Here is a 54,390-nt window from a genome sequence, read left to right as displayed (position 1 = left end):
TAGGGGTGGGTGTACAACATTATATATATATATATATATATATATATATATATATATATATATATATATATAGGGTCAGGTTCCCGTGAGGTCAGGTCTTCCCGTGCGATCAGTGCGGCATACACCATTAGGTATGCATAAATGCACCACACAGTGTTTGTAAATACACCGTTATGTGTGGTGTATTTTTTTTTTTTGTGTGGTGTATTTTTTGACATTTCATTCTGGTATATTTTCGAACACTATATGGTGCATTTATACATACCTAATGGTGTATGCCGCACTGACCGCACGAGAAGACCTGACCTCATTGGAACCAAAATCTATATATATATATATATATATATATATATATATATATAATCCCCAATGATAAGTGTAGATATCATTTAGGTTGATTACTGACTGAAAAATGAAGAAAAATATGATGATATTTTTATAATTATTACAATTTATTGAGAAACACTTGATAGTTTATATGTGGATAATTAATAGTACACACACTTGAATGCACTATTATAAATCATTAGTTTACTATTGGTAATTTGCGAATGTGCATCAAATAGATCGTAATAATTACGAAAATTTCACTGCATTTTTGTCTTAATTTTCAATGGTTTATCAATGATTGAGAATTTTAGTAAACAAAATACGGGGTCAATATTACAAAATTGACTTCTCCCATTTTATCTTTATCTTTCAACAACCCTCAATCGTTGATCTATTTAAACAGCTAGATTAATCAATCATCACTTTTTTACTTATGAATTTGTTCTTAATTGAAGCCTCATATATATATATATATATATATATATATATATATATATATATATATATATTAGCTTGGTTTTAACTAAGATGGCCCAATACAAGCCTATTGGGATGTATGTGTGAATCATCAACCTTCTGCTCCATTGGCAAACTACAACTTGGGCTAAGCTAGTAGTCTTCCAAAATATAATGCAAATTAATTATCAACCCAACCCATACATATATAGGCCTTTTATATCTTGGTCAGTCGGTCCAAATATGTGAGGAAGTCAAATTTAAATTATGTGCATGCATGACTATCTCGTGATGGGTATAGCCAAATTGAACCTAGCTAGTTTACAACACCCCCCCCCCCCCCCCCCCCCCCCTCCAAAAAAAAAAAAAAGTCACAGAATTAGATACTAAAGGAAAAATTGAAAAACTACAAGTAGTACTGAAAGCATGTGTAAACACGAGGAAATTAAGTTAAAAGCCCCTTTGCTCCCCCAACTTGCACCCCAACTTGCCATGAAATTCACCTGCCCATCGAATATACAAACTCATATAGAATAATACGTACTGCCATGGAAAATGAAAGCCCCCACACCCAAAAGGAAACTAAAAAGTAAAAACAACTCCAACTTGCTCTTTATCTTTTTTTTTTTTTTTTTTTTAGCGACGTGAGAAGTTCGCATCCATAACTCAATAGTACGTATTGGATAAATCAAGATTTTGTATAAAAATTCATAAACCATACAAAATAAGTAAATTGCATTAAGAATACATACCATGTACGACGTATGACATCTATTATTGTTATTATTGTGAGACTAATTCAGATTCAATTTCAATTGTCACATAGTTTAACTTTGATTTGAGAAAACTTTGACCCATAACTATTTAGCATGGCAATGCTTAATTGACTCATTTTTATTTTTTATTTGAGTAGTAACTAGTAAGTGAATTATATTTTTAAAATTTATGATATAATTTTATTATCATGTCGAGGAATAAATATTAGAAGTTAAGTTTAGAAAATAATTAAAAATAACAATATTTTTGGACAAATTCGCCCATTTGGCTTCAATTTGGAACCGACACGTTCAACTTGTACAAATGTATATATTATTATTATGATCATAAAAGGGTTAATATTTTTTACTACAATACACTAATACAATAATCCTACTACCAATTAAATTAAGCTATTTAATTATAACACTTACCCCAACTATTTATAACACTAATAATATTGGACGAATGCGTGAACACCAATGCAATGGCGTCGGTTACGCAGTTATGATCATTACGCACATTATCATCATAATATAAATCTTTTTTTTTTTTTTTAATATTGGAGCGTAGAATTGATTAACTATGGACAATATATATTGATTTTATCTTCTTTTGATACTTTGTCAGTTAGGATGACAAAAGGTATTTTTACTTAGAACACAACTAAATCAAAATATTGTACCTTACAATATGGAATATTTAATTAAATTTTGACTATAAAGCTGTAAAATTTATGTAAAATGATGTAGTATGGGGTAACTTCAACCAAGTTAATAATGTTACTACATATTAGTTTGGTAACTAAGGTTCAAAGTTAGTTCTGGAACGATTTATTGGTCTTATTGGTTTGAGTCAATTAGTTATATAACGTAACCAACCAATGTTGGTCTACCTTTTTGTGATAATTCTTAGTTTGAGTTGATCAATTATATGTAACTTAGACTATTTTATCATTTGTCGACTAAAGTTACAAGATGATATTTACGATGTGCCCACTATTGAATAGTTCCTATATGTTCCTTTGTAACCAAAATATAAAAATAAAGACATTAATATTAATTTACATCTAGCGATTTACAACGCTAATTGTTCATCAGTTCTTGCCGTTCAAGATCTAGTTTAGTACCTATGCTAATAGCAAAGGAATTTAGAACAAAAAGTCAGTGGATCATCGTCAAGATCAAAAATCGAAACGGAAAAGTAGTTAAAATGAAACCATGTTTACATTGTTCATATGATTTACTTATGTATTAATTACAAGAAGATTTGACGATGTTTAGATTCTGGCCGGAGTTCTCCGCGATATGCGCTAACGACTGGAGGTTGCACCGCACGATGGTGTCAACGAAGACGCAGGTCTCTTCCTTAGTATTCCCCGGCGGGACGTCAACGACGAAGGATTCCACGACGATCGTCTTGTCGGGAGAGGCGGCGGCGTGGTGGAGAGTGGTGACGGAGCGGTAGTTGTGGAGGCGGTGGTCGCCGCCGACGACGCTGAAGCTGAACACGTGTCGCTCGTCGTCGAGGATATCGAGGCGCTCGGTGCTGGAGACGGCCGGGACGCCGGACACGACGCGCACCTCGCGGAGCGTGCCGACGCTGCTGCCGTCGCCGACGACGACGTGGCAGCTCTTGAGGAAATGCTTGTAGGCCTGCGGGTTGTCGAAGCGGCGGACGAGGGCCCACACGGCGTCGAGCGGGGCGGAGACCTCCTGCACCACGGCGGAGCAGCACTGGTTGGGCCCCACCGCGTGGATGTGGTACTGCAGCAAGCTGTCTGGGAGCAGCACCGTCCACGTCGGCAGCGGCTGCTTGTGGATGCTCGCCGCCGCCGCCGCCGCCGTGACAGCGGCGGAGAGGTGGTGGTGCGAATCGGCTATATGGCAGTGAACTGTAGTAGGCATTTGCTTGTACTTTGAGATACAAGAGAATAAAATATGGCGATTACATATAAACTCATACACAATATATATAGAGAGAGAAAGGGAGATAATTAGGAATATTACAGGAGAGAGAGAGAGATGAGAGGTTAGCGCAAAAGCTTACGCCGGGAGACTGCAAGTTGATGATCAACTTGCAAAAAAACTTATTTGGACAACATGTGAATGACATTTACGGATTTACCCCTAACTTTTCACTATAATTACGTGATCTCACTTTAATTTGGTCACTTTTTACTACAACATTGAACATTCGGTGTTACGTTATCCGAGGTTTTTCTTTGCCTGTTCGGATAACGAATCAAGGGCCCCGTTGGAAAAATTCTTATTTTGAATTTTGAAAAGGAAAAATGTTGTTTTTCCTCATGAATTTTCCCTCGTATCAATCTTTCATTCATTTGATTCCATCACTAAATAAAAAGAAATTTAGTAATTCAATGAGATAATATCATGTCAGGAGGGGGAATGAAATATAGAAGGGGTGTAGTATTACTTTAAAAATATATGGAATTTTTCTTCTTATTGTTATTATTATTATTTTTTGAAAACAAGTCAAATGCTATGTTGGAAGGGTAAGGTAAAGCATGTGAATGATTGTTTAATTGGTCTTTCGTTAAGTTAAATGTGGATGGAAATGTTAAAGGACGGTCAAGTCTGATTATTTTAAGTGAAATACTCATTACAATGAGTAGGGTCGGTGAATGATTTCAAGGATTCACTTATAACGTGGGGATTGCTTTTAATTTAACATTCGGATTTTGAAATATTCATCGTGAATATAATTAGCGTTGTTTTAGGAATATAATCCGATTTAATTTCAAAATAGTATAATTAGCTAGAAAATGATTATATAGATCAGATGATATACTGTTCACCACATCACACAAGGAGTGCTAATCACCATCAATTGTAAAGGCACCAAAGATATCTTAGATTATTGAAACTGGATCTATTCCGTCAAGCATATTTAACGGGAAACAAAATTTTGTGTCAACTGAATGGCTACTAATGACACGTACTCCCCACAAGTAGGCATGACCACGATTCCGGTTCTGGTTCGGAACCGCCGGTTCCGGTTCCGAAAATGGTCGAACCGGAACCGGAACCTTAATATAAGGTTCCGGTTCCGGTTCTTGAACCGCCGGTTCTGGTTAGAACTGGCGGTTCTAACCGGAATTTCTCTTCTTCTTTTTATTTTTATTTTTATTTTATTTTTTTTTTATGTTATTTGTTAATTGTTACTCGCTAGCAAAGCCTGGCGCAAAGGCCAAGGCTTGGCCTTTGCGCCAGGCCAACTGGCGGAAGTGGCCAGTAGGCCACTCGCTAGTGGCCTACTGGGCCACTTTCGCAGTTTCGCATGCTTTTTTTTTTTTTTTTTGGGATTTCACGGTTTGGAACCGGAACCGGCGGTTCCGGTTCCAATATTATAGGAACCTTAACCGGAACCTTATAGGTTCTGGTTAAGAACCGGAACCGGAACCGTGCGGACGGTTCCGGTTCGGTTCCGGTTAGCACAGTGACGGTTTCGGTTACGGTTCCGGTTTGAACCGGACGTGGTCACCTCTACCCACAAGACGTCATATTCAGTTGATCTGAGTTTGTCTAAATTTGTTTAGTGTTTTTACTCTCAATTCCCGTGTGTATGTGCAAATTTATACAATTATACCTATAATCAAATGAGAAGATGAAGCGTCTGTTTGGTTCATAGGCTTAGCTATAGGAATTAAAATTATTGTTATTGTTTGGTTGACATGTTTCTAGAGCATTATAATGGGATTTGATTACCTCCTTAATTAGAAAATTCATTTTCTAATAAAACAAGAGTTTCATTCCATTATTCCCCTTCCTAATTGGTAATTTGATTTTTAAGTTTTGGTTAGTGCTTTTAAATTTTTATTTTTATTTTTATTTTTGTTCATATTTCTGCTTTGGATGTCTTTATATTATAATAAATTGTCTTGATTTTTTGTTATTGTATTTTAAAAACATTTATTCTCATTATAGGATCATAAATAACCAACTAATAATATTAGTAATATAATCATTTCAATTCCACCCTACTACCAAACATGCAAAATACTTTCACCAAAACTTATTATTATTAGTTCATTACCAAGTAGGGAAAATGACACTTTTTCCCCAAAGTTATATATTTATAGCACTTTTTCCCCCTCAATTATTTATGTAAGCACATTAGCCCCCTCAATTATTTTAAAAGTGGTGATTTCCCCCCCTAATATATTAAATTGACATTTCTACCCTTAAAGTAAACATTTTATTTATTTTACTTCTCCAACAAATTATTGTGTATATGTAGCGATTACCACGGTTCAGTACGAACTGAACCAGACACTATAGCAATCGAATTAAAAGTTTTCGGTTATGATTCAGATCTAGAACCCAATATTTGAATTTCAATTTATTAAATTTAAGAATAAAAAAACTGGATCATGAACCGTGAACCGGCGGTTCCGGATCCGATTCGCGATTTTGAACCGTCTTTATTTTAAAATTTTATTTTTTATTTTAAAATAGTCTAAATTCAACAATAAATATATTTTATTTTTTCAGTTCGGAACATGAACCGACCATTCCGGTTCGCTATTTTAATAAACTCTAAATATCGCGTTTTGATTATAAATTGTAATTGAGATATTTTGGTTTGGTTGCTATAGTATCTGTTTGGTTTGAACAAAATTATAGTAATAATTTGTTGGAGAAGAAAAATAAATGAAATATTTTTTTTAAATATTTATTTTAAGGGTAAATATGTCCATTTAACATTTCAGGGGGAAAAAGAGCCACTTAAATAATTCAAGGGAAAAAAGTGCTATAAGTATATAACTCAGGGGGAAAAAGTGTCATTTTCCCTTACCAAGTATTTGATTCTCATTCCGATTCCGATTTCATATACGAACCAAACACACCCTAAGTTTGTATGTCACTCTAGTTATTATATATAAAAGACCACAATAAAATTTAAAAATGACTATAACCCATGTTGAGCATATTATTATTATATAAATAATAAATATATACTCAAATGTGATCAGTTTAACTTTTTAATTGACACGAAACACATCAGTAAATGAAACCAATTTGTAAATAGACTTAATGAGTATTATATATGTATAAAATGTAAGTAAGCTTGTCAAATTGTAAGGAATTGGGTAGAAGTAGATAGGAATAAGGTTCAAATTGGCCACTGAACGTAACCTGAAAATGTAATTAGGCCACTGAACGAAAAAAAAGTGCAATTAGGCCACTGAACACTCCAAAAAGTGCAATTAAGCCACTGAACTCTCCAAACGTATGCAATTTCACCGGATAGCAGGTTACCATCAATTTTAGCAGGTTACCTGCTTACGTGGCAGCTGAGTTGGCATTTTAAATAATTTTTAAATAATTTCTAATAATTAATTTTAATAATAAATTTTATAAAAAATTTAAAAATAAATAAATAAAAAATAAAATAAAGTCGTTTTTATTTTTTTTAAAAAAAAATTTAAATAAAAATTTATTATTAAAATTTATTAAAAAATATTTAAAATTTATTAAAAATGACAACTCAGCTGCCACGTAAGCAGATAACCTGCTAAAATTGATGGTAACCTGTTGTCAGGTGAAATTGCACATTTTTGGAATGTTCAGTGGCCTAATTGCACTTTTTTTTTTCGTTCAATGGCCTAATTGCATTTTCAGGTTACGTTCAGTGGCCAATTTGAACCTTATTCCAAGTAGATATCATTGTTTGATGCAAGTTGATGCATGTAAAATCATTGCATGCACTAAACCAATTGACTTTATACTTGATATATGAAAAGTAATTGATACCATCAGGACATTCATCCTTCCAACAACCATTAAAACCAAAATTAAAAATATAATTAAAAGTATATACTCTGTATACAGGAATGTTTAGGTGAGAGCTCACTTTCAGAGTTTCAGGTAAAAAGTGAAGACGGATCACGGATATGTTCTATCCATTTAGATAGATCAACAATAGATAGAAGGTTGTTAAAAAAAAAAGGTAGTGTTAATTTTATAAATATTGTAAATTTTAAAGGAGTGTCGTAATTAAGGTAAAATTGACCTTTTTTTTTTTTTTTTTTTTTCTAAAACATTAAACCATTGATGAATGTGCGCCTGATATGAGTAATTACTTTTTATGAGTTTTCATTTGAAACTTGATGGATGATTGAGATCAATCATCATTTCTTGTAGGAGGATGTTGCTCTCATTTGAACATCATCTCAACTGTTGATTAACCTAAATAAATGAATCAGATTAATCGTCACTTTTTACTTGAGGAGTCTTTTCTCACGTGAACCTCTCATCAACTTGGAATATTATATACAAATTAATTATTTGATTATGTTAGACAGGATGCCTGCTAGGAATATTTTGATACAAAACCAAGAATTACACTTTAATTAAAAGCATATGAATGGCATGTAACACTTGTCATTAAATTTACTGCTCATATACAGTAGTACCTTCAACTTGGTAATTTAGCTTTCTTTTGCTATTAGTTTTTGTCCATCAACTTTTTCATAGACTTTCTAAGTACTCCATGTTTTATTTAAGTTTAGTTTATATATTTTTTTTTAAAAAAAAATGATAAGTTGGCTTTCGGGAAAAAAATTGATAAAGTGCTATTTCGAATTGATGTTTTAACATATTTAATTAAATATTGATAAAAATGGGATAATACAAAATACTATGGAGTGTAGTACAATTGATATGAATTGTAATCGAATCAACATATGATACTGGTCCAATTAATAATAGAGCATTTCGAATATCAATGATTTTTTTATGATTTTTGAGGTGTCAATTAAGAGAGAAATAAGGAAAAAAAAAAAAAGAGGCAGGCCAAAGGGGGGAGTCTGTGCAGACCACTTTCGCCATTCCATCCTCTCCTTTCTCTTTTCTCTCTCTTGTCTGACCCCACAAAAAAACCAAACATGCAAGGAGAACCCAACTCTTCTCTCTCCTCCATGCACATAAGTCATCATCTCCTAAAAAACTGTGAAAAAATACAAATGGGAATGGTCTTAGAGCATGAGATTGACACCCTAATTATATAATTTTGAATAATTCCTCATCACAAGCGTCTCTATTACACAATTGTCTTGAAGTCCTATAGAGGAGGTAAATTGCAAAATGTATACTATATAGAATAAGTAATTGAATATATAACCTCACGAGGGACCTGTCATCTCTTATGCCTAGCTAGGGGCATTGTCATCCTAACTATCATTGAATATATGCATGAATGAGAAGTTGATTGGAAGAAGAGATACAATAGGACTAAGTTATTGAATAGCAACCCATCTTAACCATGTGTAATTTGGGTTACATATCCACACCGACTTCATAATTACAAATATTCTCGTTGTAAAATGTCACAAGTTCAATTCTTGTTAATATCCTCTTCGTTAAGTTTGTCACACAAAATTTCTCATCATAATACAATTACCTTTCTTATGTGGTAGCGGTCACAGTATCCTTCATCTAAAAAGCAAATGGATCACAAATTAAATCACACAACGCATACATTAGTGATCAACGATTAGTCTGAGTATGGTACGAGTTTATAGGTGTCTCCTACAGTTATGATATATGCTCAAAACACCTCGTAGTCTAATCCAAAAAAAAAAACTATAATGAACGGTCCATAAAATATGAAAATGAATAAGAATTGGGGGATCGCAGAAATGGAAACTTTTAATTTAGTGTTCAAATTGCGTATACTAACGAGTCTTTTCAACATTTTGGTTTCTATTTGAAGTGAAAGTTGGCTTTTCTCCAACCACAAGCCCTACTTGCAATTTTCTTTTGCCATTTGAGCAAATAAAACCACCAATTTTTTTCCTATAATAATAATTAAATCCGATTTATAGCAAAAATAATTACAAATGGAAATAAATTATATTTGTAGTAAGTTTATCTGATAAGCTTTGTTCAATGCACATTTCATTCAACGGCCATGACACATTATTATTGCACATCCAATTTTGAACTTCAAAATGGAAAAGAATTGAATAATGCAACTTGGTTAGATTGGTTGAGACGTTTAAATAAAATTAGTAATACATAATCTATGTATTGCAAATTTAAGAGCACATTTTTTTTCCCCCGAGTATTAAATGTCTTGCAAAAATAAAAATAAAATTGATTTACGAGAAATTAAAGTTCGCAATCACTACTTGAATAAGTGTTTTGTGTGAAACTTGAATTATGATCCTAATCGAAAAAGGATCACCATGATCATACACAATTTCAAGAGATTATATAACATTTTGGTGAATTTTAAATTTGACTTTTATTTATCAAATACAACTGAACATACAACATTTTAACGTAAGGTATAGAAAATGCATTAAAAAAAAAAAACATGAAAGGAAAAGTTGTTGTGTATCATGTGTGACAGAGTGAGTTCAAATGGGGATCCTTTTTTTGACAATTTGCCAACTCTTTCTCCTGTTTTCGTTCTTTAGTTTTTTTTTTTAGGGTCATCAATTTGTATATCAACTTGACAATTGGGCTTTAATTTGCAACTTGATTTTGGTTTCAAAACAGTCTTGAGTCTCCATAGTTGGCCAGAGGACAAATTATTGTGTGGGTCATAGTCCACATAATTGTGTAAATTGTAAATCAATGCATTGTGCGTCCTGGTCTGACGTCGTTTTTATAAGTTGTGCGAGGAGTTGACGCGACGGACACTGTTCCGTCCGTCAAATCCCATTACATGTTTTTTTTTTTTTTTTTTTTTTTTTAACACTTGTGTTTATGTGTATTTTGTTAAGAGTTTATGTGTATTATGTTAAGAGTTTATGTGTATTTTACTATACAATTCTGTACATCCAAAACAGATAATTCTATTTTTTTAGAAGTTAACAGCAAATACGTAAAACGACATTGTTTTGGCCAGCGTCCTGGTGCACGATATAATTTGCCCTTGAATGCAATATACATTTTTAATATATTAAAAGTACATTATTTGTGTATTAAATATACATTATTTGATAATATATAAAAAATTATGTACTTTATGTATACAAATAATGTACTTTTTATTTATGATTCACACAAATGTGTGGACCATGATTCATGGAATAATGATTGGTTGACAGAGAGATCATTAATATTCCAGAATTTGTTCTAGACCTTTGCAATATAGAGCTGGTAATTAATATAAGGTTGTTGCAAATCTGTGTGTTATATCTCAATTTTATTTTAATTTATTAATTTCATAGCTAATTATTTAATTTGCATGCTGTATTAATTAATTAGATTTATACATTATCGTAATCAAGTTGCATGAACACAACAATTTGCCAAATTGTAAGGTGCACCAACAATAACCAAAAAAGATAATGATCAGATGAACCCTTAATTAATTTATTTAGAAAAATGGAATTAAGTTTTAGTTATCAAACTCAAAAAAAAAAAAATCAATTAAATTATCAAATTTAAAGAGAAGAAGCACTGCCATGACATGGCATGAATATATATATATATATATATATATATATATATATATATATATATATATATACACACACACACACAAACCACACACTCCTTGGACATCCAATACGAACAACAAAGGATTAATTCTTCGTTAAAGATCACGATAAAGAAGCATCACTTAAGATTTGCTTCCAATGCCAAAGTAAAGGTTCAATGCTTACATGAATATTGGGGGATCTAGATCTGGATTAAACTTTTTGTGCGTAAATATAAATTTGCACAATTTACTTCATTATAAATAAGTTCATAAGGTTGAAGATATAAACATATAATTCAACAATGGAAACATGGTTCATTTTGTATTGTAGATCTTAATCCAAAAGTTATATGTTAACGATTAACATATATCTGCTTGTAAATACATAAAGGCACATAAATATTAATTGTAGATACATAATATGTTAATAACATTGTCTTAACTTATTATGTATCTTTAATTTATTTAAAAAAATACATATACAAATGGACCAAAGGTCCATAATATAATTTGCCCTCATGGCCTTGAAGGACTTGGATCAGAATCACTAGTCGGGCCTGAGTTTGGTTATAATCTTATTTACAAAATACGTTTGGGCTTGGATTTGACATACTTAACTGAGTGATTATAAAAATGTATACTCGAGCACACAGACAAAAGTGGATTATCATATCTTGAACTTAGATCATTGCAGAAAAAAGATTTAACTGATGTTAGATTAGTGCTATCGCTATGTACAGAAAGAATTTGTTTTCACTGCCATGCAGATGCTCTACACCACACCCACCATCTAAACAGCTAAATTCTCCAAACCAAAAACTTGCAGAGAATCAGCTCAGATATGGTGTTAAAAGTATTCAAAAGAAAAATAAAATCTTATATTTTTCATGTCTTATTAACCCAAGTCTAGCAGACTCGGAGAGACTTGAACACTATAAGCAAAACTTGTCCCTATCTGTTTCTGCTATTCTAGCTTCCTTCTATTATGTCACAACCAAGATCTTGTACTATCAGCTTAGCTTGTGGCTTCATATCCCCCCCAATTGGGAATCCAACTCGAGAAAAGCCAAGTCATCCAAGCTGAAGTTGAGATCTTCTTGCCTCCCTGGTTTCAGAAAGTCAAGACCATTATCTTCTTGCCTCCCTGGTTTCAGAAAGTCGAGACCATTACCGGCTCCTGCAGAAGCGTACTGCTCCATCGGCTGTAGATTTCCCAGTGATCGAGCGTCTGGTTTAAGCAACTGAGATGACAAATTTGGAGATTGGCTATAACTATAGGCTGCTTGCCCTCCTTGTCCAATGTTTGCGAAAGTACCTGGAGCATTCGGGGGAGTTGTATCTAGAGCGCCTAACAGCTCTTCCACGTCAAACATTTCATCCCATGTGAAGTTATCCAGAAAATCTTTTGCTGCCTCTACTTGATGATTAATACTAGTTGCTTCTTCTTTTGCTCTGTCGTCTGGGGCCGTTTGTATTTTATTAGGGTCGAGAAGCTCTCTCTTCGGTTCTTCCTTCATTGAACTCACTGGTGTGCCAGTGTATTGGAAAGGTGGTCTCGTACCATCAATTCCTGATTCACTCCTGCCATCTTCATGTTTTATCTTGTATGCATCATGCTCAACCTTTGTTTTATTAGCGGGATATACGTTAGAAAGGCTAGAGGCTGTAGTAGACTCGGATGCTGATGTGGTAGGCGGTGAAGTAGATTCTGCAGAAGAGTCTCCTGATGAGGTAGAATTTGGAAGCATCGAGGAACATGATTCTTTTGATGAGGTATAGTTTGGAAGATTGAGGCGTGCGCAAGGACCATACATTGCTCTTGCAGCTTCATCGTAGGCTAGGGCAGCTTCAATAGCAGAGCCAAAAGTACCCAACCAAAGCCTGCTACCCCTATTTGGTTCTCGAATTTCAGCAACCCATTTACCCCATGTTCGCTGTCGAACACCTCTATAGTTACAGTGCCCATTCTCCGGACCTCCTTTTCCCTTCATACACCCTTTCTTTGATCCCTTCGCTGGAACTTTACGTGCTGGCTTGCCCATACCATCCACAGAATCAAGTCTCTCATTATACTCTTTCCATTTTGCAAGTGTCTCTGCTACATTTTTAGTCCCATTCCTTCTACTCCTCGATTTCCTCTTTCTGGAATAATCCACCGGTAGAGAAGGCATGTTAGGAGTTTGTTGAATTACTGCCATTTCCTGATCTCTGCAAAGAAAGAACAATAAAGTTAGATATTTCCAAAGCATGGATCAATTGCCAACAACTATCAAATTCAAAGAAGTTGCATCTTAAAATTAACAACTGACAACACCAAATAAACATCACGTGTGAAACCTCGACTAGAACAGGAGATAAAATCAACACCATAGTTATCAGCAGAACAATAATACTCATTCAATTCTAAATTCACCTTGCCAGTAGGTGACAACACAGTTGTAAATGCAAATATGTATTTGTTTGCTACTCTCTATTGTTTGGAAGTAAACAAATGCTGTTTCTATTCTTGGGTGAAAAGATGTTTTTATGGAAGAACAGAAACAGAGAAGGCATAATTCTTCAGGACCAAGCAAAGAAAATTGCCATTTTTTAAATACAGTTTCCAGGAATATCAGCTCCCCCAGCCACAGAAGTTTAAATTAATAAGTTAAAACCTAATGTACCTCCGCCGCAATTTTCAATTTTTTTTTTTGTTTGAAAACACGCAATTTTCAATTTAATAATCCAAGACCCATAGTTTTCTTAGCAACCAAGAAATCAAGCAAGTGGACGATACATTATAAATTCCGTATATTTTACGTCTCTACCCGTATTAATTAAAGACGTACGAAATACAAAAAAATTAAGAAAAAATTGTCAAAATAGACTCTTGAATTTATGCCAATGACATCGAGTGTCACGAGGTGACTTTCCCAAATAAGAGGTCATGAAATTCAATTTCCAATGAACAGATACTATATTGTAACAATAATACTAAAAAAAAATCTTGAATTTATTATTTTTTGCAATTAAGAGATCTTTTTTATCAAATTTCACTGAAAAATTAGAAAAATATTCCAATTGCATATATTTTACTTATTTGATGGTTTGATCACTCACTTTTAAAATCCAATAACTCCATTACACAAAAGCAATAAGTGATTTATTGAACACTTACCAAAAAAAATCAAACCCAAAAAGGAAAAAATCTCAAGTAACCTAATCCAGAATATCTATGTACTCCGTATTTCATAACCACAAGGATGAACTCAGTTCAATTCCGAATCATACACTAATAGGTAGCTGCAAATTTGCAATTTAAATACTCGTAAGTATTAACTCAGCACTGTAAAATACAGATTAAAACACTTCCCCAGTTCCCCGTACAGAAAACAGACAATAATCATGAAATAAAACTGCAAAGCCCTAAATTCCAAGACAGCAATAGATCAAACAGATAATACAAAATTACTAGAAAAAATATGGACCATAAAATCGCAAAAAATCACACAGTTGCATACTTGCATCTCGAAAGTGATTAGAACACAAGCAGCAGATTATACCCCCAAAAAAAAAAAAAAAAAAAAAAAAATCCAATGCCGGGAGAAGTGCAGAACCAGAAATAGACATCAAATTAGCTTACCTCCCAGTATTCTCAAGAGACATACGCCAAGAATCGATTCCTCCAGTAACCAATATTCCACAAAACCCTAGTGATCCTCTCTCTTTCACGATCAGTTTGCTGCGAGCTTATATAGCGTTTTCCAGAAATGCGATAGAACGATTGCAGAATTTTGTTCGAATTTTTTTGTTTTTTTGGCGTCTGAGAATTAAGAAAGTTTTATCAGAAGACCTTTCTGGCGAAATGCTGCTGGGGTATTTATAGCGTTCTCTAGATATTTCTTAGCTTGAGATTTTTTTTTATTATTTTAATGATTTTGTGGTGGTGACGTGGCATATCCAAGGCCAATGCGTGGCGATTTACCTACCGCATGATCTGTGGCACGTGTCGCTCGAAGCTTCGTGAACCACTTGAACGGACTGTTTGCTTTTCTCCACTCTCCAGAGACTTCCAATTTTGACCTTACAAATTGGCATAAATTGCGAATGTGCCACAGTGCAAGTAGTTCGAGATTACTCCACAGCGCCCCCACACCCAACTGGAAAGCCAACTGTTAACGGCCAAAAGACAACCCTTACCCACCCACAACTTTAGCAACTTGATATGTCCAGCATTGTCTAGCTACAATTTTGAGACTAATCTGGAAATATTCAAAACATTGTATTAAATTATTAATTAATTACACAAGAAGTTAATTATATACAATCATGTTGATGTTGATGTTGATTATTACAAAATTTGATTAAAAATTTAATATATTTAATTGCTAATATTGTTGAACTTGAGATTAATCTAACCTAAATTCATAGATTGTTTACGATGAATTATTGAATTCATGAGTGTGAAAAAAATAAAGTAAACAAAGGGAAGAGTTTCAATCACTCGAGGCGACATCGGAGCAACCTCTGGGCGATGGAAGAACTTTAATGTGATTTGTATTGATTTAATTTGGATTTTTTACAAATCAATAACATGTATTTATACATGATGAACGAATTTAATAGCTATTTCCAAGTCAATATATCATCTATATTTGTGTAATATTCCGACTAAGGGAACAGAATGGCCTCGAGATATGAAATTATGACCGTCATAAAATATTTCATTGTAATTATTGGAAAATAGTTGTTATTTTCAAACCAATATTAACTATACACGTGTAATATTTCAGTTGAGGGATCATAATGATCTTGGAGTATGAAACCAATTCTGTTATAACATATTGCTTTATAATTAACAATAAATATTGGTTATTTCTAAGTCAATAACATATATAGAGGTGTACTATTACATATGAGGGGAACATAATAATCTTGAAGTATGAAATTAAATCAAACCATTACACCAAATTACTTTGTAATTGGCAAAAGCACTGTCGAATTTATTTTATAGTAATCTATCTCACTTGGGGAGCAACATCCAAACTTGAGTGCCTCCAAACATTTCAACAAGCTTATAATGATTCTTAATGTTTCTTTTTGATGAATAATTGTGTCATTAGTAGTAGTAAAATGATATGGATGGACTTTAACATATTCAGTGAAACTCAATAAGACATGAGTAATAATTTTAACAACAGAATAATCATATTTTAACTAAACTAAAATATGCAATTATTATTGTTATGATATTTTAGTTCACACGAGACTATTCAAGCTATTGTTATCATAGTCAAACTTCATGTTAGTCAATATTCAATACCAATCAAAGAATGACTGGTGCTAGTGCATTATCAGTTATAATCGTACGGCTTAAATTGACGGGAGAATAAAATTTGGTAAGATTTTAAAGTTGAAGACTAATTAATTTAGTAAGATGATAGTCGATAACCAAATCGATAATTTCTCTATAGTCAAGGAACCAAATCGATCTTTACCTCTTTAATATTAAACAATAACTTTAATGTTGTTTGTTCAAATATTTGTTCATGTAAAAATAATATTTAAAAATAAAACATAAACTAAGGCATCCCTTCCAATATAGGGTCATTTGGGGTGCTCAGCTTACCCGCCGCCCTCCGGGTCAGATTTGTCCTTGGGCTATCGTCGAGGACTCGAGTGGGTTGAGGTCAAGGACTCATTAGGTGGCCAAGTTCAAGGATGTGACTAAAGTTGAGAGGTCATATTTGAACCCATCTAGCAGAGGTGCAATTAATTTTGATATTGATAACATATTATAAATTTTGGCATTTTTTTAATTTTATTATTGATAGTACTAATACACGTGGACTAGTAGCTAAACCGATTGCCCTAGCTCAGTGTCCGACTGGTTAGTGGCCGGGAGTCTCTGAGTAGGGATATGTCCTAGAATCAGTCAAAAGTCCCCCTTGTCATAATAAATGTGAGTATTTATAAACGAAGAGGCGGGGAACATGGCCCGGGCTACCGGCATGACGACCACGTGGCGTGTACGTGTCTTCATGAGCATCAAACCCCCGGCAATACCTAGTGGCGACACGTAGGGTTACACGGGGCTGAGGTTGTAACACCCCCAAAACTTAATCATAAAATAAAGCATTCAAACTTAGAGATAAGTAGAAAGTCTAACCATTCAAAATAAAACTAAGCGGAATCTAAACAATTAAGTAGGGATGTTATGCCACATCTAGATTTCCAACCTAGATGCACAGGCTTACAAGACTATTATCCAAAAGAGTCTACAAGTTCAAGGGCACACAGGCTAAAACAACTAAGCTAACGGGAAGGAAAAGCTAGTTTAAACCGGGCTCCACTACGCGCTCTCGGATCGACTATTCACCTGAAAACATAAGGTATAACAAACGTTAGCGAAAATTGCTAAGTAACCTACTCCAACGCGTTGCAATACATAATTGTATACTTTATAGGTAAAAACCATTTCAAAACTTGGGAATACATAAGTATAGTCTTAAACAACTCTAGCTTTACAAATCGCAAGGAATAGAAGCAATACACCGACCATACAAAGAATGTACTTCACAATACCACTCAAAACCACAAATCAACGATATGAATCAACTCAAAGAATAGAGATAACGAATAAGGTAAGGTAAGCATAATCATTAACAAAGTGGTTCTCAACAAGTAATCTAATCAATCAATCACCGACGAGGTTCCAAATCCACAAAGGACATAGCCAAACCAAGTCATTAACCGCGGAGTCACCAAACGACTCGAATCACAATGGAACAGCATGAGGGTCTAGAACTAATATGTACTGCGGGGTCATAGGACCCTAGTATGGATTCCGCGGGGTCGTAAACCCGATAGAGATTTCCGTGGGGACACTAAGTCCCGATAATGGTTTCCGCGGGGTCAGAGGACCCGGTCCAAAGATAAAACATATATCCGCGGGGACACGAAGTCCTGATTCAGTAACATTCGCGGGGATCTAGTCCCGATTCAAATAATACCATTATCTCGAATCACAGTAAAAGTTAAGCCCTCACTATCCATCACACCAACTCAATCATCGCCGCAAGAATTCAACTCACAAGGAATCTAGAGATACAAATCAAAGGTATAGATTCCACAAGAAGTGTGACCAACAACGGATTAGCTCAAACAATAGCTCAATCAAGGATAAAGTACAACGAATGTACAATCTCACAACGATAGATCACAATGAAAGGAATTCACGAAAGAGCTACGAATAAGATATTCCAAAAGCTACACAACGATATCAAAGGATTCCAATCAAAGGATTACAACGAATAGATAGTCTCAAGTATCAATCCAATCACGAATCAAGAAGTTATCACAAGGAAATCACATACTAGTACCAATATGCAACGTAACTAGCATGCAAGCCAACAAGGTAGCCACAAAGGCTCATACGAACAACATAAACTTCATTTGAATCCAACGAATCACAATATTGGATTACAACCACGATTCAAGACTCCAAATCCTACCAATTGATACTTAATACATAGCTCTAGACTTACGAGACATCAATATAGACACACAAGTACACCATGGAACAACAAAACGGAAGCCAAGAACCAACGTACCAGTAGGTGGTTTTGACGGGTGGCAAAGTACCCTCCAAAAACCCCACATGTACTAGCGGGTGGTTCCGGCGGGTACTGAACCACCCACTGAACCCCTGCTGCTCCCCCTTGTACTCGCGGGTGGTACTGGTGAGTAGTGAAGTGGCCGCCATGTGCTCGCTGGTACCGAACTGAAGAAGAAATTCCCACTTCGGGAAAAATTTCAGAATGCACAAATCCAAATACCTCAATACTCACATCAACAACAAAAGAGACTTTAATACAAGGAATAGCTCAACAAATAGATCAAACAATCCTAGATACAAGCTCTACAAAAGCATAAACACAAGAATATTTATTTCACCACTCAAGAACATCAAGAAATCATATTAGCAAGGAGAAATAGGTTTTGTAGGACACGGGTTACCTTTTTAGCTTATCCAACCTCTTCCAACTCCCTAGCCTACTCTTGCAAGTTCTCCTCCAAGTGATCTTCATCCAAAGAACCCAAAAACCCAACAAACAAAGGAAAGACTTAGATAATAAAGAGACAACACTATGAAATAAGACTATATAATTGTTGGAGGATGAAACGTGCAAGAAGAAGGAGGAAGGAGGAGGGCAGTAGTAAAGTAAATACTCAAACCAAAAGTCTGTTGTAACCGCCTAGATATTTTCATATTTTCATTTCCCGCTTTGTATATAAGCTATTCATCTTCTCTGTAATCTAATACGTTGAATATCAAAAACACTTCATTCTATCTCCTCCATTTTTCTCCCACATGTGAGCTCCTCTAACATGCTATCAGAGCGGCGAGGCAGCCACGCCGCTGCTGCTATCGATGCCGGAGAACCGGATCAAAGAGAGGTTCATCCGAAGACCGTAGTTCGCGCATCGCCGATCAATCCGCAGAGGATTCCGAGTTCGGAGTAGCCGGCGTCCGTAGTCGATGCACAGCTAAAGGCGATCCAAGGATGTCTGTCAATTCCGATCGCTCGATCTCCAGTCCGTCAGCATCGGCAAGGATTTTGCAGAGGAATCTGAATTCGGAGCAACAGATTTCCGTAGCCGATCCGCAGAGGAAGGCGATCCAAGGAGTCTGTCCATCGCTACCGATCATTCAATCTCCAGTTCAGGTGATCTCCACAGTCGTTCCGCAGCGAAAGGAAGGAGCTCGTCCGTGGATTAGTCGATCTCCAATTCTGGTGACATCCATAGTCGTTCCGCAGTGGAACTTATTCACGAAGAGGAACTATAATCCAGCCACAGCGGTTGTGTCTCTCGTTGTCATAGGAGGTGATGAGATTTTCCATTTCCAGTTGAATTCCCATGGGGATTATCTGAGCCCCTTGTTTTTCTCTGCTTCGTCGTTGAAAAGTCTTCCGGCCAAGGCCGAAAATAGAAATCCGCTCGTGGTTTGTGCTTCCAAGGGCTCGAACAACAAGCCGTTGACCGGCGTTATTTTTGAGCCGTTTGAGGAAGTGAAGAAGGAGCTCAGTATGGTGCCGAGTGGCCCTCAGATTTCTCTTTGCCGCAAAAAGTTCGTCGACGACTGTGAAGCTGCCATCAACGAACAGATCAATGTTGAGTACAAGGTTTTGTATGTTTACCATGCGATGTATGCTTATTTTGATAGGTACAACATTGCTCTAAAGGGTCTTGTCAAGTTTTTCAAGGAATCTAGCGAAAAGGAAAGAGACCATGCTAAGAAACTGATGGAATATCAGAATAAACGAGATGGAAAAGTTAAGCTGCAGTGTATTGTGATGTCTCTCTCTGAGTTTGATGATGCTGAGAAGGGAAATGTATTGTATGCCTTGGAGTTTGCACTTTCCTTGGAAAAGTTGACTAACGAGAAGATTGCTCATGAATGTTTTGGACTACTATTCTTTGAGAAACATTTTCTCATCAAAGGGAATATCCTTATTTTCATTGTGAACAGGCTTTCTTCTGGTCCAAAGGTTCAAAAGGGCATTAAGAATATTGGAAGGAATTTGGACTTCTCTGTTTTGTTTGGGTTTCAATGTTTCATTTCATGCTCTGCAGATCATCAAGAATTAGTATTGAATTTAAGATGGTCATGACTAAGGCCTTTACCAAAGAATTCCCCCATGTGGAGAGATATTTCTGGACTATGGTGAAACAGCCAAATCTCAGCAAGATATTGGGCGAGATTAAACAAGTAGAATGACTTTGGATTATGGAGTTCTTTTGTATCTAAGCTGGGCATGTAGGATTTACACGCTCCAGCTTACGGGGGGTTTTGGAGGATGAAACGTGCAAGAAGAAGGAGGAAGAAGGAGGGCAGTAGTAAAGTAAATACTCAAACCAAAAGTCTATTGTAACTGCCTAGATATTTTCATATTTTCATTTCCCGCTTTGTATATAAGCTCTTCATCTTCTCTGTAATCTAATACGTTGAATATCATAAACACTTCATTCTATCTCCTCCATTGTTCTCCCACATGTGAGCTCCTCTAACAATAATCCTAATACATACCCTTTCTAAGCTTGATGATGGTGAAATGTAGAGTCTTGCTTGGCTTTCTTGGTTGAGGAGGTGAAGCGCTCTCTTGGGTAGAATGGGAGAGTTAGGGTGGCTTGAAGAACAAGCTAAAATGTTGAGAGAGTTTTGGCCAAGTATAGGAATGCTAGGGTGAGTGTCTCTAGACAGTGGCTTGAGTTCCAAGTTAGAAATTGTGAAATGACCATGAAGGGCCTCTTCTTTCCACATAAAGGCTACAAGGGTTTCTTTTAAGTAAAAGCTAGAGTACAAAGGTTATAGCATAAGGTCCAATCCATTGACCATATTAAAAAGGCTAAGGGATTTGGGTCAAACTAAATCCCCTAACTAAACTCAAGGCTAAAATATAAGAGGAATTGTAAGGGTAATTAGGAAATAATTAAGTAATTAATTTTGGTTTAAGGGATTAATTTCCGGGGGTGTCACAGAGGTCCCGTGCAGCTAGGCAGAGTTCGGACAGAGTAGAGGTCGGGGAGGATGCCGGTCAGGAAATAAAGATGATGCTCGGACCGTTCGACATCGCACGGGATGAAGCGAGAACAGGTCAGTGATCAAAGTCCGACCGAGTATATAACCTATTAATTATTATTATTATTATTATTATTATTATTATTATTATTATTATTATATTTACATAAGGTATTCAGTATTCCTATTACTCTGAGATTAATTTAAATTAAATTTGTAATATACTTATAAAAATTCTTAATAAGATTAAAACTTGATTTTAAATTGTTTAACATGATGCATTAATTATCATAGTCAACTATTTTAATTTTTTTTTAGTACTACTAACTCTGTCACAATGTAATAAATTTATAATTATTCACTAAAATATAAATTTATAATTTCCATATGAAAGAATCTCTTCATGTCACTAAAATATAAGTCATTGACATCAACTATCTTACCTAAATAGTGTGATTATTTTAAATATCGCTTTCTCTCACAAGTCACAATTCAATATCCCTAGTCCCTAGATGACGTTCCAATATCTCAAAATGTGAATGCTCTAAAGCGTTACCGCGCGACTAAGCATTGTTCCACGTCCGCCCACCAACACTTTTTAACATAGCAAGTGCCGTCAGTGTCGGAACACACGACATTCATGTTCCTGATTTGGGATTAAGTGGGGACCACAGACCACTCCAATCCAAGGTTTCAGTCGAGCCTCTTCCCCTCCCTTTTGCATGCTCGCCACGTGCCGCATTGTCACCCGGTTTGGACCGAACGGCGTGCTTTTTGACGGCGATGCGTCATCACTGACATTTATGTTTTCTTTTGGATTAAAAGAAAGCGTCGAACAGTGCGAGGTATCACTCGAAAGATGAAAGATGAAAGATAACGCGCTTTGAGGCGTAACTGATGACGGCTTCTCCCGTGAGGACACGTGTGCGCTTACGTGGCAATACGATCGCCGGAAAACGGCATGCACTTGGACTAGTACGTGCTGGATGACGCATTTTAAGTGTGTTTAGCACCATACCAGGTAAGGAGAGTCCCATCTTATTACTTTATGTGGGTGAGTCTATTTGAAAAGTAACGTATAGAACACTTTCAAATAGTGATTATGAGTTCTCTTATTATAAAAAAAAAAATTGTATTGAATAAAATTTTAATAATTAAAATTTAAAGATTAATTTTATTTTAGAAATTAAAATATGAGCTTAGTTATTGATGCGGTATATACTGTTAAGTATATAAATATGAGTGGAGATTATAATGCAGTAGTACGGGTAGTTAAAACTGGGGGTCTCAAACTTCTAAGTGTTCTAAAGAGTAAATGCTCTCAATCAATACCACCCCCCTCCCCTCTCCCGACAATAAATGCTCTATTTATAGGGAACAAAGGGGAACAAATGACGGGCATCTAACGTGCCCGCCACGTTTTCTACATGCACGGGTACGGTCGACAGCCTTATAAATTAACATACGTGAATTTCGATACTTAATATGCCTATCTTCTAAAATAGGAAGTGTTCCTGTTTGGAATGCCCAGACCGAGCTGACATTCAATGGTGAGTGGGAACTGTTCCGGCCGTGCGCCCCTAGGAGTATGTACTAAGCACATACTTGACAGATTATTTAGAGTATATTTAAATTCTCAAACTTAAATTTAACTTGATAATAGTTGAATTACACATCTATTAAATTCTATACCTAAATCTTCTATATGAGGGAGTCACTTCGTATCAATAGACCACAACATCATTGTCACAACTCACAATCGTCAAATTAATTTTGAGTAATTTATACTCTGTAGTTGTTTGATTCACTTACACCCTTTGGTGGAATGTGAGAGGTGAAATGGGTCGTAATCAAATTGGCCCGGTCAAGCTCCACTATTTCGATTTCCAAGGTCAAACCCTAGGGAGCAGTCAACACTCAACATCAGCCAACCCCGAGTTGACAGTTTCTCCGGGAGCCACTCTCCGTCACGGCCACCATTGTTATCAATCTAGCTTGTAAAAATGCAGAGGTGCTTGGGCCTATCTTTGCTCGCAAAACGAGGGTTTGGCACGTCTTCGAGCCGCGACAAAATCGTGGCGTCTGTCCTCTTTGAGCGACTCCCAGTCGTCGTTCCAAAGATCGATCCCGTCGTCTATGCCTTTCAAGAATTCTCGTTCCGGTGGCGGCAACAATACAGGCGGGAGTACCCAGACAATTTCCTGAAGAAGGCAGATTCCAGGGGTAAAGGCGAATACCAGATTGACTACACGCCTGCTCCTCGGATCACCGAGGCTGACAAAACCGGTGACCGGAAATCCCGGAAGTCGTTACAGAGAGCGCTCGACAGAAAGCTCTATCTTCTCATCTATGGCACCACAGTTTCTGGCGGGAACCCTGTCTGGCATTTCCCGGAAAAAGCATATGAATCGGAAGAGACTCTGCGGAGGTGTGCGGAGTCTGCTTTAGAATCTGTGATCGGAGATCTCTCCCACACTTACTTTGTGGGGAATGCTCCGATGGGTCATATGGTTACACAGCCCGGGGAGAATAACAAGGAAGTTTCATCTTTAAAGCGCTTCTTCTTTAAATCCCAGGTGATTGCAGCAAACAAGTTTGATGTTAGTAAGTGTTTGGATTTTGTTTGGGTGACAAAGGATGAGCTGTTGGAGTATTTTCCCCAGCAAGCTGAGTTCCTGAACAAGATGATCACAAATTAAACTGATGGTGATTCATTTCCTTGTCAATTTGTGAAGCAGAATAACATTATGAAATTCGAAGTCTTGGATTATATATTTATTTGTTCTTATGTTAGGCACCAGATTTTTTGAATATTCAGTAGTATCATGAATTCTGCAGAGTTGTGGAGGAGAACAGTTGTGATTGCATTCATAGTTTTTTTTTATCAAAGTCATGGGTTTTATCATTTTTTTTTCCCATTTAGGCTGTTGTTTAGATGCTGCAACTAGATAAGTTAATGGCCTTTTGTTTGAGCCAAAAAATTTGTAGCCACTATAATTTTGTGATCCTAGTTGGTAAATGATCACAGGGAAGGGAGATTGTCCATAGCCGACTACTCAAACCAAGAAGGTTCCTGCCCAGAGTTGAACTTATAACTTTATGATTACCAAGTTAACTGGCTGAGGAACCATGAAGGCCAATAGGCCACACCCGTGAAAGTAAAACTTGTAACATGCCAATTGACAACTACCGTAGGATTTGAACTTGTAGCCTTATGATTACCAAGTCAATCGTATGAGGAACCAAGAAGGACAATAGACCACTCTCGTTGGAAATATAGAATTTGTAATCTTGTAGTTAACAAATTAATAGGTCACTATCTAAGTTTGAGAGCGTGCACTGAGTAAAATTAGTCTTGTGATCCTAACCGGTAAAGGATCACAATGAAGGGAGGTTGCCCACAGTTGACTACTCAAACCAAGAAGGTTCCTGCTCAAAGTTGAACTTGTAACCTTATGATTACCAAATCAACTAACTGAGGAACGATGAAGGCAAATAGGTTACTCCCATCGAGAGTATAACTTGTAATAGGCCAGAACTTGTAACCTTATGATTACCAAATCAACTAACTGAGGAACGATGAAGGCAAATAGGTTACTCCCATCGAGAGTATAACTTGTAATAGGCCAATAGACTGCTCCAGTAGGAGTTGAACTTGTAACTCTATGATTACTAAGTCAATTGTCTAAGGAACCAAGAAGGACAATAGGCTACTCTCGTTGGAAATATAAGATTTGTAACTTTGTAGTTACCAAGTTAATAGTTTGACGAGTTTGGTTTTTTATAAACATCAATTGAACTTACCATGTGCTTTTGATATAATTTTTTTTATGATTTACAGTACACATTTACTTAAAATAAACAGATAGTAATGCTATAAAGAATACAGGAGCTATGAACAGGGTTTTAAGGTAGACAGTGCAAGATAGATATGCACTGTCTTGACCCTTGTTCTATCAAAAAATACATACAACCAGGACAACAACTCAACAAGGAAACAGGTAACAGGGCCCTAATGCAGGGAAAGACAACAAGAAGTATATGTTAAGTGGAAAAGTTTTTACTTTTTTTAATGGAACTGTTGGATTGGTTTTCTTACTGTTTGCTAATTGATGTTACCAACAGATTGGAAGATCTGGTGGAGGCTCCTCTAATGCTTCCAATTCTGTTATCCCATTCTCCACTATGAAAACCATGGCCAAACCCCAGGTAATGTGAACGTCCAAATGGCAATGCATTATCCACACTCCTGCATAACAAAATTATGTTTTGAAGTTTTGAATGATGATCTGAATGTGTGAAAGAACTAAGGAAAGAATTGTTGGAATGTGATAGAAATCTCACCTGGATTATCAGCAACAAATCGTATGACTGACCATCCATTGACTGGTACACTCGCTGTATTTCTCATAGGTGGATCAATGAGGTTAAATTTTGCTGTATCTCTTTGTGGATTGAAGTTTCCAAAGCCCTCGGCAATGATGTAAAAATCATATCCGTGAAGATGGATTGGGTGGTTCTCAGCTGTGAAGATACTTGTTCCCTGCAGCACAACCTGCACTCTTGCTCCGTAGTTTAACTTGTACACCTTTGTTCCGGATGCAGGTTGCCAAAGTGATCTGGCCACATTACCAGTATAATCAAACTGTACTGGTGGGGTTGCTGGAAAGTCTGTTGTGAAGACTCCGGGTATACCTTGGTGGTGTGCCTGCAGCAGGGAAAAGTTGGCTGGGAACACGAAAGACACATTGTTCATGCTGGCAGTGAAGCGGGTGCCATTTGGTCCCTGGCAGTTCTGGGGACTTGCACCAGCAGGGCAGTTATTGAGTCCTAGACCAACAGTGATGAACAGATTTTCGTCGATTTGAGTAGGCACCTCCACGTGTCTTGGACTTCTGAGGCTATTAGAGAAGGCAGTGGCAGTGGCTGTGTCATTATATGCTGGTAGAAGTGGGAAAGGTGGACTGATCTTGATCCCCTTGGCTGGGCAGGGCGCTGTGCTATACTCGAGGATGGCTGTTGTTGTAGTGTTATCGAAAGGTGCTCCTTGAGCACTGGCGTATGCTCTTGCAGCCATGTAGTAACGGGCAGGCAGCTGATTACCCGTAATTAGGACATCAGTAGTCTGTCCTGGCCCCAACATGATGACTGAAGTGGTGAATGGCTTTAAATAAGAGGCATCCGCTCCAACCACTGTGAGATGGTGGTTGGCTACCGAGAAAAAGAGCTGCTGGTTAAGTGCAGCGTTAATAACCCGAAGGAGGTGGGTCTGGCCAGCATTCACATGGACAATAGTGGTGTCTGCATCAAATTGTAACCGAGGGATATGATCATCAATCAAGCTCGTGAAGATAGTGAATCGTGTGTGATTTTGAACTCCCGTGTTAATTTCATGTTATATTGCTTTGTGCAGGAGCAGCTGCAGAGTTAAGGCTCCGAAAGTTCTTACCTTGACTCGAGCATCTGTACAGATCACCAGGCTGACCGTTGATGGTGAATGCATCTGAAACATTTGGAGCTGCTCCAGTTATCGTTGCCTGCCTTATAACATCAATGGGGTTTGCATCCCACCACTCGCCTGTTCATCGCAGTTATCAAATTTAATCGAGTGTTTCAAAGAAAGGTAAATAACAGTAGTAGTTTCACACACAGACACAGACACATATACTTTGGTTAAGAAGGAAAATTAGTAAATTACCTAGTACTATGGGTGTTTCTCTTGCAGGCTTAGGAAATGGATAGGGTTCTCCTTTTCTTGGGTGGATGATGAGCGCTCCATAGACCGTGGCCCTCAGCCATGAGCTGTGGGCGTGCCACCAAAGTGTGCCTTCCTGTCCCTCAATTGTAAATCGGTATGTATAGCTCCCTCCCGGCTTAATTGGGCACTGAGTAATGAACTCTGGCCCGTCTGCCCATGCTGTTCTTAGTTGCCGAACACCATGCCTTTTGAAAGATTGCAGAAAGAAAAAAGAAACCAGTTGAATTGGTTTTCGAAATAAATGGCACATTTTGCATATATGCATGCATGCTTACATGAACATCAAACACTTACCAGTGAATGGTGAGGTTGTATTGAGCTCTGTTCACAACTTTCACCATTAGCGTATCGCCATTATTCACTTCCAATGTCGGTCCAGGGAGCTGTCCATTCACCGTTATTGTGCTGTGGGTTTTGCACAGCCTCTTCACTGGTGTTTCTTGAACCTGTTTTACAACCAAACAGACAACAGTCATTAGAATCCCCCGGTTCCCAACAGGCGATCCCAAGGAGAAAGAAACGAAGACAGTACGTACAACAAATTCATGGCGGTGAACTTCTGCATTCGCCAAAGAAGACCCGGTTGCAAGGAGAAGCAGAAGGCCAAAGAAGAAAAACGAGCAGGCTGGTTTCGCGATGCTGCTGCCAAATGCCTCCATTGTTTTGCTTTGGATCTTTTTGGTTTTTTTATTCTATTTTGTCGTACAAGGTTAGATGTGACAGTGTTGTTTTGCTTGTGGAGAGAATGAGAGTTGAGGATTTTGTTATATAGGAGAAGAAGAGGAGAGAGAGGGTTGTTTGAAGTTGGCGAATTAGGTTCTTGTTTAGCATTAAGGTCAGCCATGTCGGAGGAGTTGTTGCACCCACTAGATCATAATTCATAAGCCTCTATACATTGTATTTCTATGCAGCATCCTCCATCTCCAAGGTTTTGCTTCACATTTTCAATACTAATAAGTTTAATGCCTTTCCCTTTTTCAATTCCTTGGAAATGCATGTAGATTTCTTGTGTTTGCATAATGATGCCGTGTTTCGTGTTAATTCATACATACAATAGTATAACCTGGAGTGTGGTTGAGTGGAAGTGACTCATTTATCTTTAATCAAATGTCAAAAGTTCGATTATTGACTTTGGGTATGGACCAGCTTTAAATTTCTAACTCAGTTGTCTCATCTAAAAGTGGTGCTTACAATCCATCGAGGAGATTAATCATTGTGTCCAATAGTGGAAATCCTGGGTATACCCAAAAAAATACATACAATAGTAGCACAAGCTGTTGTTCTCTTATTGATTGCTAAAAATTGTCCCGGAACATAGCTCAACTAGTTGATTAACTAAAAGAAGATTAATAGTACATTTTGCTTCGATGGCAACCATACTTTAAGAATCTGACTTTGGCTAATAATCCGGATTTAATGTCGTACAATTACATTAGTGATCCGAATTTGATATTATACAGTTACATTAATAGTTTAAATTTGATGCCTTACAGTTATATTAGCAGTTCGCTTACCATTTGTTTCTAGCCTGCTGAGTTACATTATAGTTTAGTTTGGAGAATTACATGCGCTAATGTGAATACTAATTGGAGTTGAGGAGGGATTGACTAAACAACCCTAAGTTTTGAATGAGTATGGGGATTAATTAAGTGAAATCACTTAATTTGACTCTGCTAATCAAGAAATGCCTAATTTGTTTTTCCCTTTGTTGGTGGTCTACTCACCAAATCCGAGTTGGAAACGAAGTGCATACAAGAAAACGTAGAAAATGAGCATTATGGTTACGAAGTTTGAATGAACTAGCTTAGTACTTTAAACACAATATAGTATTGCCTATGACGTGAAAAAATCCGCAATTACTATCAACCCATTAATAAAAAGTTACAAAAAGATAAATTAACTTAGATCGTTTATAGTAGATCAACTAAAACTGATAAAGAGTATAAGCACCTCCCAAGTTACTCATAGTACATTGGGTAAAATCAATAAAGCCAATAGACACATCTTACAGTGAGCCAAACTTAGAACCTTATAGCTACTAAATCAACTCGATTGGGGTTGTCCCTAACTAATCATATGATAAGCTAAGCTATGTGCCAGATTATTATTATTATTATTATTATTATTATATATTAGTGTTAAAAAATGCAACAACAAAAAAAAGAGAGATTTATTTGCATGTATCATGGTTTCAAGCTAAGTTTAATTTGTTGGTTTCCACAGATTAGTTACGAGTGGTTATGATTTTTGGCATCAAATTGAGGTTATGAATTGTATAATCACGTAATATTCAAAACCTTTAATTTTGTACTTAAGTTATTAAACAATTTCACAAAAAAGAAAAAAAAGGTGGTTTACTTGTATGTTTTGCTCAATGCAAAGGTAAAAACAATCCACAATAGTTATACCGTGGACCCGAGTCTACCTTGTAATGTCGACTCATCACAATTTACATATTGAATGTTTACAATTCAAATTCTGAACATACAATATGTAATTTGTGTATTTTGCACTCGGATCCACATTGCAAGATGGACTCGAGTCCACAGAATAATTTGTCATAAATTATAAATTAAAAGTTATTGTCAAAAAATAAATTAAATTTTAAAAGAACATCATGAGCTCAAGTTAAATTAAATCGGATATTATAGTTGAATTATTTACCACCCCAACATATGCAAATAAATAGGAAAGACTGAAAGAGCCAGCCTAGTTTATCTTCGGCAAAGAGCCCCGAAGACTGGTTTATTTCCATTTTCTAGTTTTTATTTGTTTATTGCGGGGTGTTTGGTAAATAGTTGTTAGTTGATTGTGTTAGTGGGTTGACTAGTTGTTAGCATTAGTTGATTGCAGAAAAATGTTTGTTAAATTAGTTATTTGTTGATAGTTGATTTTGATCAAACACTCATATTGATTTTGATTGCTTAACCAAATCAAACAGTTAACATTAATCAAATAAATCAAAATTAAATGATAAACTAATTATGTTACCAAACATGACCTCTTTTTAAATTCAAACAATAAATAAGTAAAAGTAGATATATTTCTATCCTTTTTTTATTAGTAAATATACAATAATTTTGGGTTGATGGGTCATCTAGCCGTGTCAATCCGTGGGTCAGTACATTGAAGATTTTTAAAGATTTGGATGTGTTTGGGTCCTTTGGGACCACATCTTGGGCCAAGGTATGCCTTAAAGAGTACGATATATCTTTTCGTGTTTTATTACACAGGTTTTTATATTATTATTATTATTATTATTATTATTATTATTATTATTATTATTATTATTATTATTATTATTATTATTATTTTGCTTTGACAATTATTAATAAGTGATTTTTATTAAGTGGGTAAAAAAAAAAAAAAACATTCCGTAGTTCACATAAAAAGTTTGGATGGGATTATGGGAAGTAAACTTTGATAGTCTTTGGAGTATTTTCCTATCGAATAATGTCACATACTATTTCTATTTTTTTCTTTTTAATCTTTTTTCTCTTGGTGTGTTATTATCTAATTAGTAATTAAAATTTTTTTAATTAGTGGTCTACTCAATTCTCATTTCTCAGGAACAAGAATTGACCGACCACTCTCAAGCCGATCAACTAAACCTTAGTATCCATCCATCAAATACAATAATTAAAGAGTTACTATCGAAAATGGTCCTCGATTATAGTAGTTTTTCTTAATTTTGTCCTAAACAACTTTGATAACTTAATATAGTCCCAAAGTTTTGTGTTTTTTACTCAATTTAGTCCCAGACTTTGTGTTTTTGCTCAATTTAGTCCATCATTTGTTATTCCGTTCATTTGTTGTTAAATAAATAGACAATTCAGTAATTTTAATATTGTCATCTCTTTACTCATAGACATGTGAAGTTCGAAATCCTTTTTTCGTTTTACGAATTACTCCAGAATCACTCCTAAACCTGCGAATATAAAATTTGATTCGTAGGTTTGAGAGTAATTCTGGGTGTAATTCGTACCAGATAGAGGGATTTCTCACTTCGCAGGTTGAAAATAAAGAAATGTCAATATTGATATTATTGAATTGTCTATTTATTTAACACCAATTTGACGGAATAACAAACAGAGGACTAAATTGAGCGAAACACAAAAGTCTGGGACTATATTAGGTCACTAAAGTCATTAAGGACGAAATTGAAAAAAACCACTATAGTCGAAGACCATTTTGGGTATTAACTCAATAATTAAATTATGAATATGTTGATTCACCCTCACTAATTGAATTATACAAATAAAATGGAAAGAAGACAAATATCAACGGCGAAATAAAAAGAGACAAAGTATTATTTAAAAAAAAAAAAAAAAAAAAAAAAAAGAGAAAGAGAGACAAAGTACTTCAATGTGTTTTTAATTAGGAATTACCACGTTTTTGTCATTCTGTACCATCTTAGACAATGACATCTATCTCGTGTAAGTAGAATTGAAATTGGGAACAATTCAGTCAAATTGGTTGGACGATTAGTTTGGTATCACAAGGTTACAAATTTGATTCTCAAGAATAACGATCTATTGATCTTCTTGATTTGAAACAGTTAGTTATGAATAACTTATGTTAGTAGACTTTATCGTGGTCATTTGTTGATAAGATCACAATGCAGGGTTCATTCAATGCATACCCAATTGAAAGGGTGTTGACAAATATTAAACTCGTAATTTTCTGCTATAAAGTTCATATTTTATTCACTCATTCACCTCTTTCGTAGATAATATATGTTTTTTGACAAATTATTTAGACATTACGTTTATTATTTATCATATTTTTTTATAGAACACGTTTATTATTAATAATAAAAACTTGTCACATTAATTAATACTCTCACATCTTGATCTGACAATTATTTATTAATTGTTACAAATTGTTCTTTTCAAGTTATAAGAAACACGTAACAAAAATATATGTTTTTTTGACAATTGTTTGGACATTCTTTTTATTACTCCGTATTTTATTTTAAAGAGAAATAGGTCAAATTGATTAATACTCCATTCTCTTTTTATTTGAATAATGATAAATTATATTATTAACCTAATAACATTGTGGTCTGGTTATAAGAAGTGACTTTTTCAAATAAAATATGTCCTTTATACTTAGATAGATAATGAATTTTCTATATTATTTTACATTCATATATATTTGTAAAATAAATTTTTAAGAAAAACTGATCCAAAATTGTATACTTAACCACGTATATTGTTTGACACGTGTTATTCACGTGTTTTCGTACCCCCGTTGGAGTCCTCGAATTATCGTCTCCATCTGGACTCAAACACCAGAGTTTCTCATCCTCTTCCGTTCCCCGCCGGCGATCTTTCCTCGCCTACTAGATTTCGGTTCTTCTGAATCCGCTTCTTATCTTTTACTGATTTTCCGGTGGATTGCCTTAGCGTAATCAGTTTAATTTTATTTACATTTTCACACTTGAGCTGAATCTGATTTGCTCACTTATCTGTAGATGCAGATGTCGATTTCAGTGTCCGAATTTTGTTGATATATTGTGAATCCGTGAATAGATTTGAGTGAATATGATGGGGTATGAGAATCAGGGCTTCGAGGAGGCCCATCTATATGCATCGAAGGAAGAGATGGAGTCTCTCGTCCTCGACGACGATCCGGACGGCTCCTCCAACGGCCGGAAGCCGTTCTCCGACCCGTTATCAGCTTCATCCTTGCCTTTCGCTGAAATTTCTACCGACGACGATCCCCTGCACCCTCGCCCGAGTCAAAGTCAAAACCCTAACTCCTTCAATTCCATCCTCGAACCTCCGTCTTATGCTGACGCCATTTTCCGGTCCTTTGACGCCGACCATACTTCGCCGGAAGTTAACGGGCATGACCAATCCGGCGCATCGCCATCGTCGTCGTCGTCCTCAACGCCGATGTCCGAGTACCTTCAAATCACTGTCTCCGATCCGCAGAAGGAGCAGGAGCTCACGAATTCCCTTGTTCCGGGAGGGAGTACTTACGTTACCTACCTAATTACTACGAGGACGAACTTACCTCACTTCAGCGGAACCGAATTTAGCATCCGAAGGAGATTCAGAGACGTGGTGACATTGTCAGACCGGTTATCAGAAGCGTATCGAGGGTTTTTCATCCCTGTAAGGCCGGATAAGAGTGTGGTAGAGAGTCAGGTGATGCAGAAGCATGAATTTGTGGAGCAGCGGAGAGCGGCATTGGAGAAGTACTTGCGGAGGCTGGCAGCTCATCCAGTGATTCGGACTAGCGAGGAGTTGAGACTGTTTTTGGAGGTGCAGGGAAAACTGCCACTGGTGAGGACAACTGATGCGGCATCTAGGATGCTGGGTGGGGCAGTGAATCTGCCCCAGCAACTCTTGGGGGAGACAGGAGGAGTTGGAGCAGTGGATGTGAATGAGGTGGCACAGCCTGCCAAGGGAGGGAGAGACCTCTTGCGGATTTTTAAGGAGTTGAAACAATCAGTGACTAATGAATGGGTCGGGGTGAAGCCGGCTGTAGTGGAGGAGGATAAGGAGTTCTTGGAAAAGAAAGACAGGTTGCAGGATTTCGAACAGCAGCTCACGAATGTGTCTCAGGAGGTGAATCCATAATTATTCTTAATTCCCTCCCCTGATGATAGTTATTGTTTATAATGGACATAAAAGGAATTAAAGTACGAAGTTATTGGGATATGATGCTTTTAAAGTTTTATACATTATTTGTGATTAAGTGATACTGATTTTGAAAATTTGAAATATGTGGAGTTCTGGATGTAATGAATGCAAATTAATTCATCACAAATTCTGGAAAAGATTGTGTTAAGTGTAGCTAGTTCGTCTTATTTTCTTGTAACGAGCACTAAGATCAAGATAAATACTTTAGTGAACCTGAAATAACCTTAATTGGCTTATAAATCTATGTTTTTGATGACTTTGTTTATTATACCAATAAGGGTATTTGTTACCATAATATATAGTTTCAATACTCTGAAGTAAACCGGTTTGCTCTATAGTGAATCTGACGCTCTTCTGATATCTATTTTAATTCCTCAGGCAGAAGTGCTTGTGAAAGCTCAGCAAGACATTGGAGAAACAATGGGGCAATTGGGCCTAGCTTTTGTTAAATTAACTAAGTTCGAGACGGAGGAAGCCACTTATGACTCTCAAAGAACAAGAGCTACAGACATGAAAAATGTGGCGACTGCTTCTGTTAAAGCAAGCAGATTGTATAGAGAATTAAATGCCCAGACGGTTAAACATTTGGTAACTCATTAAAGTTGAAATTTTATTATCTTATTGAATTCTGTAGGTAAACTACATTTTGGTGCATGATGCAAATATTTTCTTGCAATTCATGTCGTTTGCTCTTGTTTGGACAAACATTTATTCCTGTGTATTTTAGTGCCTGAATAACCCTATTGGTCTCTTACTCTCTTCAGCTGCATATGCTCAAACGATGTACTTATCTATTTGAGTCTTCACTGCAGGATAAGCTCCATGAATACCTTGGTATGATGTTGGCTGTCAATAATGCATTCTCAGATCGGTCTAGTGCTTTATTGACAGTACAAACACTGTTATCAGAGCTGTCGGCATTAAATTCCAGGATTGAAAAACTTGAAACTGCTTCTTCTAAGATATTCGGTGGGGACAGGTCTAGAATTCGGAAAATAGAAGAGCTGAGAGAAACTGTTAGAGTCACTGAGGATGCCAAGAATTGTGCTGTCAGAGAATATGAGCGGATCAAGGTAGCTGCTTCTGCTGTCTAGCTATCTACCACTCCATTCTTGTTTTAGAACCTCACTTTAGTCACGGTTCTGGCATTTTCTGCTGAATTATCACTCCCTTTTAAAAAAGAAAATAAAGAAATTATTTGTATTATTTTCTAAATATCTTTTTGTTGCCTATCATTTAAGTCTCTTATCTTACATTGACTTCCATATATTCTTGTCACTAGAATGACCAACACAGATGTTTTCCCTTGTTTTAGAACTTGCAAGAAATTAGTTGATTAGGTTACAAATTTAATTAAATAACAGGTAAGTTTCTAGAAAAGTTGTAGAATACCGCACAGAATCACCCATTTGACTTGAGAGTTTTGGCACCAAGCTATCCTGATAGTAGGAAAGTATCTTAACACACTGACACTTATGTTATCCGCGTACTGTCTTTCAAATATGAGATCATTTGTCCATTATGAAGGCCTGTGCAGCTTAATATTACTTGTCCATATGAAGGGCATAGACCGTAACAGATCTGTAAATTTTTTAGTCTTACTGCTTGAGTTGTCTCCAGAACTTATCTTTTGATCATTCTCTTATAATTATGCTTGATAGACTTGATTATTCTTCCTAACTTATAATTTATGTTTCTTGTTATGGTTTACTTATTAACCTTAATTACCGTTTACTCCCTCCTGCTTGGTTCATTGCTTTAAAAAAAAATCTTCTTAAAAGTCTCCATGTCCTTTTCACAAGAAGAGAGAGTGAAATGTGGAGCTGATTTTTGGTAATATTATGCAGGAAAACAATAAGAATGAGGTAGAGAGATTAGACAAGCAGAGGCACGATGATTTCTTGAGCATGTTGAGAGGATTTATTGTTAATCAGGTATCTTTTCTTCATTCATAGTTTCTCTAATCTAAACTCTGATGTCTTGCTGATCTTTAAGTATTCTTGCCATGACAATATTCAATTCGCTGCTAATAGAATTTCGTCATTGACTTTAAACATGATTTGATATTGATCTACCTGGTAAATTCAAGATATTGAAATCTTTTGCTAAATTCCATATGTGCTTGATATAGAGTTGTGGCTCTTCTAGGGAAAGTAGGGCTCAACTTGGTGAATGAAGTTCTGGACTTGTATATGGAGATACTCCTTTGATATCTCCATTGGCCCTTCCCCACACCCCCCAAAAATAGAACAAAAAAGAAAAGAAAAAGAAACTGGGAAGAGAAGTGGAATCTATTGCTGGCTAGAAATTTGAAACTTCCGTTTATGTGATTTAATTTTTTAAGCAGTATTGTTTTTTAAAATGTACATTAGTCCTTACTGGGAAAAACACTATTCTTTAAAATGTTAATCAGGCAGGATATGCAGAGAAGATTGCTAATGTATGGGAAACGGTTGCAGATGAAACAAGCAGATATGCTAAACATGATAGCTGAAGAGTTAGATTATATTCACTGTTCTCTTAGCTTTTGGTTTCTGTTGTCATCTCTGGACTTCAATTGTGTAGACCATACTGGATTGTTGATACAGAGCAGGAGAGTCAACATTCTTGTTGAAGGTTGAAATTGTAAAATTGTGAGATTCTGAGATACAAGCTGTGGGTGAGGTGCAAATTTACTATTGATTTTCGTGTCGTCTACCGTGTACTGTCTAACTGTCCTGACGCTTTGTCCATTATTTAATGTTTATAGACATTCCACTGTTTCAATCTCAATTGACTATTTAAGGGTTAGAGAATGGGCGATGTGCACAGCAGGCAGTGCAATATGTATTTATTTTTGTGTATAACCCAAATTTCAGATTGAAATGGCGTTTATGTCATGTGTTTGGTTTGTCCTCAAGGAAATGTTGATTTTATTAGCCTTGTTTGATAAACAGCTTTTTGTATTACCTCCAAACTACTTTACTTGGCCCCCCCAAAAAAATAAATTTAAAATACACCCTTAATATAAATTGTTTATTTATGGAAAAGCTAGTTGCACAAGTAAAACCGACATTGTAAACCAAAAAAGTTAATAAACAGCGCCATGATGAGTAATTACCAAATTAATTGTCTATGAGTAATTACCAAATTGATTGTCTAACCAATTTGGTTGGGATGGTTCAAGTCCCCAAGCTTGGTATAAAGCTAAATATTCAAAAGAATACCAAAATAGAGAAGACAGAAATAACACATATATAGGGGTAATCAATAGCATCACAGCATATCTCTTACAAAAGTTTACTTTCTGCAGAAGTGAAGCAACGCCCCACCCACTAATGACAGCTCAAATAATACAGAGGGTCTATTAGCAAGCTTGGCTTACAATCAATGATAACTTTGTATCTCCCACTACTCACGCCAAATTGGTAGGTAAGAGACGAGATTAATAGTTGTAAAAAAAAAAAGAGGAAAAATGAGTGACATCGTTGAGTAACCTCTTAAACTAGGAGCATGACAGAGCCTTCAGTGGATGTTGATGTCATGAAATGACGGCAAAACAGCCATTAGTGGATCACCATAACCAACAGCATCTGTAAATATACAAGCAAACATAAGAGAATATAAAAGTTTCAGGTGCTACAACAGCCATTGATATGTAAACGTTGAATGTTGATTGACAAGGCAATAGGCCCAGCATTTCAGGTCAAAGGTGAGGCGGTTGTAAACTTCAACGAACACAGATAACAGAAATTTATTTTAAGAAAGATTTGCAAGAATTTGTTTTTAAAATGGTTTATAAGCAGCACTTTTTTTCCCAGATGTTATAGATTTGATACTTATGCCACAAAGAACATAACTTTAATTGAGTAATTTTAGGCCATAAATAACACACCATTCCTAAAACGTTCTATTACAAAAACAACTATGAAAGTATTTAAATAAAAGGCATACCCCCATCATTATAGAGGATCTTCAAGACTTCTCCATCCACATCTGACTGCTCAGTACAAAAATTAAGAAAATATAAAATTATCACATTGAAATAAAACAATTAAAGAAAAAAGAATTTTAATGGCTTACTTTGACTGGAAATTCTGTACCGAACTGATCCAAAAAGCCTACTGTTTGCCCTTCTTTTATAACATCACCCTGTGTATAAAGATAAGGTATATGTAATTCATGCAATAGAACGGGTAAAGCAATTAAAAAAAAAAAAGGTACGGTCAATGAAGTATGGCAACAGATAACAAATGCAAAGTTATACTTGAAAGAGTAAAAAGTTAGCAATTGACAATTGAAAACAAAAATACAAGAATTGTCACAAGAAACTGTCGTGGGAAGACAGGGGAAGGGCTTGTCAGCTTATAATGGGGTGGTGAGTTACCTCCTTACATGCTGGTGGTTGTTTCTTTCCCTTGAAAGTTCTAGACCGTCGAAATGAACCAACCTGACAAGAAATAGGCCAATAGTAATTACGGAGTACTTTATACTGGAGTAAAGTATCTCTATACTCAAAATATGTTTGATACATACAGTTGGAGATGATACTAGGACATAAGCACTAGATCCAGAATCCTCAAGTGCTGCTAACTTTGCTGACTTCTCTGCAGAGACATTTATAAATGGGTTTGTCTTTTTGGAGGGTGTTGGAGGAACAGGTGATGATTCAACCACTGGTTTACTAGGAGTAGGTGGTGGTGGTGGTGTATGAGAAATAACTGGTGCTTGTGCTACTGGAACTTCAATACTCCGCTTCAGGTGCATTTCAAAATCCCCAACCTATAACAAACAAGTAAATGGCACACTACAGCAGATACTAAGCAAACAAGAGTTATGACCAATATGCACTAGAAGCTCATAACTTATTTGATGGGCAGTTAAGAAACAATGCAAGACTCACAATAGATTATCTTATTTACACCATCCATCTGCTATATACATGAATAGTTATACTTTGAAATTCGGGTCCTGAACACCAAGAATGAACCCTGTTCCTATATTTTCACTTTAGAATACAAAACAATGAAATCCTAATTCCAAATTGATATCCTACCCCCAATACCAAGTATCACAATGCCCTTGACATCAAAATCAAAGTCTACGTTAGTGACAATAGCATTAACAAACCATTGACTGCACTATTATTTAATTTTATATGTTTTAGTATACAGTGTGCAGATTTTACTATTATCTGAAACCTGAACCAGATTAAGGGCACATTAATCTTATTACTAGTAACTAGCGTTGTGAATTTGTGATTTGCACTTTAGATCTTTAATCTAATGGAAACCTTGTTAAATTTTTATCGAGACTCGAGAGTACTAATATGACAAGATTTGAAACTGAGAAAATTGACAGAAGAAAGAGATGGAAATTTAAGATCTGTAATTGCAGCATGACAACAGAATGAAAATTGCTTCTTAATTGACTATTACGCATGGGAAGGTCTAGGCTATAAGATTTCTTTTAGTTAATTGTTTGTTGCAGTGACACTAGAATGAAAGAACTTATGCATCAAATAAGAGAACCAATATTACAGAGTTTAATATGGAGTATCTAAATTACAGAGTCATGGTTATATTTTGCTCAAGCCTGTGGTCGGAGGCAGTATTCTTTTACTGGACACTTTTTCTGGTTCAATTAAATTTGATGAATGAGAGTCTTTCCTTTTGAAGTATTCAATGAACCTAATCTTTAGCTTTAGTTAGGATAGTAACCCATGCAAGAGTGAGTGCAAGACTTGTATCTGCATAATGCATAACTCCTGAACCCATGCCATTGAGTTTACAGGCTTCAGAATTTTCAATACACAAGCAAGAAATCATGCATGCAGACATAATGTCACTGGGAAGGAAATATTACTTTAACTTTCAACTCAGCAACTTCTGTTTCATCGCACACTTCTGTGATCAGGGCCTGACAGAAAACAAAAATAAACCTCATACTTCACCCCACACCAAAACTGTTAATGCAAGACATGCTACTGCAAAACCAAAAACCAACAAATAACAAACCTCAAAGCCATCAGGAAATGTTGCTTTAAATGGTGGATTCTTCTCAGCTGGCTTTTTTTGGTCACTATCTGTCAGAATAGTTCCTTGGGGTAAATGTAGAATTAAAGAAGTATCAAATAACTTGTTATTGCTAATAAGTATAGACATCAAGAAGTTCTCCCCCATTGAAGTTATAATCATGAAAAGATACATAAAAAAGAATGCAAGTCCAAGCTCAAATAAGAGTTTTTAAATAAACCGGCCTTTAGGGAACAAGGTTTCAGCCAGCGGTGATGAAGGGGGTAAATAAATTAGGGTATAACCATACTGAGAATGGCAGGTAATTTAAAGCTAAAAGAGAGTTAATATTGTTGATACTTCATATAAAATTAGAAGAGTTGACAGGAAATCACTGACCATTGGATATTGCTGATACATTAGTTTCAGAGACCTTTGCACATGATGCTACTAGTCTTCTATTCTTGTTGACTGAAGAAATGAGCTTATTACCAAATGGCAAGCTACACTGATATGAGAAGGAAGCATTTTTCATGGAAACCAAGCTAGGCATTTCCCAGACTGACTTCAGAGGAGAAGTGGTACCAACAGAATCTGCGAAATGCAAACTTTTAAATCACCAGCATAGTGATAATGAGTTTAAGATAATTTGACTAGCCCTTCAAAATCAGATTTACAAGACTATTGGCAGATTGTTTCTTGAAGCCCAAACAGACCTCACAAATGGGAGAGTCGAATTGCTAACATAGAACTATAGAAGTGCTTTGGTATTCACTGAATAAGACAAGTAAATACATTCAGAGAACATGAAACAGAGGCATTCCATGCTTTTCCAACTCAATTCCACACTACCTAATTTCATTACATCAAGATTATGACATGCCAAAATGCAGCAGGATGCTCACAACCACCTTGCCTTCCAAAACCGAAACACCGATCTAAGTTTACTTAGAAGAATAAAATTGACAGCAGAAATAATCCAAAATTTAATTTTAAAACTGAATAAACCGGCGCTACTTAGATCTGAGATGATAAAACGTAATGTAAAAGTGGCTTATTACGAATTATGGAAAATACGGAGCAATAAATTAGAGAATTCAATCTCAGGATCAGTTCACACGACATCATATTTCCTTTATTCCGTAAATGGAAACTTCACATACATAAATGAACATGCGCTTAACATGTAAACACATATACATACAAATATATAATACGTAGACACAAATACAGAGAGAGAGAGAGAGAGAGAGAGAGAGAGAGAGAGATAGTTACGGTGGAAGGAGCGGAAAACAGCGGCAGACTCCATCGGCGTAGAAGTGAACGGCGATCGCTGAGAAATTAGAGAAATGAGGTTGGAAGAAGAGAGAGAAAGAAAAAGTTATTTATAGTTCTGAGAGAGCTGAGAGAAAGGGATGATTGAATTCACAGTTGGTAGTGAGTGAGTGCTTCGAAGTGTCCGCCGCTCAACCCCACCCCCATCAGTTTCTTCACCTACGCTTGCAGCCCATTTCTTCTGCTACTTGCTAAGATACGCTCGTCTTGACTATCTTGCGCCACTTCCTCGCCTTAATTCTTTGTAAATCAAAATATTTTACAAACTCTACTCAATTTGAGATGCTAATTTATAGTAAGTGATGAAATATGGTGCCTAAGTGCAATTCTATATCTACTCTCATTTTATACTTCTAATTTTTACTCTTTAACACGTGACATGCTTTGATTACTTAATATAAAAGGGGTCATACTTTTTATCTATTATTACAAAATACTTTATCTATAGTTCTAAGAGTAAAAGTTATGAGTAAATTTTTGGAATAAATTACTATTTTTGGATGCATAAAGCTGGCCCAATCCATCATCAGAGGCACACTTTACTGTGCATTATAGTCCAATGTAACAACATGAACCATAAAGTAAAACAATGTGTTTAATTTAATTAAAAAAATTATTACTGTTGTATGAACTCTGGTTTTAATTTCATTGTTCACAAATTAGTTTCATTATAGTAAGTTGAAATATTATTTTAATTACACTTCATGTCTATGCTATCCAATTTTATTTTATACACACAATATATTCATTATAACAATATTAAAATATCATTTTGGGATAAGGGTCAAATAGACCCTTCAACTATAGGCCAAAGTGCAATTAGGCCCTTAAACTAACAAAAGCTTCAATTAGACCCTTTATCTTTTCATTTTTGTGCAATTAGGTTAATTAGAAGGTTACATTAAAGTTGCAGGTAATTTTTTTTAAAAAATAAAAATAAAATAATATCTTTTTTTAATTCAAATAAAAAATAAAATAATAAAGAAATTAAAAAAAAAAAAAAAACAGGCTTCTCCGTCAAACTAGACGGAGAAGTCGGCGGAGAAACTGCCATGGCTGGCTTCTCCGGCCAGTTGACGGAGAAGCCGACCATGGCTTCTTCGCCCAGTTGACGGAGAAGCCGGTCATGGCTTCTCCGTCAAACTGGACGGAAAAGTCGGCCATGGCTCTCCGTCAAACTGGACAGAGATACCAGACATGGCTTCTCCGTCCAGTTTGACGGAGAAGTCGGCCATGGATTCTAAGCCCAGTTGACGGAGAAGTCGGCCATGGCTCTCCGTCAAACTGGACGGAGAAGCTGGCAATGGCTTCTCAGTCCAGTCGACGGAGAATGGGCCGGCTTCTCCGTCAAACTGGACGTAATTTGTTTGTTTGTTTTTTTTTTTTTTTTTTTTTTTTTAGTTTTAATTTTAGTTTTAGTTTTTTTAAAAAAAAAAAAAAATCAATTTGACCTACTATTACCTTATGTTTACCTTCAAATTAAGCTAATTGCACAAATTTAGAAAGTTATGGACTTAATTGCATACAAGTAAAAAGATGAAGGGGTTAATTGGAGCTTTTGTTAATTCAAGGGGCTAATTGCACTTTGTCTTATAGTTGAAGGGCCTATTTGACCCTTATCCCTATCATTTTAGTATACTACAAGTTCATTTGACAATATGTACATTTCTATGAGCTTTACTATTTAGTTTATTTTATACACATAATAAATTCATTATGGTAATACTAAAGCATAATTTTAATTATACTACATTTTCATTCGATAATATATAATGCATACTTTTATAGTTTAAGGTACGTAAGTTTATAGGTTAAGGTGTGTATACTTAAAACTTATTGTGCATCATTTTCTAGTTTAAGATGCATAAATTTATAATTTAAGGTGCGTAGGTTTATAGCTTAAGGTGCATATGCTTAAAGCTTAAGGTATGTAAGTTTATAGTTTAAGGTGCGTATGTTTAAAGTTTAAGGTGCGTAAGTTTATAACTTAAAGGTGCGTAAATATATAACTTAAGGTGTGTATGTTTAAAACTTAATGTGCGTATTTTTAAAATTTATGGTGCGTCACTTTCTAGTTTAAGGTGTATTAGTTTAACTTTTGAGGTACGTATGTTTAAAGTTTAATGTGCATTATTTTGCAGTTTAAAATGCATAAGTTCAAAGTTTAAGATGCGTCAGTTCGAAACACTTCATTGTTTACATCCATATTGTCGAGAAGCATTTATATATATATATATATATATATATATATTAATTTCATTCAGTTTGAATTGAACTGATATTAGATCAACGACTCAGATCTCCATTCCATTTTTCACATGGGAGAAGCTTCTCACGTGATTATATGAACCATCCCAAGGACTAAATAATTTACATAATACTCCGTATTTAATTTGATCCTAATAATTATCATATGAAATTATCCAGATTTACTTACGTGAGCAGGGACACGATAATGTAGTGAATACTGGCGCCAAAACCTATGGTGATCGAACAATCGTTGACGGCGGAGGAGGACGAGACGGGGAAGGTACGGAAGAAACATATGAGTAATCGGATTTGTGTATTTAGGTGAAGCGGATCAAGTTCCGACAAGGAACATGAGCTTATTTTGAAGAATTTCAGGAAGCGATGCTTATTTCTCTGGCCTGCAAAGTGTTTCTCGGTAATCTACCGTACATATCTAGAAGGTTTACTTCTGATCTTATTTGTTTGTGTATCTATTGCATTCTTATCGGTGAAGTGCATAGTAGCCTCTAAATTTTGGGATGTTCTCCTTAAGATTAATCACCTTATGATTAAGATATATGTGTTTTAAACTGTATTCACATATTAATCTGAAATCTGTTACAGATTATCTTTTGATAAAAAGAGTGCCACAATAAATTTTATATGGTTTTGCTTTTGAATGATCTATTCTTCAAATCATATTGCAGATGATACAAAAATTGATGAAATCAACAAGAATGTATATAGTTATACAGAGTCTTTCTTGAAGCCTTTGAGATAATCTTATATGCAAATACTATTGAATGTTATCTTGCATACTTTTTTACATACAATATAAAATTTATTAGATGGGATTGATTCAAATTTTGGCAAGTATGCATCAAATCTAGAGTCTACATACTTGAGCAGAACAAAAAGCTGCACTGAAATGTCAATTTTGCGAGCATAATAAGCTGCATTATGATCTAATGAGATTAAAAAGTATTGGCCAATTCCATTTCTTTTTGCAATTTGACAAGATGGTCATCTACCATCCCTAAATACTCACACAGGTGAATCCAAGGTATACTAGTTACAGTCTGTCCCCAAAAGCATAAACACTATCAGCTAACCAGAGTATATGGATGTCATTCTCATGATTAATGGCTTGTCAGAAGAGGGCTAAAAGAATCAAACTTTAAAGGAAATAGTAATATGGGGTCACATATTGGTCTTTGCCCATATGGTGGCATTTCAATGACATTAAGAAAGTCAATTTTCATGACTATAGATTCTTTAACACAGTTAAGAAATGCTCATGTGCTGCTCTCCATCCTCTCTTGCAACTTCCTTTTAGTCTTCTCAAGGGCTTCTTCTAAACTCTGCATCTGGCATATGAGTGTGCATTTCAGTGCTGTTCAACTTTTTTTTTTGTTTCTGGGTTTAAATTTGGATAATAAATGACATATTTACAGAAAAATTTGGAGACAGTTGTTTACCTGCTGCCTGGCAAACCTGTTATGAATGAACAGCCCGCTAAACAGATCAAAGCTGTCTTTTACAGTGCTCTCCTTCTGCAAGTAATTCAAGTATATATATAATGCATATACTAGCTTCTCTTCTCCATGAGAAAAGGTTTTATAATGCCCTGTTTGGTAACATAGTTAGCTTATCAGTTAATTTTTTGACTACTATTAACTGTTTGACTTAGTTAAACATTAAATGCAAGTGTTTGATTAATTAGCTTTTTGTAACAACTTAAGGCTCCAAAATGTTAAAATTCAAAAAGCTGCTCAAGGTAGTTTTTTCAATCAGCTTTTTGAAAAAGTCATTTTGCATATAAAATCAACAATCTTTCTACAATAAGTTAATGCTATCAACTACTCAAACCTACTAAACCAATAAGCTAACAGCTAACAGCTAACATTTGTCCGTTTAATTCATCATATGCAAAATGGTGTTGGTCTTGGATTGGACACACCTACCACCTCAAAGAGCTTCTGAAATCCCTTTGTGTCCAGGGGTGTTGGCTCAACATCCATTTCTGATAGGATCCTGTGTTGAAGAAAGAAATTCACTCATTATTTTAGCCCTCTATAACTTTTAATTTGTTTAGCCCTCTATAACTTTTAGTTTACCTCCCAATTGTGTGAGTTAGAAATTGAGTTCGAGCAGCCAATTTATCATGTTCCTCACAACTCATTTCCAGCATCCTGCAACCCTGTAAAGACCATTATTGCTTAGAATACTTTACAATTGAGCTTTTCTTAGAGAATTTAGAAACCCCGGGTGCCTACCTCACTAGAAAAGATATGTATGAAACTGTAGCATAGAGCTTCATCTCTTATTCGAACTCTGTCATACATAAAGCTCAGATCTTGCCAACCATGTTTCCCACTTTCTGGGCCGAACATCGGGTGAGTACAAAGCAAGTCCATGTTCTCAGGAAGTACCTTACACATACAAGACATAAAACAAGCAGGTTATGGGCATGAAACAGAAGTCCATCCATGTGATAAAAAATGGTTGAATTTGCAAGCATACCTGCAGAAGGAGGTCTCTGGGGAATTCTTTTACTGAGAGGACATCTACAAAGAGCGTAGGCCGTTTCAGGGAATTGAATGGCATTGGCTTCACTACTTGTGATAGAGACAGGATTGATGTGCATATCAATACAACTTCATTGTCTGATTCAAGAAATGCACTCATATCCCTGTGTGAAAACACAATTAGTCAATAACATTCAACTTGAAAATGCTTCCTGTGCAGAGGCAGATAGATACCTGTAAAATGGAATGCCAAGTTGTTTGCAAAGTTGAGAATGATCTGATCTTGAGGTTGCTCTCAAGGAATGACCCTGTTTTATCATGGTTTTTGACAGGAACTGCGCGAAATTGCCGAATCCAATTATGCCAATTTTCAAAGGTCTGGCTGAGGAAGAAGAACAAGTAGACATGATGATGTTGAGCTTGAGCGTGGGTGAAGGAGAGAAGAGACAGGTATGCTATGTTTGACAAGGTTTTAAGGATTAAAGGCGTAAAGCCTTAAAGACGCCAGCCCTAAACGGAAATGAGGAAGAAAGAAACGTGTATTCTACTACTGCCAAGAAGAAGTAGGAAGTGGAAGTGGAAGTGTGGAGCCCATATATATGTAATAACGTTTTTGAGAAAATTAGCGTCTGAATAGAATTTGATCAAAACTTAATTGGATTAGTTTCATTTAAATAGGTAATAATTTGACATTTGGATGTTGATTTTGGTTGACTTGGGTGACGCATTATTATTTTCTAAGTTCTACGAAATTCTTGTGTATTGTAATTATATCATGTGGCTTCGCTGGGTCTTACGTGTATTTTTTACCAGATGCCGAAGGGAAGGACGATTAATTAATTAATGTACCTAACTTTTAGGTTCTGTCATCCACTCATCTGCCGTAGACTAGGGTCGACATAAGTTGTGTGGACTATGGCCCTGTTTGGTAAAATGACTGTTAGCTGATAGTTGTTTGCTGTTAGCTGATTGTGTTAATTAGAGGGTATAAATTGTTGATAACATTAGCTGATTGTGGAAAAGTGTTTGGTAAATTAGCGGTCTGTTTAATATAATTTCTTTTCTCAAAAAGCTAATTGAAAAAGTTGCTAGTAGTAGCTTTTTTAATTTTAGCCTTTTAGAGTTGCAAAAAGCTAACTAACCAAACATTTATATTGATATTTTAACTAAATCAAACAATTAATAGTGGTCAAATAAGCCAAAATTGGCCTATAGGCCAATTTTTTACCAAACAGGGCCTATATTTTGTTTACTGTAAACTAATGTATATTCAGTATAAAAAGAATATATATTCAGTACAAAAATAATGTACATTATATTCAGGGGATATACATTATTTTATATACATTATTTTTGTTTTCAGTGTACATTATATTGTATAATGTACATTTAGGCCATGTTTAGTTATTGGCGGATCCGCCGTTTTTGACGGTTTGACATGGTCAAACCGCCAAAAAAAATCATTTGATTAGCAGCGGTTTGCTCCAAACCGCTGCTTTTGCAAACGCTGCACTTTGCAGCGTTTATAGTTGGTGTTTTGGGGAAAATTAAATTTTCCCCAAAATACCCTTGTTTATATTAAAAAAAAAAAAAAAAAAACTTATTGAGGAGCCGAATTAGCTCCTTAATTTGAGGAGCCGTTTGGCTCCTCAATGTTGCCCATCTGGGATGGGCAACAAATTTGTGGAGCCTTGAGGCTCCTTAAAGGCTCCATTCCCACTTTTCCCACCGATGTGGGACGGTGGGAAAAGTGGGAATACAAGAGGGGAGCAGCTTGTGCTGCTGCTCCCTTCTTTTGTTTTTTTGTTTTTTTTTTTTTTTAAATTATTATTATTATTATTATGAATTATAAATTATAAATTATAATGTATACCCTTATGGTCATTTTACATGTTAACCGCTAATCTAAACAGCTAATTTTGCCAAACACTTTTTTATAAATCGCTAATACAATCTGCTGGTTAAACCTGCTAATATAATCCGCTATCTAATAACCGCTAACACAACCCGCTACCGCTGACCGCTAACCGCTGATAACCAAACAAGCCCTTAATATTAAAAATGTACTTTTCTTTATGGTCCACATAACATTGTGTGGACCAGGGTCCCGGAGCAACTGACCTTCCGTATGACCTTCTCCATCCCTCTGGGCGACCTGGATGGTCCAATTACGGGGCTGATGAACGAGGAAGATTACGTCCGCTACCAGGAGACGTACCCGGACGACGAAGAACTGATCGTGCCACCACTCATGCCGGCCTTCTGGGACTCGCTTTGCCCATCCCCTCGTGGACCATCGGGAGGGTTCTTTGGGAGCGACTCCTCTTCGCCGGGCGAGTGATCACGTAGGCCGGGGTTGGCCTTATATTCTAGAGGGGTAGTCTTCTAGGAGCATTTGCTTACTCTCGCTGTAATAAGCTCCATGTAACCTACACCTCCTCTTATTATAATAAAACACCCTTTGCATTCTGCTTCTTCTTTCGTATTGCTAGTGCACTCGTTCGCCTGAATGGTTGAGGAGTCGGCCATCATGTCGAGTCCTTCCTTCGTTTGACACCTGTAAGGCATTCCGCCTCCCAGGGCGAGTCAGGCTTTTCAGTCTAGCGTGCGAATCTCGCCCTTCCCGAGCTGATTTGATGGGATTAATCTCTGACAAAGATTCGCACCGCCCACACGTCAGTTATGATTCCCTCCGTGATTTGCGCCTGGGTTATCGCCCCTTCAAGGCTCTATATAAGGGCTCTTGGTGGCTCTATGTTTCTCATCATTCCTCATTCCAAAACTTCACGCCATGAGCTTCAGAGACGGTGATCGCCGCTGGTCTATTCGCAACAAGGAGCACGCCCGGCTGGAGGAGCTCCGGCAGAAAAGGGCGGCTAATGGAGGGCACTTGGTGGGCGACTCCACCTCTGACCCTATCGTGGTGCCTCCCGACATGCTTGACCTGATGATCGTAGAGCCAGATGACGCCGAGATGGAACCTGTGGTGGAGGACCCGGAACCGGAGGAGGACATAGAGTGGGAGGCTCCTCCTCTTTTTGGCATAGCTATGTCACCGAGTGCTCTGGAAAGGCCCCTGCGGATGGTAGTTGATGGGAAGCCCGCAGTGTATCTGGATGAACTGCCCGAGCCCGAGCCTGAGCCGAGTCCTTTGCCCTTCCATCCCCACTACTTCCTGGAGGGTCCGCAGCCGGTGCGTCATGCGGAGGAGAAAGAAGCTAAGCCCTAGGCCCGTCTTTTCTTTGTAATGCGTGTGGCCGAGTCCTCGGCCTTGTACTCCCTGTTTCATGGAATAAAAATCATGTTTTTATGTTCGACTCTTGGTTTCGCATGTCTTTTGGCCGACCCCTCGTTATCATGACCGGCTCTTAGAATTTGTCCGACTGATCCCCTTAAGCGAGGGACTCGCCGAATCCATCGGCCGACCTCGCGACCAGAAGCTTGTCCGGGCCCTTCAGTTGGCCGGACCCAGCCGGGTCTTTTCTAGAAACTTCCAGCATGATCTTGGTGGGCCCCCATGGCTTCGGCCTTGATGGGCTTACGGCTTAGCAGGCCGGGTCACAGCTATCCAGCCCCGGTCTAGGGTAGACGCGCCGCTTGCAGGCTAGCCTTAGACCTGAACCGTCGCCCCGTCTATCGAGGCATTAAATGCAGCGTCCTTTCGATGTCTTGTCGCCTCCGATTCCTCCACTGAGGAGGCGACGCGTGGCGGCTTCCCGGGCTTCCCCTTTCTTTTAAATGACTCCTCTCCTCTACTTTTCTTCTTCAAGTTTCCACCCAAGCTTCTTTGCTCTTTCATCGTTTTCCCAGTCTCAACTCAGATCTGTAAGTAATGTCTTCCTCCTCTTATTCTTCTTCTACCCGCCGTCAGTCTTTTGACAATCCGGCGGGGACCTCGCCGTCGTCCTCTTCTTCTTCTTCTGTTGTCCGCCGTCTGGAAATGCCGGCAGGCTTCCAGGCGGTGTCTTCTTCTTCTTTTCCAACCCCTTCTTCTTCTGGGGCGGCCACTCCGATGAGCCCAGCCCCGCTAACCACGGTGGCGGCTCTGCCGGACGGCGTCGAACGGCCGCGAGGCAAATTCGACTCGATAGTCAGACCGTCTGGTCTCCCGTCGAGTGCCACGGCAGCGGACCTTGATATGGCCCGTTTTTTGCTTAGCCCTTCGGCCATGGTTGTCGTGGCGGAGGATCGGCCCATCCATAACCCACCGGAGGGTTTTGTGGGCATTCACCTGCATTCGGTCGCATTCGGCTTCCGAGTGCCTCCTCACCCATTTCTTTCACTTCTTTTCCGGCACTATAACCTGGTCCCGGGCCAGTTAGTGCCCAATTCGCACCACCTTCTTACCAGCTTCATTAACCTCTGCCATTGGTGGCAGTGCGAGCCGGATCTAGACTTGTTCCGGTTCCTCTTTACCGTGAACAAAGTCGGCTCTCACTCGCCTGGCTTCATTCAAGTCGCCGCCCCGGACTTCGAGGGGTTATCCGACTCGATCAAAGAGTGGAAGCCTCTTTACTTTTTCGTCCGACCCCGCTCTTCTTCCTTCTCTTTTCCGACCCTGTGGCCGGCGACTCTCTTCAAGCCTTGCTCTCGGCGCGCCGTCTTTACGGAAGATGCTGTCCAAGGCGGCGAGTTCTTGAAGAGCCTGGGGCCGTACTCGGTCAAGTATTGGTCCCGGGTCCGGGCCATGGCCAAGCATGGCCTACTGCCGGAGGGCGCGGCCACCATAGGTAGCGTCTTTTTTTTACCCCGTTCTCAACTCGCTCCTACTTCTTTATTTGTCATTTTAACCCGAAGCGCTCACAACTATGCGGTTTTCTTGCAGGTCCGTACGATTCTGACTCCTCCAGCTCCGACGAGGCCGTTGCACCGACTCCAGAGATGGCGGACAGGGCTGAAAAAATGAGGCATCGCTTGACGCAGCGTTCCACCGGTGCCGCCGCCGCTTCTTCCTCTCAGCCGTCGCCGGCGATTCGGCCGACTCCTCCACCCTCTCACAACGTGGTCGATCTTACGCCATCGCCCGTGGTGTCGCCCACTCGGCAGCCACCTCCTCCTTCGACTGAAAGCCCAAGCTCCAAGCGCCCTGCCGAGCACACGGAGGGGCCGACTCCGAAGAAGATCCAGCTGTGCCACGAGGTGGATGCCGATGCCCAAATCTGGATGGGCGCCGCCTCGGTCCGCAAGTGGTGCGCCGACGTTCTCCTGCCTAATGACGTGGCGGCGACGCAAGCTTTGGGGGACGGGTATATCCTCGAGGCCTCGCTTCGCCAATCTTACCGCGTAAGTGTCACTGACTCGGCTCCCATTCTCTGCTCTTTCTTTTCCTTGTCTGACTCGTGACAACTGCGCAGAACCTCACCTTTCAGATGGAGATGGGCAAGCGGCTCCAGAACTTTAGGACCGAGATGCGGTCCACGGTTCTCAAACTGCGCCAAACAGAGGAGGCTTTCCTGGAAGAGCAGGCGAAGCACCTCAAGATGGTGGAGGTGCACAACTCCGAGCTGCTGAGGGTTACCCGTCAATGGGAGGAGGAAAGGGATAAGGTGGCAACGATCGCCGCGACCTCCGTCGAAGATTACAAGAAGTCGGCGGCCTTCGAGGCGGATGTGAGAGCGGCGGTGGAGGCCCGGAAGAAAGAGGTGGCCAAGGAGTGGCTGGCGACGAGTTCCTTCTGGATCTGGGCGAACGCGATTACCGCCTCAGTTTCCGCGAGGCGCAGACAGAGATCCACGCCACGTTGCTGGCTCGCGACTCCTCGTTCACTCCCGAGGGTTGGGGCCTCAAGCCGGTGTTGGATGCTGAAGGGCCGGCAGCGCCTGCTGATCCGTCGACTCTTCCCACGACGACGCTCCCAGAGCTTATCGAGTCCTCTCCTCAAGCGGAGGACCCTTCTTCTGTTCCCCTAGCTGGACCAACGGCAGGGGCGCAAGTTGAAGGGGTCGACGTCGACACCCCATCCCTCGTAGCTTAGGGCCTTTTAAGATAGCCCCTTTTTTTTTTGTAAAGGCTGGCCTCTTTTTCGGCCTTAATTTTAATGAAAAAAAAAACTCCCCCTTCTTTCGCACTTCGTTTTCGAATTCTTTTAATACTGACAAATCTCTAAGGCTTCGAGCCCTTCTCCCTTACCTTCTAATTTTCCCTTGCCGAGTCCCTTAATCGAGGCGACTCTTTAGGCTTTTACTTTCTCAGAAACGGTTTAGGGATCAGTGCCCCGTTGTTTCTATATATACTCGCCGAGTCCCTCAGTCGAGGCGACTCCTTCTGGCTTTTCTCTCGGAAACGACTAAGGGTCTGGGCCCTTGTTTCCTAACTCTTTCTCGCCGAGTCCCTCAGTCGAGGCGACTCTTTAGGCTTTTACTTTCTCAGAAACGGTTTAGGGTCAGTGCCCCGTTGTTTCTATATATACTCGCCGAGTCCCTCAGTCGAGGCGACTCCTTCTGGCTTTTTCTCGGAAACGACTAAGGGTCTGGGCCCTTGTTTCCTAACTCTTTCTCGCCGAGTCCCTCAGTCGAGGCGACTCTTTAGGCTTTTACTTTCTTAGAAACGGTTTAGGGTCAGTGCCCCGTTGTTTCTATATATACTCGCCGAGTCCCTCAGTCGAGGCGACTCCTTCTGGCTTTTTCTCGGAAACGACTAAGGGTCTGGGCCCTTGTTTCCTAACTCTTTCTCGCCGAGTCCCTCAGTCGAGGCGACTCTTTAGGCTTTTACTTTCTCAGAAACGGTTTAGGGTCAGTGCCCCGTTGTTTCTATATATACTCGCCGAGTCCCTCAGTCGAGGCGACTCCTTCTGGCTTTTTCTCGGAAACGACTAAGGGTCTGGGCCCTTGTTTCCTAACTCTTTCTCGCCGAGTCCCTCAGTCGAGGCGACTCTTTAGGCTTTTACTTTCTCAGAAACGGTTTAGGGTCAGTGCCCCGTTGTTTCTATATATACTCGCCGAGTCCCTCAGTCGAGGCGACTCCTTCTGGCTTTTTCTCGGAAACGACTAAGGGTCTGGGCCCTTGTTTCCTAACTCTTTCTCGCCGAGTCCCTCAACTGAGGCGACTCTTTAGGCTTTTACTTTCTCAGAAACGGTTTAGGGTCAGTGCCCCGTTGTTTCTATATATACTCGCCGAGTCCCTCAGTCGAGGCGACTCCTTCTGGCTTTTTCTCGGAAACGACTAAGGGTCTGGACCCTTGTTTCCTAACTCTTTCTCGCCGAGTCCCTCAGTCGAGGTGACTCTTTAGGCTTTTACTTTCTCAGAAACGGTTTAGGGTCAGTGCCCCGTTGTTTCTATATATACTCGCCGAGTCCCTGGGACGATTAGCTGTAACCCATGTGCTTTATTTAGATTTTTGGAATCCTCGAGCCCGTACACGGCCTATCCTTTTCTACTGATAGAACCTTTTCAAATGAGTGACGTTCCATATGCGATCTATGGGCTTGCCTTCCACAGTCTCTAACTTGTAGGTTCCGGCTTGGACCACCGCTGCAATACGGTATGGCCCCTCCCACTTAACTGTAAACTTGCCTCCTTCGGTGGGCTGACTGGCTTGTCGATCGCGCAACACGAGGTCGCCAACCTGGAAGGTTCCGGGCGAGTCCTTCGGTCGCGATATCTTTTCACCGCCTGTTGGTACTCAACCATCCGTGCACTCGCGGCTTCCCTCCTTTCCTCTAGGAAATTTTTCTCGATCCGCAGACTCTCTTCGTTCGCTGCGATCCGAATAGGTGCGAACCCGGTGGGTGGGCTCGACCACTTCGACTGGAACCTTGGCCTCGAAGCCGTATGCGAGCGAGAACGGGCTCTCCCCCGTCGCTCGCCGCTGGGTAGTGCGATAAGCCCATAGGACTCGGTCAAGCTCGTCCGCCCAATTTCCTCGGATGTCTTCGAGCTTCTTCCGGATCCCGTCGACCAACGTTCGATTCACATTCTCGACCTGCCCATTGGCTTGTGGGTACGCCACCGATACCTTGGTATGCTTGATATCGTGTCGGCGGCAGAAGTCAGCGAAGGCCTGGCAGTCAAACTGTCAGCCCGTTGTCACTGACGATGATGCTCGGGCAGGCCGAAGCGACAGATCACCCTTTTCCACAGAAAACGTCGACATTGGTACTCGATGATGGTAGCCAATGGTTCTGTCTCGACCCATTTGGTGAAGTAGTCGATAGCCACGACGCAAAACTTCAGACCTCCCGGGGCGACGGGCAATGGTCCCAACAAGTCTATTCCCCACTTGGCGAAGGGGATGGCAGTGGTGACCGGTGTATAAAAGGTGGCCGGCCGGGTGTCTTTCCTGGCGAATGCTTGGCAAACTGCCGCACTTGGACATCCATTCGATACAGTC

General features: G+C 38.0%; 7 protein-coding genes and 1 long non-coding RNA gene across 13 annotated transcripts; 3 read left to right on the top strand and 5 right to left on the bottom strand.

Moving 5' to 3' along the window:
• Positions 1 to 2,691: 2,691 nt before the first annotated feature.
• LOC109147947 (abscisic acid receptor PYL4-like) lies at positions 2,692 to 3,513 on the bottom strand. The gene has a single exon (XM_019295627.1). The coding sequence runs from the start codon at positions 3,447 to 3,449 to the stop codon at positions 2,796 to 2,798; it is 654 nt and encodes a 217-aa protein (XP_019151172.1). The 5' UTR covers positions 3,450 to 3,513; the 3' UTR covers positions 2,692 to 2,795.
• An 8,176-nt stretch (positions 3,514 to 11,689) lies between these two features.
• On the bottom strand, positions 11,690 to 14,821 carry LOC109147941 (dehydration-responsive element-binding protein 2C-like). The gene is made up of 2 exons (XM_019295616.1): positions 14,624 to 14,821; positions 11,690 to 13,209 (listed from the first exon to the last, which is right to left on the bottom strand). Exons 1-2 carry the CDS (start codon positions 14,644 to 14,646, stop codon positions 12,030 to 12,032), a joined length of 1,203 nt encoding a protein of 400 aa, XP_019151161.1. The 5' UTR covers positions 14,647 to 14,821; the 3' UTR covers positions 11,690 to 12,029.
• Positions 14,822 to 23,388: 8,567 nt separating this feature from the next.
• Positions 23,389 to 24,539, top strand: LOC109147946 (39S ribosomal protein L46, mitochondrial-like). The gene has a single exon (XM_019295626.1). The coding sequence runs from the start codon at positions 23,569 to 23,571 to the stop codon at positions 24,262 to 24,264; it is 696 nt and encodes a 231-aa protein (XP_019151171.1). The 5' UTR covers positions 23,389 to 23,568; the 3' UTR covers positions 24,265 to 24,539.
• Positions 24,540 to 25,355: 816 nt separating this feature from the next.
• On the bottom strand, positions 25,356 to 28,008 carry LOC109147939 (laccase-12-like). Of its 2 annotated transcripts, none has more exons than XM_019295613.1 (6): positions 27,860 to 28,008; positions 27,618 to 27,769; positions 27,264 to 27,508; positions 26,983 to 27,143; positions 25,910 to 26,888; positions 25,356 to 25,814 (listed from the first exon to the last, which is right to left on the bottom strand). In XM_019295613.1, the coding sequence occupies exons 1-6, from the start codon at positions 27,980 to 27,982 to the stop codon at positions 25,681 to 25,683; spliced, it is 1,794 nt and encodes a 597-aa protein (XP_019151158.1). In that variant the 5' UTR covers positions 27,983 to 28,008; the 3' UTR covers positions 25,356 to 25,680. The 2 variants fall into 2 exon arrangements, with proteins under 2 accessions (XP_019151158.1, XP_019151159.1); XM_019295614.1 differs by having other exon boundaries at positions 25,910 to 26,866; positions 27,015 to 27,143.
• On the bottom strand, positions 27,999 to 46,645 carry LOC109147944 (arogenate dehydrogenase 1, chloroplastic-like). Of its 3 annotated transcripts, XM_019295621.1 has the most exons (7): positions 46,296 to 46,635; positions 46,057 to 46,225; positions 45,810 to 45,965; positions 45,651 to 45,733; positions 45,498 to 45,567; positions 45,012 to 45,086; positions 44,500 to 44,900 (listed from the first exon to the last, which is right to left on the bottom strand). In XM_019295621.1, the coding sequence occupies exons 1-7, from the start codon at positions 46,466 to 46,468 to the stop codon at positions 44,829 to 44,831; spliced, it is 798 nt and encodes a 265-aa protein (XP_019151166.1). In that variant the 5' UTR covers positions 46,469 to 46,635; the 3' UTR covers positions 44,500 to 44,828. The 3 variants fall into 3 exon arrangements, with proteins under 3 accessions (XP_019151165.1, XP_019151166.1, XP_019151168.1); XM_019295620.1 differs by lacking the exons at positions 44,500 to 44,900; positions 45,012 to 45,086 and adding an exon at positions 27,999 to 28,186 and having other exon boundaries at positions 45,494 to 45,567; positions 46,296 to 46,645; XM_019295623.1 differs by lacking the exon at positions 44,500 to 44,900 and having other exon boundaries at positions 45,014 to 45,086; positions 45,494 to 45,567; positions 46,296 to 46,637.
• Positions 32,566 to 36,771, top strand: LOC109147940 (sorting nexin 2B-like). The gene is made up of 5 exons (XM_019295615.1): positions 32,566 to 33,901; positions 34,355 to 34,564; positions 34,789 to 35,049; positions 35,824 to 35,910; positions 36,390 to 36,771. Exons 1-5 carry the CDS (start codon positions 32,870 to 32,872, stop codon positions 36,468 to 36,470), a joined length of 1,671 nt encoding a protein of 556 aa, XP_019151160.1. The 5' UTR covers positions 32,566 to 32,869; the 3' UTR covers positions 36,471 to 36,771.
• LOC109147942 (biotin carboxyl carrier protein of acetyl-CoA carboxylase-like) lies at positions 37,178 to 41,557 on the bottom strand. 3 transcript variants are annotated; one of them, XM_019295618.1, is made up of 10 exons: positions 41,399 to 41,557; positions 41,245 to 41,302; positions 40,369 to 40,563; positions 39,973 to 40,055; positions 39,821 to 39,874; positions 38,492 to 38,737; positions 38,343 to 38,405; positions 38,039 to 38,107; positions 37,910 to 37,955; positions 37,178 to 37,548 (listed from the first exon to the last, which is right to left on the bottom strand). In XM_019295618.1, exons 2-10 carry the CDS (start codon positions 41,276 to 41,278, stop codon positions 37,481 to 37,483), a joined length of 858 nt encoding a protein of 285 aa, XP_019151163.1. In that variant the 5' UTR covers positions 41,279 to 41,302; positions 41,399 to 41,557; the 3' UTR covers positions 37,178 to 37,480. The 3 variants fall into 3 exon arrangements, with proteins under 3 accessions (XP_019151163.1, XP_019151162.1, XP_019151164.1); XM_019295617.1 differs by having other exon boundaries at positions 41,245 to 41,555; XM_019295619.1 differs by having other exon boundaries at positions 39,973 to 40,040; positions 41,245 to 41,552.
• LOC109147948 lies at positions 43,728 to 46,491 on the top strand. The gene is made up of 3 exons (XR_002048735.1): positions 43,728 to 43,994; positions 44,988 to 45,092; positions 46,394 to 46,491. It is a non-coding gene; the product is annotated as an uncharacterized LOC109147948 (long non-coding RNA).
• Positions 46,646 to 54,390: the final 7,745 nt, after the last annotated feature.

Source organism: Ipomoea nil, unplaced genomic scaffold (assembly GCF_001879475.1).
Source record: "Ipomoea nil cultivar Tokyo-kokei standard unplaced genomic scaffold, Asagao_1.1 scaffold2036, whole genome shotgun sequence".
Taxonomy (NCBI): Eukaryota; Viridiplantae; Streptophyta; class Magnoliopsida; order Solanales; family Convolvulaceae; genus Ipomoea; species Ipomoea nil.
This window is presented reverse-complemented; position numbering and strand designations above follow the sequence as displayed.

Excerpts from the sequence above, each read along its gene's own strand:
- LOC109147941 (XM_019295616.1), bottom strand. The coding sequence starts at position 14,646 with ATGTCTCTTGAGAATACTGGGAG. Across the intron at positions 13,210-14,623 it reads TCTCTTGAGAATACTGGGAG|AGATCAGGAAATGGCAGTAA; the intron begins GTAAGCTAATTT and ends CTTTCTTTGCAG.
- LOC109147947 (XM_019295627.1), bottom strand. The coding sequence starts at position 3,449 with ATGCCTACTACAGTTCACTGCCATATAGCCGATTCGCACCACCACCTC.
- LOC109147939 (XM_019295613.1), bottom strand. The coding sequence starts at position 27,982 with ATGGAGGCATTTGGCAGCAGCATCGCGAAACCAGCCTGCTCGTTTTTC. Across the intron at positions 27,770-27,859 it reads TTCACCGCCATGAATTTGTT|GTTCAAGAAACACCAGTGAA; the intron begins GTACGTACTGTC and ends GTTGTAAAACAG. Across the intron at positions 25,815-25,909 it reads ATTTGTTGCTGATAATCCAG|GAGTGTGGATAATGCATTGC; the intron begins GTGAGATTTCTA and ends TTTGTTATGCAG.
- LOC109147944 (XM_019295620.1), bottom strand. The coding sequence starts at position 46,468 with ATGTCTACTTGTTCTTCTTCCTCAGCCAGACCTTTGAAAATTGGCATA. Across the intron at positions 45,734-45,809 it reads TACATATCTTTTCTAGTGAG|GGTTGCAGGATGCTGGAAAT; the intron begins GTAGGCACCCGG and ends TGGTCTTTACAG. Across the intron at positions 28,187-45,493 it reads GAAGCTCTTTGAGGTGGTAG|GTGCAACAACTCCTCCGACA; the intron begins GTGTGTCCAATC and ends ATGATCTAGTGG.
- LOC109147940 (XM_019295615.1), top strand. The coding sequence starts at position 32,870 with ATGATGGGGTATGAGAATCAGGGCTTCGAGGAGGCCCATCTATATGCA. Across the intron at positions 35,050-35,823 it reads GAGAATATGAGCGGATCAAG|GAAAACAATAAGAATGAGGT; the intron begins GTAGCTGCTTCT and ends AATATTATGCAG. Across the intron at positions 35,911-36,389 it reads GAGGATTTATTGTTAATCAG|GCAGGATATGCAGAGAAGAT; the intron begins GTATCTTTTCTT and ends AATGTTAATCAG.
- LOC109147946 (XM_019295626.1), top strand. The coding sequence starts at position 23,569 with ATGCAGAGGTGCTTGGGCCTATCTTTGCTCGCAAAACGAGGGTTTGGC.
- LOC109147942 (XM_019295618.1), bottom strand. The coding sequence starts at position 41,278 with ATGGAGTCTGCCGCTGTTTTCCGCTCCTTCCACC. Across the intron at positions 40,056-40,368 it reads TGTATCAGCAATATCCAATG|GAACTATTCTGACAGATAGT; the intron begins GTCAGTGATTTC and ends ATTTACCCCAAG. Across the intron at positions 38,738-39,820 it reads TTGCTGAGTTGAAAGTTAAA|GTTGGGGATTTTGAAATGCA; the intron begins GTAATATTTCCT and ends TGTTTGTTATAG.